The sequence below is a fragment of the Artemia sp. Qi Xiang Cuo genome, chromosome 2 (assembly GCF_049724085.1).
Source record: "Artemia sp. Qi Xiang Cuo chromosome 2, ASM4972408v1, whole genome shotgun sequence".
Taxonomy (NCBI): domain Eukaryota; kingdom Metazoa; phylum Arthropoda; class Branchiopoda; order Anostraca; family Artemiidae; genus Artemia; species Artemia sp. Qi Xiang Cuo.
The window spans coordinates 1,107,972-1,180,060 of record NC_142795.1 but is presented as its reverse complement, the minus strand read 5'-3'; the positions used below and the strand labels follow the sequence as shown (position 1 = coordinate 1,180,060).

Genomic DNA, 72,089 nt, shown 5'->3' with positions numbered 1-72,089 from the left:
AACACGTATTTTGGCAGAAACTTTCTCAAAATGCCTTTGAAACCAACTTGAGACTTCGAAACCTATTTTTAATTCCTAAAAACATCTAATAATAGCATTACACTACTAACTACCGATTTTCATGTATGTTTTGTAATAAATTAATTTAAAATTACTTTCTTCAAAATTAGTGTTCCAACGTTGAAGCCAAGTTTCGCGTCCAAGAGAAATCTGACTTGTCTACCCGTGAAGAGATCTGATGCCGCTTATGTTTCTACGTTCTCTGGAGCACTCGCATCCCGGTCCAGGTTTTTATAATGGGTGAGATAGGGAATGATCACACTTGATAATTATATAAACTGTGATGCAAATATATAGCCCAAACTATACAAGTCCAATTCATTCGAAGTCCAATGCATTGTATCATCCGTCACTTGTTTTTGTAGATATGAAACCGGTTTTCTGAGATGTAACCTAAGCGTACTTTTCAGATGAAGAGCTTGAGTGGGGTGGCTATAAGACATAAGTACCAAGGTGCATTTTGATATTGAATCTTGGCTAAATTTATATACAAGAACATAACCAGGGGGCTTATTCGCCCCCTCTCGCCCAAAGAAAAATCAAATCTACCGAAATTTCTGGGCACTTTTTATTCGAATTATCAGTTACAAAATGTTTGCTTTTTATGGCCCGCCTCTCCTGGGTGCGTGCCTGGCTCTATCCCTCGGAATTTGACAAAACTGAATAAAACCATCTCAGAAAACGTTTGGTCTATAACTTTTCTTTTTATTGTATTAAGTTTATTATCTGTTGATGCAGCTAGCCCTTTACAGTTTTGTTTTATTCATTACAACAATACTATTGTAAGAACGGTGTCTATGATCATTACCTTAACCATAAAGAGGGGTTTCAAACAAAAGTCTGTAATTAAATGTCTCTAATTCAAGGGGGCATAAAAATCTTCCACCATGCTGCGCCTGTTCATGCCATGCATAGAACACTTCATGGAACGGGTGGCTCACTTTCAACATACGTGGTGCACCCCAACCAGTACACACCATTATTTTTAATAGAAAACCCCCTCGCTCGGATTTTTGAGTGCGAAATAATTATTATTATTGTATCTTTTTGGTCTCAGAAATGTGCTAAGGGTCAGGGCCGTATCCAGGATTTTTGTTCAAGGGGGAGGGGGTGTTACAAAAAAAATTAAAAACTCATCAAAAATTTGTTTATGTGCATTTTTGTGACGTTTTTGTGAGTCAAAGAAAAAATTCAGTTGGGGAGGAGGGTTCAAACCACCTAACCCTCCCCCCGTATACCACCTTATTAAGGGTTAGGTGTGCACTGTATGAAATGCAAATCAAAGACACCACTTCGTAAAAACTGGGCTAGAGGGTAGACATATGTAGTTATTAAATTAAAAAAAAAGAAAGTTTTTTTTAACTGAAAAGAAGGAGCGACATTAAAACTTAAAACGAACAGAAATTATTTCGTATATGAAAGGGCTGTCCCCTCCTCAATACCTTGCTCTTTATGCTAAAGTTTTTTATTGTTTTAAAAAATAAAGTTGTGTGACAGATTCAAACTTTAGCGTAAAGAGCGAGGTATTGAGGAGGGGAAAGCCCCTTTCATATGCGGAATAATTTCTATTCATTTTAAGTTTGAAAGTTGCTCCTTACTTACAGTTGAAAAAACTTGTTTTTTTTGTTGTTTTTTTTTATTTAATTTCTGAACGTTTTTGAATTAATGCAGCTTTGATTTTGGCCCACCGTACATGAATAATTAAAACGAAATTTGCATATTAATTTTACTTTTTTGGCTAAATGGCTTTCTCGAAATTACGAATTAACTTACGTAACGAACTTCTATATTCATGTTTTTTATTACGTATATTAGGGAGTTTGCCCCCTAGTCAATTCCTCGCTCTTTACGCTAAAGCTTGAATTTTGTTCGAATCACAAATCCCTGAATCACAAACGCCGGTTAATTAGAATGGATAGCTCTTATGAAAGCACTAAAAAACACTTTAGCAAAAAGAGCGAGGTATTGACTAGGGGCGAGCCCCCTCATATACGTAATAATTTCTGTTTGTTTTAAGTTTTAATATTGTTCCTCACGTTCAGTTGAAAAAACTAGTTTTTTTAAATTTATTTCTGATCGTTTTTTAAATAATGCCGGAAAATCCGGCGCCCTCTTCATAGAAATGTCCATTCCCCCATGGAAAAATCCTCCATTGAATGAGCCTCCCCCGTCACCCCCTCCTCCGACACCCCCCATCAGGCAAACTTCCTTTTGGCACGTCCTTATCCTTCCCCTCAATCAGAACAATGTATTAACAATGAGCACAGCTCATAAACTCTTACACATCCCTCGGGAATTCTGGGGGATTAAGTCACCCTCAAAGGATTTATTAGATTTTTGACTATGCTGAACAAAATCATTATCTCAAAATTCGGGAAAAAATAAGCGTGGGAGGGGGCCAAGTTGCCCTCCAATTTTTTTGGTCACTTAAAAAGGGCTTTAGAACTTTTAATGTTTATTCAAATGAGCCATCTTACGATATTCTAGGACTAATTGATCAATATAATCACCCCTGGGAAAAAAAAAAAAACAAACAAAGAAAAAAACAAATAAACACGCATCCGTGATCTTTCTTCTGCCAAAAAATACAAAATTCCACATTTTTGCAGATAGGAGCTTGAAACTTCCGCAGTAGGGTTTTCTGATATGCTGAATCCGATGGTGTGATTTTCATTAAAGTTCTATGACTTTTTGGGGGTGTTTCCTCCTTTTTTGGAAAGTAAGGCAAAGTTTCTCAGGCGCGTAACTTTTGATGGGTAAAACTAAACTTAATGAAACTTATATGTTTGAAATTAGCATAAAATTTTTATTCTATTGATGTATCTATTAGTACCAACATTCCATTTTTTAGAGTTTCGGTTACTATTGAGCCGGGTCTCTCCTTACTTACAGTTCGTTACCACGAACTGTTTGATCATGGTCCACTTAATTTTGTTCATTGAGATGTTTAGTTTTACAGGTACTATTTTGTCTTTTTCTCACAAATATTGGTTGAAATAAGATAGTGCGTAATATCTTTTTACTTTTCAATAGTGATTCATTTGTTGAGATCAAGGAGTCTACAAGATATATAAATAAAGTTATAAAAATATCCTACGCATCAAATAAAGCAACGATTTACGGAAGAAAGAAACACGAAAAAAATACAATAGGTCGATTATCTTTCCTATTAATTTAACTCAAAGGTTTTCTAAATGGCTTTGAAAGCGGACGAAAACAAAATTGAATGAAACAAAGACTAAAGTTACATTTTGGGCTGTCAAGATTGACAATCCGTGTAATCTAGAAATCTTATTTCAATCAGGCTAACAGTGGCGACAATTCATAAAAATGTTGGGGGTGGGCCAAATCTATTAGAAATCTAAGGGCGGTGGCAATTTTTTCCATTGTATGGATAATTTCCTTTGAAAAGGGTATTTTTTCAAAGGAAATACCAAAAAAATGTATTTTTTTCTAAATCTAGAGGGAGGCTAAAAAACAGGTGGGGTAAGAAAGTTGGGGCAAAAGCTCCTTTCCGTCAAATTGTTGCAACGGCAGGACAGGACCCTGCAGTATGCTAAATTTTTCCTTGCATAATTTTCTACAATTTACAATTTGCATTTCATTATTTTGCCAGAGTTTCAATTTCCATTTTGTCGGTCTAAAAACTTATATTCTAGTAGCTATGGGTAAGTGTTTAAAATAAATTATTTAGATTTCAGATGCAAGATAAAATACAATAGAATTCTTTCTACTAAGTAACTAATTTGTTTTAGAGAAACTCTTTAAGACAAGAAAATTGGGTTTTTTATATGGGTGTTCCTCCCGATCCCATAAAAGCTTCTAATAGATTATTTCTAAGCCAAAAAAGTGTCGTGACAGCAGCAATTTCCTTTTTTTGCAAAAGCTTGTATGATCCCACGGTGCAGCACTTTATCTTTACAAAGTAATGGAACATAAGGGGATAAGTTGCCCATACACAAATGTTGGTAGGAGATAAGGTTTAACAAGTTTCAATGGGGGGGGAGGTAAATTGTAAAGCTTAAAGAAAGGATTATAGGCAAGAAATGTGTTATATCTTTGCTGATACTTCAAAATAGCACCCTTTGCATAGCCTATTGTTGGTCTTGTATAGGTGAGGAGGAGGATGGTCATCTCAAAAACTTGAGATGGTACATTTGTGGTCAGAAATTAAAGTACTTTAAAAAACTCAACCTAAGTTAGACAGGAAGGTTGGATTTTTCTATCTTTGATCTGTAAGAAGCACTATTGTACGTTGGAATTCAATAACCAAGATAGTGTGCAAACCTTTAGTTTGTGGATCAACCCCCGACGGAGCATGTGTTTTTACCGATTGGCCAACCATATGGAGAAGCAAGAAATAAAGAAATTTCCGCAGTATTGGTTGAATTCTAGAAGAAAGCTGCTGTAGATTTCAGGTGTTTTATCGACAAAATACCGTTCAAAATCTTAAACTAAAAGTAGTATTTTATAAAGCAAATGCAAATAAATAGACCTTTCGTTCTCTAGTTATTCTAAAAAAAAAAAAAAAAATTAACAAATTGCTCTTCTATTAGAGAATTACTTCTTGAAGCATTTACGGAAATAAGTTTGACTTTAAACATAAAGAGTGAGAAGTTGGGGGAGAGGGGGATTTTAATGTTGCTCTTTACTCTCATTAAAAAAAAAACTTTTTAATTTCTGTTCGTTTCTCATAGACTATTCGGTATTAGAAAGATACATGGCGAGCTCCTACCCAAACTACCTTTCACCTATATGCTAAAGATTAATATTGAATAACATTGCTTCGAAAACCATAATGACCTCTGAATAGATGACCCGTTACGAATTTTTTAAGATGCACTTGAATAGCCAAAATATTCTTTTTAAGATGATTAGGTTTGCATTTTGGATGGGAAGATTTCTTGGGAAAACGTTGCTCCTTGGGAATGCCCCTCCCCTTGTTCCTTCTTTGTGCAGGCGAGCATAAAAATGTTATTTATCAGAGGCAACGCTACAGGGTTGCCTATAGTAAAGACCATACGACTTCAATGTTTTACAATTTTTTTCCCGGATGCACTTAACATGGAAGGTGTGGTCGTAAATCCTTCGAAGGGGGCTCATTCAATTTAAAATTGGCCCTTTTTAAAAATTCTAGTGCTCTTTTTAAGAGTCAAAAGTAATCGGAGGGCAACTAGCTTCCCTCTCCCTCTCCCTTTTTCACATATTACATCCAATAAAAATTTCGAGATACTCATTTTGTTAAAAATAGTTTGAAGATCGGATAACAAAAACTCTACGGCCGAAGCCATTACAGAGCCTGGGGGCCAGTGTTGTAAGTTATGCCCTTGGGTATGCAAAATTTTCATGGAAGGGATAGTTGTATAAACTTTAGAGGGACTCATTTCATTGGAAATTAAAAATTACAGTTCTCTTTTAAAGAGTCAAAAGTGATTGAAAGGCATCTAAACCCCCCTCCTACACCCTCTTGTCCCAAAATGCATCTGATCAAAATTTTGAAACGACAATATTGCTCAAAATAGCCCAAATATATGATAAGAAAAACTTAAGGGTCAGCACAACCCCCCAGAGCACGGGTGGAAGGGTTGTAATTGATGCCCTGGCAGTATAAAGGTTCTTAGGGAAGAGGTGGTCGTATAAACTTCAGAGGGGACTCAAACGATTAGAAATTGAAAGTTTCATTACCCTTTTTAAGAGTCAATGTGATCAGAGAGCAAATAGTCCCCTCCCCCCTTTTCCCCAAATACATTTGATCGACTTTGTAGATAGTCATTTTCTTCAAATTAGGCCAAAAATCACATAATAAAAACTCCGGGGTTGACAAAGCCCCCAGAGCCCGAGACAAGTGTTGTAAGTTGTGCCAGAGGGAGTATGAGGTTTTAATGGAAGGGTGGTCGTATAAGCTTGTGAGGGGGCTCATTTCATTGGAAATTGAAATTTCTAGTTCCATTTTAAGAGACAAAGGTAATTGGAGGGCAACTAGCGCCCCCCCCCCACGCCCGTTTTCCCTAAGTGAATTTGATTGAAATTTTGCACAGCCATTTTATTCAAAATTGTCCATGTATCGAATAAAAATGGCCCTGGAGTTGACACAGCCTCACAAATCCCTGGTTCAAGGGCTGTAAGTTGTTCCCCAGGGGCATATGGAAAGATGGCACAAAGCTTTGGAGGAGGCTAATTTGATTCGAAATTGAAAGTTCTATTTCCCTTTTAAAGAGTCAAAGTTATGGGAGGGTAGATATTACCCCCACGCCCCCTGTCCCCCAAATGAATCCGATCTAACTTCTGAAACAGCTATTTTGTTCAAAATAGTCCAAAGTTCATATAACAATGCCTTCGGAGTTGACACAATCCCTAGAGCTCAGGACAAGAGTCGTAAGTTCATATACCCCAGAGGCATATCAGATATTACGGAAGCAGATATTTACGGTTTTCTTATCCAAAAAAGTGATTTTTCTTGTTGCTCAAGATGGGTGACTTTAAGTGTTCCACGTGGGGTTTTGGGCTGTGAAGATTACAATGGAATTAAAATTCTGATCCAACGCCATTTTTGTGTTGCTTCAGGCTATTTTTCGCATTTTTCCATAAATTAATTTTCGTGATAATGTTAATCAAAATAATAGTTACCATTCCTGGATCAACTTCAGACGGTGATTCATCTTCCCTTGACGGTTTTTTTTTTAATGTGTTTTTACATTTTCGGTTACTATGGGCTAGAGTTCGTTTTTTACTGGGTTTCAAGGGGTTCTACGATTATGATAAGGGAGGATATTTAAAATATTTACACGCTTTTGCCAACGCAAAATTTTTGAAGACGCAAAACTTCAGCTAGGGGGGGGTGGCACTGCCCAAAAAACTCCAGTTCCCCTCCCCCCCCATTTTGAGTTTTACGTCTTCAAAAATTTTTTCCGAACTAAAATAGGCCTACAAAATTCAAGCATCCACAGAAACAGATCAGTTTTCCGATACCCTCTAACCAAAGGCATCTAGAGTGGGGACAGGTGATTGCTAGTTCCGGTACCCTCTAAAAACGAATCTGAAAGATAGATGACAGGACAGCATCTCCCTGTACAAATGGTAGAGCAGCCATGAAAATTTTCCGGCAAAAATAAATGCCCAATTCTTATGTCTTTATATTTTTGGTTCTTAGTCCAGGAATGGGGGAGGTGGAAAGAATACATCGATGGAGATTTATACCCCTATGTCTTCCATGCACAAAATTGGTTATATTGGTTTTAGAAAGTAAAGACCCAACCAGTACTTTATGCACACGGAGGCACCATGACATCTACATTACTGCATTGACCTAACCTGAGCATCAAAATTGGCGATCAGATTCCCCGGTTATAGATATTTTAAAATTTCTTCAGTGCTGAAATAAACAAGCTTCTGGCCCTGCATGCGATCAAAAGTAGCCTGACAGGTACTAGATTTACCGCTCAGTACGCACCCCATGGCCGAGAATACCTCCCTTTATTGCAAAAAAAGCTGTCATGCCTATTTTCTCTAGTTTTGCTGCCTTGGTTGTTTTTCTGGTACTTTAAAATTTTCTTCGAGAATTTTTATTTTCATACAACATGTTGCTTTTTTTTTGTTTGCGCGCAAACGGCAAAAGAAAACACGAATGTTACCAGCTACTACGACTGGAGGATTACTGAATTAGGAATTTTCCAAGAGTAACAAGGTGTGATTAGCCCCACAAGCCTTCCGCCAAAACAGAGTAGCTGAAGTACCAAAGACCCAATAGGGTGGTATTAAACTAGTGTATTCCTGAGACAAATGCGCGACAATTTGAACAGTGTCAATGTTGAATTGCAAGTTATAGGTGTACTCCTGAAATGTATATTACAAAAAAAATTCCTTGGCTTCATCGTTTCTTTAAGCCCAAAGCGTAAGTTACTTTTTACAAGCACTCGTAATAGCACTCCGTCATAGCTCTCATATATTAAAACAGAGGTATTATTCCCAAAATTTGCCTGAAAACCACTGCAACTTTGCCTTTCGAAAACCCAAAGTACCCTTACATCTACAACTAACGTTGAAATTCTACTTTTTAAAATTATTTGGGAAAAGGTAAAAAGAAGACGCATTGGCCGTTCAAAGGCAAATCAAATTATTTGTTTTTTGGTTTTGAGTTAAGTGTGCTATATTACTATCAGCCTATATAAATCAGTCTTCAGTAAGTACGAGATGCCTTTATTCGCACTTCTGAACTGTATCTTTCTTCTCTGGAACGGTTAAGGTTTAAAAATTGCCGTACACTGGTTCAACCCTTGAAACGATACGAAAAAAAATATCATAAGTAGAGGAGGTTTAATACCGCAAAAAGTACTTTCCGGGCAGTGAATTCTTAAAATATTTCTGAGGGAAGGGCCATTTGAACTGGTCTTATTTTGGATTTCTCCATATTTCGCTCCCAGACCTACCTAAATATGCGAACAATAGCATGTGGATCTGAGTCAGAGCTTTCCGTCATCGACTAGTCTATCGTTTTCCAAAGATATGAAAGGGGGTTCATATTTATTTCACAACAACACAGGATCTAGGTATTGCCCCGACTAGTGGTGTTTTTTATTTTTGTTTTTTATTGTTGTTTTTTGTACTTGCGCATATACATTTTGCAATACAGCATCACCTTGATTATAGTGCGTGAGTTAACTGTAGTGAACTAAAACTGCGATTTTGACACATCTTATTGAGTTGGGATTTACGCACACGTAGTGAGTGGCATAGCTCTGGGGTTAAGTCCCCTCCATTCACTTCGTTTCCATCGCTTTTTTATCACTATTGTGCTCAACTTCTCGTGATAAAAAAAGAAAAAGGAAAAAACTACATGCTGAAAATTCAGACTTTAAAATAAAGAAAATTCATGGTGAGAAGCTTATACAGATCCATCAGGGAAAGGTATACAAATATGGCCGATTTCACGACAGATTGTCTCAGAGATTCTTTGAAAAAAAAAAACTATATTTTGGCATTTCACAGCAAGTCTTTTCTTGGACTCAATGCCTAGAGAATTTGTTTAAGAAAAAAAAATCAAGAGCAACATTGAGAGGAGAATGAAGAGGGAATGCTAGTTGCAACAAGACACGGGCAAGGACAACCATATTTGCATATAAACTACTGTTAAATGAAAAAAAAACACAATTTCCTTTCAATAAACTAACACTACGTATCTTAACAAATCTTACCCTCTGACTTTTGGCCACATTGGCCTTATCATCAATGATTAAGCTGGGCTCATAGTCACTGAGGCAATCCTTAGGTCTTGATTCTCGGATCTTAAGCATTCCAATAAGCTCCAACAACAGTTCTGCATTAACAAAACTTAAAAGAAATTATCCCGACACTGTCAATGTTACTCTCTCGGCGAGTTCCATTTATTTCTATTTAAAGACGGATAATGACTGATCTCGTAGAGTGACTGGAGATCTTTTTTTCAAGAGAGCGCAGGAGAACTAAGGAGCTCAGGTGGTTCCTCCATTTCGCAGAAAATAGAGAGACTTTTCCTTATTAGTAGTATCCCCAAGTCATACTTTATATTGGTGAGTACCATCTTGAAGATTAGATCATATTATTTGGAAAGCAGGGAGCAAGATAGTTTTTACTGTCACAACATATATACCAAGAGCAGCTCCTGTCAAAGACGATCTAACAGTGTATCCGAATTTCAGAAGATCCCAAACGCAATCACTCATGCAAAAGAATAAGAAAACACACAAACTTGAGATTAACATACGGGACATTTGAAGACCTTGTCCTCACATGACCACAGACCTTTTCTTGTGAAGACCTATAGCTGGACTCTTCCCAAACAAATTTTCTCCCCAAAAACGTTTTTTCTCTCTCATTTCATTACACAAAAATTATCTGATATATTTCAATTTTTTTAACTAGTTCAATCACTAGATTGAATGAACTGTTTAACATCGGCCCAATAGGGCCTAGATGGCTGTGACGGTATATCACCCTGATAGGGAGGCTGCCTATCATATCCAATCTTAGGCAAGAGTACGCACAGCAATTAGCTGCGGTGAACCTGCAAAATTCATCCAGGGGAGGACCTGAGGTTTAAAAACAGAAATGTTGCTTCTTTCCTAGAAAAGATGCCATAGTTTTTTCAAAATAACACAGGATTTTTCCTTTTTTTATTTTTTAACCCTCTAGGGGAGGGGGTTAGCCCCTCCAGCTTCTCTGTAGGTAACCTTGATGTTATATACTCTCAGATTTTCAAAGATAATGGCAAATTCCCACAAAAAAGGGAGTTAGAGAAACTTCGATGGTATACAATATTTTGCGCTTAGGACCCGTTCTTTAAGCGATGGAGGAGATTTTGTGAGATAATAGTTAAAAAATTGCCTCTATTACATGCCATTTTTCAACCTCTCAAAAAGAAGCTATTTGAATTCTTTGGTGTCCCAGAAAAAGGAAGATAAACCTACTGAATCATTCGAGTTTAACAAAAATGAACAACCATAAATAGAGCTGCTGTGAATTGGATTTTGATACATGATATCTCTGATTTTAAAAAATAGAATCAATCTGGTAGAGACAAAGGGTGATACAAAGATATATGTAATGCTGTGATGTATAGATAAAAAAAAAAGTTTTTCCTACTAAAAGTAAGGAGCAAATTTAAAACTCAAAAGGAACAAGAGTCGTTCTTAAGAAATTAAGACAAACAGTCAAACTTTAGCTTAAGGAGCAAGGTATTGAGAAGGGGGACAAGCCTTTCATATACGGAACAATTTCTGTTCCTTTTGAATTTTAATGTTGCTCCTTAATTTCAGTTGAAAAAAAACTTATGTTTTCTTATTATTAGTTTCTGGTCGTTTTTCAGATAATACCAGTAAATCTGGCTCACCCTCAACGAAAATTGTTCTCCCTTCACGGGAAACTCCTCTGTAGAAAGTTTCTCTTAAATAAAATACATCCCTCCTGTAAAATTCCTTCCGGGCAATTTCATCCGCGCTGTAAATCCCCCCCCTCCGTAAAATTTATTGTAGAAGATTCAATCTGAAAAATTCTCCTTAATATACTTCATTCAATATAAGAGCATAAGAGGTAAGTTTTTACACCCCCCTGGACAATAATGAATGCTAAAACGAATTTTGTGCTGTCCATTGACGCAATTTTTTTTATCTTATGATCAAATAAACTGTGTGAAGACTTTAAAACCAGGAATTTCAGATTCCTTGTAAAATATGGAAATAATCTACTATTATGATAGTCTTTTTGAAATAACAAGTACGTAATTTGAAAAGGTTTTTCATATATTGATGAGAGAGTCGTTTGAGCTTCATTGACTCCCTCTCCATCAAGGTACACTACTGTATGAAAATAAGTTTCAAAATATTTTGTTTTTATTTTGTATTTCATGTTCATTTGCTTCGTTTTTCAGGAAGTTATCGCACTCAAGCAACAGCTTATTCCAGAAAATGCAATCCAGTAAAACATGAAAGTCATACCAAATTGGTGCATTTTAGTACAGCAAACTTCTCTAAGAGCCAAACTTTTTACACGAGATAGGAGTTTAACTTTCTCCAACTATATCATACCGATGACAAAAAGTTTACTGAGCCAGCGTGCGAAGAGAGGGATAAAAGGGACACTTTTTAGAATAAAGATTTTGTTTAAAATGTCATTGCGTGAGAGAACTCAAATATTGGTTCTTAAAAATATATTTGTTCAACTGCTAAGTGGTACTAACCGAGTGGTTAGTGCTCTGAACTTGCAATGCTGACTCCTGTGTCCGTAAGGGCAGGAGAAAGATTTGTACTGCCGCTGATAATTTGGTTTGGAAAGGAGGGTGAGCAGTGTGACTCTGTAATCTCTGCCAAAGTCGACCCAGATCCAAATGAGTACCAGAGAAATCTGGGGGAAAATCATGGGAGGCATAGGATGAACCACGCATTGCACTCCTGGCCGAACGTGGTGAATTATAAGAACGATAGCTGCTCTACTTGGACCATTGGTCAACGTGAGAACTTGTTTTTTTTCTGTTTAAGCCTTCAGATACATATCTACTGAGTCCTTATGTCCTGGGCTCGTTGCGTCTATACTAGTGGGGCTGCTATGACTATCTAGTCAGGGGTGGTCATAGGCAAGGACAGACAATGTAGCCACCCAGAGTTTTAAGCTCCAGCGGAGCTGGCACTTTGTTTTACAGCCTCTATTAAATTACAATTTCATTACAAACAAACAGACACAGCAAATCGCTGCTCCTCACAGTTTATAGAATTATCCAGTAAGTTTATCGCAGATCATTTCTGGTCTTCATTCTCGGTACGAACAAAAAGCTCCTCCCACTTCTTTCTGCATCGGCGGGTTAGTCTGTTTCCGTCAATCAATGAGAAATGGTTACAAAGTGCATTATTCGTAATAGCGGGTTTCCACTTGTTTCGTGTCCAAGAGAAATCTGACTTGTCTACCCGTGAAAAGATCTAATGCCGCTTATGTTTCTATCTACAAAAACGTTTTCTGGAGCACTCGCACCTTGGTCCGGGTTTTTATAATGGGTGAGATAGGGTATGATCATACTGCTAATTCTATAAACTGTGCTACTCCTATAGAAAAAAATCAAAATAAGTTAGGATTACAGCTATGAAAAACCCGAATGAAAAAAAAACACACTTTTTCATAGTGTAAATAAATTTGTTGCTGATGACAAACTGATAATTATTTACCCAGCTGCGTAAAATGGCACATGGTGGAATAAAGGAATTGAAAGCAGACATGCTTAGAATCATTTTCCCTTTCATTATTAAATCTAGAGGGTAAAAATCAGGAATTTGTTTAAAGGGCAAATAATTACTGCGATTGTTTAAGAACTTTTAAGCATGGCCTCTCCTTTCAATATATTTGCTTAGGATTTTCAATCATGAACTTTAGTTGAAACCTAGATTAAGAGGGTGACCCTAGAAACCCTAATGACAGTAAATTAAAAGAAAACAAAACGTATTTGGTTAAAATAAGCGAACAGTACGAGATCTGGGCATAATTTTCATTGCTTGTGAAAAAAAATACTACGACTATTTCTACTAGTAACAACTCGCACCACTAGCACTACTAGCACCAAGGCACCCGGGACCAATACAGTTGTTCCCTCTCCTCTTCCATCCCAATTTATTCAAGACTTCCCCTTTTATTACCTCCCTAATTTCTAAATTCGTTTAAATTCTTTCTGTTACCCAACATCATCTCTTTATTCCTAGTATAAGCGACGTACTTCCCTTAACGTTAATTTTCAAACGTATTCTTGCACCCTGAACCCTCAAAATTTTCAACAAATCATTAATTTTTTTAAAATATTTATCTAGGACCCACAAATCATCAGCGTAATCTAAGTCTAGGAGAGTTTCACCATACCACTTTATTCCCTGCTCTCCCATAGCCTTTGCCCTGTTCTTTAGGACAAATATTCATTTAAATGAGGATAGAACACAACCCTACTTACCTCCTGATTCAATACAAAACCAGCTACTAACCTCCAACCAAAATCGCACATTCACATCCTTTTTCAAAGATCATATTTATAATCTTCACTAATTTACCTCTAACTTTATAATCACCATATTCTAGCAACTCATTTCCCACACTATCAGCACCTGAGGTCGCATCATTTTTTAATCCTTTTAGTGCTGTCTCTGACTCTACTTTGTAAAATAAATCTCCCTCCGCTTCCAAATTGTCACAAGCTTTCTCCTTTTTTTTCTATAACGTTCCCTGTGACTTTATTACTATTTAACACATTCTCAAAATGTTTTGCCCATTTCTTATAACACTTTTTTTTTATCACAAACTGAGGTCCTGTTCCTATCTTTAACTGGAACAAGTCCAAATTGACTACTCCCTCTCAATATTTAACATACCAATACAATATCTTACCATTATGGCGTTTGGCTGCATCGTAAAGATCTTCGGTAGTTTTATCCCAGGCCTACATTTCACACCTCCTTAATTCATATCTCCTTTCTCTACGTTCTTTATATTTCTCCTAGTCTTGTACGATATGTCACTTAAATACTTCTTGAATAGACTCCTCTTTCTTTTCCTCTTTTCCACTAAGCTAAAAGCATTTTCAGTAATATTCCTAGCTCTATTTCAGTCTTTCCTACCTAAGCCGCCATCTGCTACTTTACGAACTATTTTCCCAAAGTTATTCCATCCATCCTCTGCAAGACCAAATTTTAGACTCACCAATTTCCTATTGAACTGTTCCTAGAAGTATTTCTCAACATTTGAACTTGGAATCTACCAACGTCACAACGTCCCGGAAGGTAGTTAACCCTCAAGCACTCTCAAGCATATTACATCCGACTCATTATACATGCATGCCGAAAAATAACATACTATAAAGGGGAAGCAGTCCAAAGGAGATAACTTAACTAAGAAGAGATTTTTCAACCCCAAAAAAGCTCGTCAAAACAAACAAAACCCAAAAGAAGCATGCGTTAATCATAGCCCACAGCTGTACTGTGTCGTTTACTGGGCTATAATTTCCTCGAGGGGCATCAATCTTCAAAGTAACCCTGCAGCGCCGTTTGTAGTCACAATTAATCAATAAACGTTTACTGTAAGACAAACAAAGCGAAATTCAAATGAAATTTCCTGAAGCACATAAAAATTTTGCATCGTTGCTCAATTTCAAGGTATTTACTTGTATTAGAATTACCTATTGCAGTAAATTACCCATTTCCAATAGATTTTGTTACTATCAGTAGATAATTATATTGGTGAGCAACAATTCTGATTTGAAAATAACTTTATATCTTCAAACCAGTTGAGAAATTGCGCGGCACAATTGCGCGGAAAATTAATTAATTGTAACCCCGTGTCTTGCTAGTTTTTTTTCTACAATTTTAGTAATGGAATGATTCGTGAAACTTTAATGGTGGTTGTCCTGGTTCCAACACAGAAGAACCTTATCCGTGATTCTGATTGTTTGGATTATTTCTGACCGACAGTATTAGCGGCAAAACATTAAACAGCTTAAACATCTGCTACTTCTTCAGCTAAAATCTTTTGTACGAACAAGTAGCAATCGCCAATAAGGAACATATTTCAACAGAGATTGCCACTTTCATTTTGCTTAAATACTACTGGTTACTTTGTTCGTTTTTTACGCTTGTTTTGTATATGTTTTCAGGGGCACATTTAGTTGTTGGCATATCACTGTAACAGGTAAAAATTGCCGTAAGAAAAGCCTTAACAATGCACCTTAAAAGCTTACCTGAGTGTTTCTATTCCCATCTTCAGCTTCTTCTCCAGACGTGCAATTCCGGGGGCATGTTGCCCAACAGTTTCCGAGAAGGGATCAGAACATCTATTGAAAAGAAAGGGAAAGACCTAGATAATTGTAAATCCTACAGACCTTTCGGTGCATCCTGCATCCCTAGCAAAGTATTTGAATATGCTATTTTTCCAGAGCTAGATACTGGACTTTTTTTCTCTTTTTTTTCTTTTTTTTACTGGACTTTTTGGAGATAGCCAGCTTGGATTCCGAAAAGATGTTAGTTGCCCAGATACTCATAGACTTCTGGCAACTGTGCAAACAGACTTGGAAAGAAACAAGTCACCTCTTAATATCTGCACCGCAGACAAATTAAAAGCGTTTGATAGCGTCAATCCCATGCTAGTTATGGACTTTCTATAGCACAGTTGTGTAAGTGCGAGTATTGTGAAAACTGTAAGATTTTGGTACGAATATTTGACGGTGTCTGCCAAATGGAGAGGCATAGTTTCAGAACCAATTAAAGAAAAAAGAGGCAAGGCAGTGTTCTTAGTCCTGTCATTTTCAAACATGCAATCTCCAAAAATCTGAACCGCATCTCATCATTTCTTCTACTTCACGGAACCGACGTTTCTTACATAGCCTAGCTGACGACGCTCTTATTCTCATCGGATCGAAAGCAGAATTACAAGATAAACTGAACCGACCGGAAAGTGATTTTTGATCTATAAGACTTTCCGTTAAAATCCATCAGTACAAGTTTCTAAAATTTGACACTGCAAGAAGTGACGGTTGAAGATCATGGAGTTCCTGCAGTGTCAGCCTTGAAATATCCTGGCATAAAATTATGCAGAAATAACCTGCCACTTCAGAAGAAGTTTCGTTATCTAGGGTCCCTCTTTAACGATTATTTTAATTTACAAGGCTTATATTCGCTCTACTCTGAGGCCAGTGTACCTCAGAAAAAAAACGAACGGTTCTATCATTTTCATAATTGCTCAACTAAGGTCAAGAACTTTCTTTCGTGCTGACTCCACAAATACTTTCGGGTTGTTTCTGGTTTGTTGTGACACTATTTATAGTTTAAGTGAACATAAAGTAGCGCACAATGATACTCCATTGTCTTCAACATAAACTGCCTCGTTATATTAGTGCGACAGAGCTATGTATTGATATTCCTTTGCCAACACTTAACTAGCTATCCGTATCCACGGGCTTTCCATTGCGTGAGCGTCTATTGGTATCAGATGATGAGCTTGTTAAGGCATTATGTGCCCCTTTTTTATGGTTTTCATCGCCATTATAGCAGAAGCTCGGCAAGTCTCACGATTCCGGCTAGTCTAGTTTTTGCAATCCTAGTTATTTGTCTTTGTTTGTTGTTCTCTTCTTTTTTTGGTTTTGGGGTTATTTTTTTGGTCGGCTGGAACAAAGTTACTGAACTAAATTGAATTGAAATTTCTTTTTTTCGTAATTAGTGGTTTGCTGCAAATTACTAGATGGGAGGAGATGGATAATTTTTATGAATATTAAAAAAAAAATCACAAAATTTCCGTAATGAGTATCGTGAACGAAGAAGAAAAGTTTCCCTGATAATTACAAAATTCTCAGAAGAGAATTACAAATTTAAGTTTTTTTAGCCATTTAAATAAGATATAGACAAACAGCAAGACAAACAGTCTTAAATCCAAAACTTCCTAATGATCATTTGGCATTGGACTCGTGTAGAGCATAACAATATTTTTTCGAAATTATAAATACACAATTCTACATCTTTTCCAGATTTCTAGGAGATAATTCTGGAAAAGTTAACATTGAAATACCAAATTAAATCTTTTATTTATTTTTGTTTGATAATGATCAGTCTTTCTGGAATTTCATGTCCAAATATGTCTTATTCCCAGAAAAACTGAGAAAACTCTAACTGTCATTCGATTCATAGATGGGAGAAAGGGGGAAAGAAACAAGTCTTGAAATTTGCAGATCTACCGCAAAAGGTTGTTTTATCCTACCAAACTTGATAGAAAGAAAAATCATGTGTCCAAGTTGACCTTTAGGCTGTCCGGATACAGTTTGACCTCCACTGGGATGTGAGCAGCTCCTACAATCTGGTCGTCAGAACATAATGTCAAAGGGGATGGTTGGATCCTGACAAAAATTGGTGCGAAGTAAGAGCTAGTGCCCCAGTTATGTTTTTTTTTCTGTTCAGAAGCAGACTTGCTTTTTATGAAAGATAAAGAGATGGGAGAGTGGTAGGTTTTTCTATCACGGAAGCTAGCATAAAAGAATGTCGAATTTCAGGTAAATTTAGCGAAAAATAAGAGTAAATGTCCTAAATATACTTTTAAGAGGTCCATATTTTATCTGACTTCACAGGAGGGTCCCTAAATTCTTGTCATGAGAGTCTCAAGAAAAAATCAGTTATCAGTGTCCTAGTATGTTTCCTAGTCTTTTGGATGTCCTTAACAGTTGTCATTTCTGTTGGGAAACATGGGTTCCTAAATTCGTGACTTCGCAAGATCTAATAGATGACACATTGATCATATTCAGCAGATGTTGGTGGAAAGTAAAAATAAGGACTCTAGCTGGATAACTTTTTGTTTACCCAACCTGACCCAAGTCAGGGGAAAGGAAAACCACTAAATTCTTACAATTAGAACTCCTCCCATATTAACAAAGCTTTACAGGAAACAAAAGCTAATTTATTATTTATGCGTTTTGGGGATCCAGACAGGGTTGCCCCCCTTAGTGATTTATCACTGTTTCTAGTGATTTTTAATATTGCCTAAAGTGATTTTTTATAAATTAGCATATAAATCACTAGATTATTGAAAAAAATAACAAAATTAACCACAAAAACACTAAAGTCTAGTTGGTTTTTTTTTTATCATCGGGTGGCAGCCCTGGATCCAGATCCTTCCCAACCTTTCTAGGGAAGGGAGGAAATGAAGTCTCTTAATTGGGACGCGTAGAAAAACAGGATTTAAGATCTCAACTGGACTTAGTCGAAAACAAGCTTAAGTGTCCTAATTGTGGTTTTTGAACGTTGGTACTTATTCGACTTTTGTAGAGGAAGTGTCTACAGATTTGTGTGGTCAAGGTATTTACCAAATTGGGCAATCAAATTTGGTGAGAATTAAGAAGGATAATGCTAGTTCTGCCTTTCGAGAATTTGTACCAAAAACAACTTAGGTTGGGGGCTGGGGGATGGGTCCCTAAATGTATGTAGTAAGAGCAAAACCAGAAGTATCTGTTGGATTTTAACATAATAAAATGATCAGAAATAGCAATTGGTATGCGAAAATGAAGTGATGGGCAGAAGAGGGAGATGGGCAGAACATTTTGAAAACGTGTTAAACCGAGATAGAGTTGCAGGAAAAAATATCGAGGAAAACGGAAAAGTTTGTGATAGCTTCGATGTGAAGGAAGATTTGTTTTGAAAGGAAGAAATAGCGATAGTACTAAAAGGATTAAAAAATAATAAGGGTCCAGGTGCTGATAGTGTGCTAAACGAGTTTCTTAAATATGATGGCTCTGAGGTTAAAGATAAGTTACTGAAGATTATGAATATGATTTTTGAAAAAGGGGGAGTACCTAAAGATTTTAGGAAAACCTTAATTAAACCACTTTATAAGAAAGGTGATAAGAATGAGTCTGGTAATTATCGTGGCATTAGTCTGGTCTCAGTAGGTAGCAAATTACTTAGTAATATGATACTTTTTAGCTGAGAGATGCCGTACACAAAGTTTTAAGAGAAGAACAGTGCGGTTTTAGAAAAGGTGGAGGATGTGTCGACCAAATTTTCACTCTTAGGTAATTGAGAACTGCCTGAGTTGTCAAACACCTTTGGTCCTCAGTTTTATAGATTATGAGCAAGCAATCGATTCTGTTCATAGAAGAGCTTTTCGCAAAGGTCTTATCCTTGTATGGCATTAAATAAAAAAAAACAAGTTTTTTCAAATGAAAGTAATGAGCAACATGAAAATTTAAACCGAAAAGAAGCTATTCCGGATAGGCCTTGTGTTTCCCACTCTTCAACATCTTCGCTCTTTACGCTTAAGTTTGAATTTTGTTCCAATTCTTTAAGAATAACTGCTGAAACACAAGGGCCGTTAAATTAGAATAAAAAGCTTTTTTAAAAGTAATAAAAATACTTTTGCGTAAAGAGCAAGGTATTGAGGAGGGGGCAACCCCCTTCATATACATAATAATTTCTGCTCGTTTGAAGTTTTAATTTTGCTCTTTACTTTCAGCTGAAAAAACTTGTTTTTTTTATTTAATTTCTGATCGTTTTTTAAATAATGCCAGGATATCTGGCCCCACCTCCACGGAGAAACCCCCTCCCCACTAAAATATCCCCTAGACAATTAAATCACGTTGAACACTTACCCCGGACAATTACTCTTAACCACTACGCGCGTAAAATTGAGACGGGAAAGAGAAAGCAAGACACAGAAAGAATTTGTTATAAGAATTCTGGCAAATTCCCCTAGTGTATAATTTCCCCTGACAAGTTCGCACCCTGGAAACTTCCCTCCCCATGGAAAATTTCCCCGTGGAAAAACCGCCAGTAAAAATTTTTAGGAAATGAGGTTAGCAGCTGGTTTTGCATTAAATCACGAGTTAAGGGGGTTGTGTTCTATCCTCCTTTATATGAATCATTTGATGGAGTTTGTCTTAAGGAGCACAGGAAAGGCAATGGGAGACCATGGAATCAAATGGGGAGGAAAAACTCTTCTGGACTTAGATTATGCTGATGATTTAATCATCCTAGATGAAAGTGTGAGCAAAATGAATGAACTTTTAGAGATTTTGCGAGTTCAGGGTGCTAGAATAGGTTTGAAAATTAATGTTAAGATGACTAAGTCACTAAGGCTAGGAATAAGTGAAGATGAAAAGGTGACGTTGGATAACGAAAAGATTGATCAGGTGGGCAGCTTCACTTACTTTGGTAGTATCAAACAGTTCGTGGTAACGAATCAAAAGTTACAAGCCTGAGAAAATTTGCCTTATTTCCGAAAAAAGGTGAAGCACCCCCTAACAGTCATAGAATCTTAATGAACATGACATCACCAGATCCAGCGTATCGGAGAACCCTACTCTAGAGGTTTCAAACTCATATCTATCTGCAAAATGTGGAATTTTGTATTTTTTGCCATAAGAAAGATCACGGAAGCGTGTTTATTTCTTTTTCTTTTTTTTGTTTGCGTGAATCTTTTTTGTTTTCCCCGGGGGTGATCGTATCAACCCAGTTGTCCTAGAAAATTGTGAGAGGACTTATTCAAACGAAAATTGAAATTTATGCCCTTTTTAATTGACCAAAAAAATTGGAGTGCAAGTTAGGACCCCTCCCCTGCTCATTTTTCCCAAAGTGAGCCAATCAAAATTTTGAGATAGCCATTTTTGTTCAGCATAGTCGAAAAATCTAATAACTATTTCTTTGAGGATGACTTAATCCCCCAAAGTCCCCGCGGGAAGGGCTGCAAGTTGTGAATTTTTCTCATTGCTTACATATAGTATTGGTAATTGCAAAGTATACAGACATTTTCAAGGGAAATTTCTTCTGGTGGGGGGTGGGGGGGTCGGAGGGAGCATTATTTAAAAAAGATCAGAAATTCAATAAAAAGAAATCAATCAAGTTTTTCAAAACTTGATAAAAAGAAATCAAGTTTTTCAACTGAAAGTCAGGAGCAACATTAAAACTTAAAACGAACAGAAATTATTTCGTATATGAGGGGGTTCGCCTCCTCGTCAATACCTCGCATTTTACGCTAAAGTTTGTTTTAGTACTTCTATGAGAGCTATTTGCTCTAATTAAATGGCTATTGTGATTCAGGGGTCATTCTTAAAGAATTAGAACAAAACTCGAACTTTAGCGTACAGATCGAGGTATTGACGAGGGGACGAACCCTATATACGTAAGAATTTCTGTTCGTTTTAAGTTTTAATGTTGCTCCTTAATTTCAGTTGAAAAAACTTTTGTATTATTTTATTATTAGGAAAGACGGGGGAGCAGTGAAGATGTTAAAAGTAGAATAGCCAAGCTCAGGGTTTTTTTTTCACAGTTAAAGAAGTTTTGAAAAATAGGAAGACAAGTCTGCAAACCAAGATTAGAATATTGAAAGCTAGAGGGATGACAGTGGTCAGATATGGCTGTGAAGCATGGGCGCTCCGAAAAGCGGATGAAGATTTGCTAGATGCTTTCCAGAGAAATCACCTACAGATTGTTCTAGGTACCCGGCTGACTGATCGTATTTCAAACAGTAGGCTGTACGGAAAATGTGGTTCAAACCCGCTTTCTAGGGCTATAATGAAAGAAAGATTGCCCTTTTCGGCCAACCGTTTAGGGCTAAACGGAAAGCAGGTCGTCCTCGTCTGGGGTGGGAGGATGTCATAAAGAAAGATTTAAAGTAAGTGGGAATTTCTTAGGAGGGTGTAAAGAGGGAGGCTTTGAATGGATTGGGATGGAGGAAAAGCGTGCGTAGCTGTGTTGGCCTCAGGCGGCTTGGTGCTGCGGTGAGTTGTTAGTAGTAGTAGTATTAATTGATATGCCTTTTCTGCCGTTTCAAAGACAGGGATCTATTCATTCTCAGTTGGGAGGAAGATGCGAGATTTTAATATTCTGTCATTAGGACTTTTTTCAGATGGTGGCGCAAGATATCACCCAACAACAGCGGCGAGTAAGGGCAAGTGTCATAACTATACTTTTTGGGGCTCCTTGCTCATTCTGGCATCTTTGGGGGAGAGGCAGGTGCATTCAAACATCAAAATCTTGTCATCAGCACGTCTGCCAGAAAGTGACGAAGAATGCCAACCAAACTTGGTGGGAAGTAACACTTAGGATCGTACTTCTGCTTTTAGTGATTGGACACAATCTGACCTCGGAAAAAAGGAGAGGGTACCTAAATCTTTCATCAGAACATTTACCCTAAAGGGCTGTGAGATCCCAAACGCGGTAAAAAGTAAGATCAGACTCATTGCCCTAGTGTCGCATTTCTGGGGTTTGTACCTGACCTTACCCGTTATGGCAGGAGTGGTTCCCTCTTCCTAGTCATTATCACTTCATCGGAGTGGTTTGCAAGATAAAAAAAATTTTAAGGTAAAGAAGATCTAATGTCATTCTTGTGCTTCCTGAGGAGTCAGAATTTAGTGTACATCTCTGGGTAATAGGCGAGAGAAGGTGGGGACGGACACATAACAGATCCGGTTGTCGGATTTCAAAAAATTATGAAAGAGCTGGAGATGCTATCCATAATGTAGCTTTTTAGAGTTCAAGTGCAATCCTACTTCTGTAGGTGGAGATAGTACCTAAAATTGGGTCAAATCAACAGCCGGAAGAGGTTGTTCAGTCTCAGCTAAACTTGTGGAGAGGTAACAGCTAATGCGCTGCTTTATTTTCTTTTGAAGGGGAAAGGGTCCAGATTAATCTAACCTCTATAGGACAATTAGGTCTGATAAAAGATATTTCAATTATAGTCATTAGAGTATCTACCAAAAGATGCTGTGGTATATCAGCAAAAGATAGAAGAAACGGTGAATGTCCTAATTACTGAATCTTTAAATTACTATTACTGTAAAGGCTATTGAGATTCATTCACAAAAGCTGGTCAACAGCTACGATTACGGCATCGGTTAACCACACCGATTCCGAACTGTGGGACAGACTTTGTCTAAAATTAATTTGACGTCTCCGCAATGCAGCAGGTAGCTGAAGCATAAAGGCAAGCATATTCTCAGAAGATCTTCTACATTTTACAAGGTCAGTGTTTCTAATAATGAGAGGGAGCATTTTTTTTTTTTTTTTTTTTTTTTTTTTTTTTTTTTTTTTTTTTTTAACACTAAAAGCAGAGCGTACAGTTTAAAAAGACTGAAATAGTAAGTGGAATTTTTTGGTAGTTTCATACACACTGTTTTGTCTCACGGCATGAGATCTTTTTTTTTCTTTAGGGGGGACTTAAACGGGGCACAATCCCTTTTCCCTGATCCAGTCCAACAGGCTCTTTGCTTAGTTGTAGGCTATAGCCTATAATAACCGTGTGACAACTGAGCAACAAAGTTTAGACCACAAGAAAAACTATTAAAAAATATTTATTCAATAGCACATTAAGACAAAACCAACCTCGTAAACCTTAATTTACAACTCAGGTACAGAACCAAGATTAGCCGGCTTAATCGTAAATTATACAAAGATTATCTTACTTAATCGTGGGTTATACCAAGATCACCTTCTAAGCTTTTCACTTTTTCCGCTACATTGGCATAAAACTTCAATTTCCCAACTGCTTGACGTGCTCCTGCATAATCTTTTCTGTCGAAAGCATCGTTAATCTCCCTGATAAAAATAAATGTCAGGTTTAAAATCAAAATCCTGTTAGTCTGCTAAAATAGACATAAGACGCAGGGAAACGAGCGCTGTTTGGCTGCGTAGGGTGTGTTTATAAATATATATATATATACTATATATATATATATATATATATATATATATATATATATATATATATATATATATATATATATATATATATATATATATATATATATATATATATATATATATATATATATATATATATATATATATTTCCCAAAAGATGATAACAGTTTCTTTCTTAAATACTTTATCATTAATAAAGTTGCTGAATTAGCACTTTAATATGTAACTTTAAAACTACTTGTTCCTTCATTAAGAATCTGCCTTTGTACAGGGAATAATTTTGTTCCATTTACATTAGTAGAGAATTCTATTGCAAAACCACAGTATAGGATTATATAGGATTGTCAAAATAGGATTTCACAATCGAATATAAATATAAATTAAAAGTAAAGCTAACCAATTAGGGCTAAGAGCTATCATATTTACTTTATTCAATACAGGAGAAAGCCATAGGCTTGTCGCAATAGATATTAAACAGAATGTTTTATTTTGAATTGTCCGTTGCCATAAAGAATTTGTGAACAATAGTGGAAGAAACATGGACAACAAATTATTTGCTTTCTACAGGATTCTGGCCAGGTTAAAACAAAAGCAGAGGCTAGCATCTTATAATACTTATGCACCCATTTTCGAGAAATGAACACAGGTTAGGGCCTCTCAATAGTTAAATAAATTAATGACTAAATATACCAATAAACCTGAGATCATCATGACTCCAAAACATGCAGTGTTATATGTCACCATAAGCCAAGAGCGGTCATTCCTAGGGCACCAAAGGCTCTTGGGGCATAGGGGCAACGTGGAATTGCTTTGGGGCATAGGGGCAACGTGGAATTTCAAACAAGAGATCGTGATTCTAGAAATTTTTAATATATAAAAGAACAAAATGGGCTGAGCGTAGAGGGACCCAAGAGACGCCGATAGGCACACTTGGAGTCTTCGGGCTGCAACGACGCATTTGGCTACGTAGGCCAAGGTTTTCAATCCCAAAATAACCATACTCCCTAAATCACAATATATTTTAATATAAACTAAACATGGATTATTTAAGTATTGCGCCGTATGGCAATGGAAGAAGGAAAACAAGTCAACAGCAATCCTGGGACTATCTTGACTCCAAAATAATTATTTTAGAAAAAATTGAGCTTTAGTTAGCGGAGTGCAAAACACGTAAGCAGACACAAACATTGCTTCTCTTTTGCACATAGAAGAAACATAGCATGCAATGCAACAGAAAAATCTGTCATACTTCTACTTTAACTATCGTTCACTATGGCCGTTATCCTGTTTTCTCACTTAAAGGTCACTTTTTGCATTTTCGCACTCGTACTTCGAACCGATTCTGAGTCTGTTTATTGTCAGTTGGTCTCTCATTATTCAGACTATTCGTCCGGTTTTGCAATCCTGGTCTTTCGTGCGAACTCACAACAATAAATTAGAATCTATTCATGAGATTCAACGACACGTTATAATACTCTTTTAGAACCCTTTTTAAAGAGAACATAAAATACCGTACTTCCTCCTACCGAAAAAAGGCATCTTTCTAATGTAAGCGACAGAGAAAATGCCAAATCAGCAACAATAAATGGCCAGGCAAAACAAATTTCCTCCGCTTACTGCACTCGCAGTCCAAGCTAGGCCTCGCATTTATTCCCTGGTTCATTTATCAATGCAAAATTAACGATTATCACAGAGCTTCATCCTGCGTTTGCTCGACACATGGAACACACCCCCAGCAGAATTAACGACCAGAATATTATCTTTACACTCCTGTAAGAAACTAATTTCTAAGACAATAGTGTTATACCAGCGTTATGCAGGGCCGTCACGTATGGGGGTGGAGGGGGGACGCCCTCCTCCCAATGTTTTTGGTTACTCGGTAAAAAAAAGGAAGTCGGTAAAAAAAAAATTCGGTTCAATAAAAAACAAAAAAATACTGACATGTCATCTACAGACATCTCGAACTTGGTCGGTAAACGCATTAGTTTTACCGACTCCTGCCGTGATTTTACTGATGGTGCCATAATTTTCCATTTGGTTAAATCAACAGCATTAAAATAGTGACATGATACGTACCAAAATCTGAATCTCGGTTGGTAAATGCAGCACATTTACCGGCTCGTGCAGTGATTTTGCATATTGTATTCGAAACGGACATTATGCTAATTTTTTACAAAAATAGTCGGTAAAAATAACCAGCCAGTCGGTAAAATCTCTTGCTCCCCCTGCCCCCAACGTTTTGGCTAGTAACAACCCTGGCGTCATATGCAGTATCATTGCACATCAGCATTGGGCTGGCACCACGGATCTTTCATCAGGTAATAAGTCTTTTATTCTGTTTGCAACCAATTTTGATTTACGGGTAATCCCCATTCTTTAAATTTTCCTGTCTTTTGTTTCATAAGTTTGGTACCATGGTACTATTGTTTTATATTTTATTTGTTCTTATATTTTACTATTTATCACGGCAAACAAAACTTCGGCTGATTTTTTTAAATGTGCGATGGGCACATTTCAATAACGCGAGGCATTTCCAAAAATTTAAGCTTACAATATGTGAGACAGCTGCTGGAAATCAGCGCTGAAACGTCACGAAACATGCCAGATTTGTAATATAAATTTCAGTAAAACGACTATAACTTAGTAGTCCCAACAACCAAAAATATTCACGAATCAACAAAACACTCGGATATCCCCTAGAATCACGAAATCCAGTAACAAATAACAGCGCTGGGCAACTTAATGATGACTTAGGATGAATAAATTAAAATAGAGATTCATTTCTCTCGTCGCTAAACATTACATACAAGCTTTCAAATCAAAGGTTTTCTCTATCTTAAATATAATATTTATAAATCATGAACATATATTTTGAGAGCTTGGAGAGGGCTTCAAAATCTTGCGAGAAAAATACAAAAACGACAGAAAAATATATTTGGACAATTTAATTAACGACATAATTTAGATTTAAGAAAATGTGTATAAATATCTCAATGGTAGATTTAGAGGATAAGTGTTCCTTAGAAGGCTTAGGGGAGGGTGGGGGAGGTTAATTGTAAACATTTTTTTATAGTTAATTGCTAGATGGTTATGAGCATAAAGTCAGAAAAAAAATCGTATATACAGACATATTCACTAACTTTTTGTTCCCTGTTTTTATTTATCATTGCAAATGATACTGCATTTTAGCTTTTATGCATTCGCACGACGCAAATTTTGTTTTACATTTCATTTGGAATTAAAATGGAAAATTACTTTAACAAAAGACAGTGCATTTGAGGACAGGCTTCCCATCTCTTTCCATTCTGCTGTGTTTTCTTGGGGCTTAGAAAGGCAAGCACGTGCGCAGAATTTTTTTGTCGATGGGAGGAGCCAATGATAAAAAACAAATCTTATTATTTGAATAAGAAACGCCCAGAAATTCCGGAAAATTTAGGATTTCAATGGAGTCCAGGCCCCAAGGCTCCCACCTCCTGCGCATGTCCCTATAGACTGCGGTTATCAAATCATGAGCTGTGGTACAAATACAGCTGATGCAGGTTTCCTATCAGATGCTGGTCAATGGTGTCACTGGTGAGGATAGCCCACCCCTACTCTTCCAGTAAAACACCAGCATTCACATTCGAACCTCATCAATGTTGCAATTTTACGTAATTGGCCCTATTGCGCAAGAAAAACAGAGAAATCACACAGCAACTATTATATTTTACATTTCAGGTAATGCAATACAGATTGATCGCAGAAGTTGGAAATCTTTCCTTAGAGGCTGAGACCCAATCCTTTGTCTCAAAACAAGATCTTTTTCCTTTGAAGTTGAGTAAGGAAGCATTCTCTAATCCAGTAAATGCATTAAAAAAGTCATGGCTTTATATGATGTGTAGCCTATGCTTCTTGGGATGATAGGGAGGCTAGACTAAATTCTCTGTTTTCCCTACTTTAAATAAAGCCACTATAGCTGTCAAGGGTTTTGCTTCCAGTGTATGGTGCAAATTATCAAAAGCATTACAATAAAATATTTCATAAAATATTTAATATTTCATATAAAATATTTCAGCAAAAAACTTCAGTATTTACCGATGCAAGCGGATCGTCGTCAAGGGGGTGAAAAAGGGGAACGAAGACATGCGTATCTGCCACTGATTGCATTGTTCCATCGGAGGATCTTGTGAGGAGATAGCACCTGATTCCTAGATAAGATCAATACCAGCTAATGTCTGAAGGTTTATTTCCGCAGATAGAACACGGGTTTTCTAGGAACAGGACCTCTTATCTCTCCTGTAAGTCAATTAATTGATGTTTCACAATACTCCTTCCAAAACAGCCACCTCTTCTGCTCGTCCTCATTAACTCAGTAGGCCTATTCTTGCGAAGGAAACCTCGCTGAAGTACTTATAACCACCATACCTTTAAGTTTAGTCTAAGAATAGAATATACGAAAACACCAAAAACAATGACAAGACGTGTGTCAGGTACTACAATGCCTTCACTGACAGTATGAGCAATGGTAATCCACAATACACGACAACTCGTATCATCTGTAATAATAATTAACAGATCTATTAGATGAAAAAGCAGGGGGAAACCCCATTGATTCTTGCAGAAAAAAAATCTTCTGTTTTCCACGACTATCAAGACATATAACTACTTGCCTGTACAATTCAGGATGTTCCTTAAAGCGGTGAATTTTAATTATCAGAAGTGTTCATTTGAAAAAACTTTGGAAGAACAGGAAGGATAACTTTGCGAACCAAGATTAGAATATTGGTTCTCTACAGTGATGAAAGTGGTTATATATGGATCTGAAGCATGAGTGCTCTGAAAAACGGAGGAAGATTTGCTAAATGTTTTCCAGAGAAATTGCCAACGAATTGTTTTGGGTACCCGACTGACTGCCCGTATTTCAAATAGTAGGCTGTACGAAAAGTGTAGTTCAATTCCACTTTCTAGGGCTATAATGAGAGAAAGCTCGAGGTGGCTAGGGCACATTCTGCGTATGAAGGATGAAAGATCAACAAATATTGCCCTTTTCGGCCAACCGTCTAAAGCTAAACGGAAAGCAGGTCATCCTCGGTTGGAGTAGGAGGAAGTTGTAAGAAAAGATTTGAGGAAAATGAGACCTTCCTTGGATGGTGTAAACAGGGAGGATTTGAATAGATTGGGATTGGAAAAGAAGCGTGCGTAGCTGTGTCGACAGCTACGTAACAGGGAGAATTTGAATATATTGGGGATGGAGGAGAAGCGTGTGTAGCAAGTCGCTCAGGCAACTTGGTGCTGCGGCGAGATGTCATCGGTAGCATAGTAGTTTTGGTTTTAGTCTTTTCCGCATTAGAAATCACCTAGTTATTTTTCCTTGTCGGTGTTGTCACTAGTATTTCACTTGAGCAGAGGACATATTTTTGAAAGCTCTATTGCTGCATATGTCTCGTAAGTTTCTAAATGCGAACAGAAGTCATTGCAGACAAGTTGATACAAACTCTATTGACCAAAGTTATCAGATGTGTACTCTTGTCTTTCAATTGATCCCCCCTCTGTTTATCAGCGCATCTGACCGGTCTGCCACATGCCTCTTAAAGTAAATTTGAGATTCAGATCCTTCCTAGTCCTAACAGGTCATGCAGAGATGACAGAGCAGCCAAATTAAACAGCAAAAAAGAAAACTGGCCTCCAAACTATCAGAACTTTTACCAATCACCTTTAGCACTGAATTACATTCTAATTTATCAAAAGACAAATAGTCCTGACAACATTATACATCAATTTCATTAACAATTATTTGATACCAACCATGTTGGCATTTGGAACCGACCAACTTTATAAAATTAGAGGGGGAGGGGGTCTGTTTGACTTAATATTTTATGGGACGCATGTCACGTTGGTCACATATACACCCTGTCTCAATGATGACTAAATTTAGCTGAAGACTTTCACATGTGCAGTTTTTTAGGGAAAGCCACACATTCCAAGTTGAAGAACCACCCGGAGCTTCCAGAAAGCCATCTCTAAATGCAGGCACGTGCACATTGTGGGGACCTTGTCACCCCCTCCCTCCCCAACCCCCCAAAAAAACTCCAAGACCTTCTCGATCTCCTGCGCGATCCTTGTTCAAGGTATTAATAAAAATTATGTTTGTCATTATTATACCCCCCCCCCCCCAGATAATTCTTGCGCACATACCAGACCAAAAGCGAATTCTTGTTTCTTTAAATCCTATAAACATTTAAACATATGGAGTAACGTTCTTTAAAAGATTTCTTGTTCTTTGATTCAAGGTTCTATCAATACATTAACAGATATCTGCTCCGATTATTTATTTTAAAGCTTATTTACCTAATTTAAGGCTATTTATTTAAGGCATTATTTATATAAGGTTAATTTATGAAAACACTAAAATATGTTGTTCGCTTTCCTAATCCTTCAATTATCAAATTTTCTAACGCATAGAAGGTGTTACACGTCGAAAACACGTTATGCACATTTTCAGACGAAAACTTATCGAAATAGCGTATCCCCTGAAAAACATGAACGAAATGTTTGAGACTACATGGTTGAGAATATAAGATGAACACAGGGGACCTCTTCTGGTATTTTTACCGTCACAAACATACTTTCTTGCCCTTTTTCATGACTCCATTTCATTGTTTATCCACTTAATGCACTCGACTTTTGAGTGCACTCGACTAGGTATTTAGGCATTATCATAGATGACGCTTAGTTTTTCAGACCATATAATTGTATAGCATCTAAAATTGCCCGTAATGTTAGAATTATTAGAAAATATTATTAGGGCCTTATGTATTATTCACTTGTCCATTGTTACCTTTTATATTGTTGTTCGGTAAGGTCTTCAACTTTTCAATCCCATTTGAAAAGCCTTAGAGCTTTGCAGAATTCTGCCACTAGGATTTTTGCAAACTATTGACCGAGAGATTCAGTGAAAAATGTCTATTTAAAACTGAATATTCTTCCTCTAGCAGGTATATTCCTTTTTTATCGATCTATGCTAATGTTTGATATTATTAATAACCTCACCTCACAGTGTTTTAATGGCATGTTTATAACTGGTGTGGATCTTTACAATTATAATATAAGAAATGCAAATGCATTTCGGCAGCTGCAGTGTGAAACAACCCGGTCACAGCTCTCTGCTCGGCGTGTTTTGCCGAGCTCCTGTAGTCATTTACCAATTGGGGTTGTGCGTGATCATGATCGAAGTAGTTTTCGGGGAAAATTAACGGATTTTTGTAATAATATTTATCAACTTGTTTGATTTTTTTTTTCTTTTTTTAGTAGTGCCACAATGAATTTTTTAGTTGTGTTGTTTTTTTAGCCCGTCAGCGGGGGATATTGTTTTGTTTTTGTCTATTTATATTGAAATATGTGTTGGAAGTTGGAGTTGGCCTAACGAACCGAAAGGTTCCTTGGCGTTTGGTTTTTGTAAATAATGTGTAAATAAAATTTATGCTCCTGGAAAAAAAATGCAACTGATATATTAAAAAAAAAAAAATGCAAAAAAAAAAAAAAAAAATTATACTAATTAATTTTTAATAGATTGCTCTAGCTTCTCTTATAACCATTGGAGTAACTCTAAGGAGCTTTAAATTAGAAGAAATTGTGACGTCGAGTAATTTAAACACGGAAATTTCGGAAGGGATAGGATTAAGAAAATTGATTTAAGGAAATAAATTGGTATTATCAGGGATTTAGAAGGGTTTATTCTTACGTCCAAGTTCGAAGCATCTTGTGCAACGTCATTGAGAATTCTTATAGGGTTGCTCATTAAATTTATATATAAAGTTTCAACGACCGTAAGGTCATCTACTATTTTCCACTTGTCAATGAAATTCCTTGGTCAGGTTGTTAATCACGACCGAGAAAAGGGGAGAACATAGAAGAGTATCTTGGGGTAATACAATAAAATTGTTTCAAACAGACACGGAGATGCAGAATTATAAAGCCAGTTAGATCCACGCAATTTTCAAAACTTTTAGAAAAAGCTGTAGCTAGTCACAGATAAGAAAGATGATGAGCAAAACCCATCAGAAAAAAGGACATGGGAATGAACTTAGTCTTCGATAATAAGTGTGAAGTTTTCAATGTTTTGGAAAAAAAGAATTCATAAAAGCAAAGCATTCTGGCCCCAATTTTTAGAAGCCTCTACTAAGCTCCAAAGCTTTTTGAGTGGAACTATTGCCTTAATACATTGTGTCAAACTGAGAGGTTCGCAATACTTTTCGGGTAATAGTCTCACTATAAAAGCTTTTTGACGTGGCAGATTATTCGATATTCTACAAGTAATTGCTTTACGCTCCTGAAAAATTCCCGATACGATTTCAACCAAGGTTGGCACAATGAAGGTAACGCGTCATATTATCTCCACCAGAGAGCTTACAGCTGTAGACAAAAAGATAGAAATTTTCAAAAGAAGAAGGTTTGGCCCTTAAATTAGGGTTTAATAAGGATTAAAACAACCAGCGCCACTAATAATGCAGCATCACCCAGTCGAACTAGACAGTTTATTTAGGTTCAACCTGAAATTGTTTGAAATTATGTATATTCTTTCGTTTGTTATGATCATAATGTAGTTCAGGTTAGTGAGGAGAGCATAGGCTAGTTTAAAAAAAAAATATACATAAACGTATTCACTGTTTTTTTTGTTTTTTTTTTAATCCCCCTGAGCCCAATCAAAGGTTAAAGTAAAACCCAAGGATATTAAAAGTAAATTTAAATAGTATTTCTATTAGCGTCGTGGTTAATTAATTGCGTAATTTTTGTGGGCAACGCATGATAGCTGGAATTATTTTTTTAGTTTTTTTAAGGACAAACTTGATTTTCCTCTCTTAAGGGGTTCTTATACTTTTAGGGTAAGGACATAAAACATTTATCAAAACACTTAATCCAAGGATTAGCTGCGACAAGGAGCTCTCTTCTTGCAGAAGGAATCCCTAAATGGCTACCTTAGTAGCATATGTTCCAGCCATTCTAAGATAGTTGCAAAGGTATCGATACCAAAGACATTTACCAAGACACGCGACATATTATTATTATTACTGTTGCCCCGAATCACCCTATAAGAAACTTAATAATAATGATAATATTTCTTACTCTAAAAGACCATTCATAATTCTTCGATTTTGATCTCCAATTCGAAGAAGTGACTCCTGGTCTGAAGCATCCGCTAGTTCTTCATTAATTTCCATTATTTTCATTAAAAAATCTTGTTCTATATGAATCTCCTCTTCTGTAAACGGATAACCCGCTAATTCTAGAAGATAAATCCCTCGATCAAGGGGAGAATTAAGTGTTTTGAAGGCCTGATTCACTAAAGACGAATATTCTGCAGAGATTTCTTGTAAAGTCTGAAAAAGAGGCGGAGAAGGACAATAAGAAACGATAAACATTTATAATTATTAGAAGAAGAGAGATCAAAAGAAAATTGCAAATAAAATAATACTTAAAACTCTTGATTCTATTAATAATATCAGTAGTAATAATTATTTATTCATTGCCAACATCAAAAGGTGAAGTGGATAGCAAAACAAAATTAAATGTAAAAACAATATTTGAATAAGCACTTTCGACATAAAGATGGACAAGACAGTGATGACAGCCTTAAAGGAGCAGATAGGCCAGCATCTGCAGAAAGATATATGGCAATAATCAAGCATCTCTGCAAATATGGACGAACTGACAAATAAAACAATACATAGAGTAATAAGCTTAGAGTAATAAGTTGAAATTTTCAGGGTGAGTTGAGAGGGATGTTAAACTAACCAAAAGGCACTAGTGCATACTGCTGCTACTTTAACTGCTACTGCTACTACGACTACTATTACTGAGGCTAAGGGTAAGAAGATGAAACTTTCAAAAAATCTTTAGAGGGATGTTGAACTAAGTCAATAAACACTCTGTTCATGAAGGTTGTCAAAAGAGCGTGTCAGTAATGTCCCAGGAATGATCTAGGGTATTAAGGTTAAACTTTCAGGGCATGTTACGGGGGACGATGAATATACCAAAAGGCATGTGCACACTACTACTGCTACTACAACTGGTACTACTATTACTACTACTAAAATTACTACCACAACTGCTGATAATACTACAGAGACTACTGCTACTGCTAATACTATCATCACTACTAATAGTACTACTAAAGCCAAGGGTCTTACGGTAAAACCTTCAGGGAATGTTGAGGAGGATGTTAAACTAAATCGAAACATACAATGTCGATTAAGGATATTAAAAGGGAACAGCTTAGAGCATTAATTTTAAAATTTTAGTGCATATTGAGGGGGATATCAAAACAACCAAAAGGTACTATATGCATGCTACTACTGCTGCTTCTACTGCTACTCTTAATACCCCTACTAAGGCTAGGGGTATTATGGAAAAGGTTTCAGGAAATACTGAGGTGGATACTGAATTAAATTGCAACACACTATGTGCATGAACGCTGTCAACAGGGCATGTGAGCAGCATCTCAAGAACAGCTTAGACTATTATGGGATATTGAGGTGTATGTTTAACTAATAAAAATGCACTATGTACATACTACTACTACAAGAAGTAGTAGTAGTACTACTACTGCTATTAATATCACTATTATTACGGCGAATGGTATTAGTTTCGAACTTCTGGGGACTGTTGACGGGGACGTTGGGCTAAATCAAACCACACTATGTAAATAGAAGTTATCAAAAGGGCGTATCAGCAATATCTCAGAAACGGCTAAAAAATTAAGTTGAAACTATCAGGTCATGAGGAAGGGAAGCTGACCTAAACCAAATAGGCACAATGCGAATACTATTACCGATACTCAGTACTATTTCTGCTTACTACTAATACTACTACTGATATTACTAATACTACTCCCAATACTCCTACTGTTACTTCTGCTACTTTGACTACTACTATTGCTAATGCCAGGGGTATTAGAACAAATTTCAGGGAATGGCAATTGTGTTGTTGAACTGAATCGAAACATACCATGTACATGTGGATTATCAATGTGTGGATTATCAATCTTAGTTTAAATGTGGATTATCAGGAGTATTAGCAATATCCCAACAACGCCTTAAAGTTTTATGCTGAAACAATCAGGGCGACAAATATCACCACCACTTTCACTGCTAGTTCTACTACTACTTCTGCTACTATTGAACTAAATCAAAATAGTTTAAGTGCATTCAGCCTGTCAAAACAGACCAGGTTGTCAAGATATCCAGGCGGGATATCTTAGGACTAAGATAGGGTATAACGTAGAAAATATCGGGGAAGACGTATTTACTGTAAAAATAAATCAAATGGCACTATGTTAATGCTGGTTGTCAATAAGACGTAACAGCAATATCTCAAGAATGTCTGAGGGTATCAAGTTGAAACTTTCAGGGCTGCTACTACTACGAATTCTGCTTTTAGTATAGATCTAAATAAAAAGGGTGTAAGCACATTCAGGCTGTAAAAATAGCAAAGGTACAATGTGTTAGGGACAGAAAAGAGTATTAAATTTTATTTTTTGGGGAAAGTTGAGGTGTGAAGCTAAATCAAAATATACTATATTTATCCAGATTTTTCAAAAGGGTGCATATTATTAAGATCGTTAAAAAAAAATTCCAAGGTATAAGCAGTAAGCTAAAATCTGAATTTTTATAGAGAAAAACCAAACAGATTTTCTTGACCAATGAAAAAGACTATATCAATTACAAATAAACAGAAATTAATTTTAGGAAACTATTTTCCACAAAAGAAGTTTTCAAAGAAAAGAAAGAGCTACCACCAGAGGGGTATTCTGATGGATTCCAAGCTCTTCCCCAAATCTAGAAGCACGCATCCAAAAATTACCTATCCATCATGAAACTGGTTTATAAGGAACTGTTCTTAGACAGACACCATCAGCTAAAATGAGCCGGACCCTTTCAAAATGGATTTCAGGCTATTCCAAAGGTCAGCCAAAGGTCAGTCGGTGCACTGGATTTAGGATTCTTTGTCCGAGAGGGCGAGGGTTCGAATCCTAGTGTACCCAATTATTTGATTTGGGACGAGGGTCCTTAGTGCAACTCTGTAAGCTCAGCCAGAGTCGACCCAGCTCCAAATGGGTATCAGGAGAAATCAGGGGAAGGTAAACAGGAAGGGTGTGCGAAAGCACAGGATGGTTGGCCCCCAACACCCCATTGCACTTCCTGACTGAAGGGCCAAGAAACGGAGATCAGCATCGCCGGTAGGGACTGTAAAGTCCGATTCCGTATTCTTTACCTTTTACCAAAGGTCAGCAAAAAAGTAATTAAAATAGAACAAAGATACAGCTATTAGGTTTTCAAAAAGATTATTATCCCTTCAACATGATCAATCTTTTTCTCCTTTTCACAATTAATCCAAATAAGAAGACTTATTCTTTGGCTTCAAAAACTAAACTATTTGACCAGCGGGATATGTGTTGTTGAGGAAGATTCGAATATTGACTAATAATAATTACTAATGTCACTCGGGCAGACCAAAATATTCAGGCAAAGTTCTGAAAATAATCAGAAACTTGTTCTGCTTTCATTCAAATATTCCTCTGTGATTTCAGTGTTTCTCCAGCGAGAGAGCATAATGTCGATTTCACATCTACTCAGTACAAATTTTATTCCGGCTTTGTGAAGATGGCCTTTATATCTAACATTTTTTGTCTTTTTGTAAAACCGGTTGTTTTGTCAAGAGATGATATTGAATTAAATTTATGATTTCAACAAAATGAATATTACAAATTTATTGAATTAAATTTATGATTTCAACAAAATGAATATTACAAATTTCAACGAATCAGAGGCGTTGGCTATAGTAAAGGCCATACGGCTCCAATGTTTTATTATTATTATTTTTTTTTTCAAGAGGCACTTCATATGGAAGGGGTCGTCGTAGAAACTTCAAAGCGGGTTCATTCGATTGGCAATCGAGAGTTCTAGTGCCCTTTTTAATAGTCGAAATAGATTGGAGGGCAACTAGCCCCCCCCCCATCCCACCCACGCCCATCATTCCCCCAAACACATCCAATCAAAATTTTGAGATAGCCATTATTTCAGCGTAGTTGATTTCCAGAGAGAAAATATGTTTTTGAGGAGGACACTCCCCCACAACCCATCAGGGCAAGGGTTTTAAGATATGGCCTGGGGGCATATAAAGTTTTTATAGAAGGCGTTGTCGTAGAAACTTCAAAAAAGGCTCATTCGATTGGAAATTCAAAGGGCTAGTGTCCTTTTTAATAGTCAAAAGTGATTTGAGGGCAACTAGCCCCCTCCCCCCCCCCCAAGCCAATCATTCCCCCATACACATCCAATCAAGACTTTGAGATAGCCATATTGCTCAGCGTAGTTGATTTCCAGATAGAAAATATGTTTTTGAGGAGGACACTCCCCCAAAACCCTATGGGCAGGGGTTTTAAGTTATGCCCTGGGGGCATACAAGATCTTTATAGAAGGCGTTGCCGTAGAAACTGCAAAAAGGCTCATTCGATTGGAAATTCAAAGGGCTAGTGCCCTTTTTAATAGTCAAAAGTGATTGGAGGGCAACTAGCCCCCCCCCCCACGCCCACCATTCCTCAAAACACATCCTATCAAATTTTGAGATATCCATTTAATTCGACATAGTTTCGAGGTCTGTACATTAGGTCTTCGAGGTTTACAACTCACCTGCAGACCTCAGGGTCAGTCTTGTAAGTTAAGCCTTAGAAGCATATTAGGTTATGTATAGACAACGTTGTCGTAGAAACTTCAGAAAGGGCTCATTCGATTGGAAATTTAAATGGTTAGTTCCCTTTTTGATAGTCGAAAGTCATTGTAGGGCAACTGACACCCCTTCCACGCCCACCATTTCCCCAAACACATCCAATCAAAATTTTGATATAGCCATTTTGTTCAACGTAGTTGAAAGTTATGGAAATTATATATTTAAGCAGGACACTCTCCCCAAAATCTGCAGGGGCAAGGGTTATAAGTTATGCCCTGGGGGCATATATGGTTCTTATGGAAGGAATGCTCATATAAACTTCAGAGAGGGCTCATTTGATTGGAGATTGAAAGTTATAGATAAACTTTTTAAGCGTCAAAAGATATTGGAGGGTAACCAGCTTCTCCCCCCAAACCCTTTTTTCCCAAATGAATCCAATAAAAATTTTAAGATAGCTATTTTGTTAAAAATAGTTCAAAGATCATATAACAAAATTCCGGTGTCGACACAACCGCCCAGGGCCCGGGGGCAGTCGTTCTACGTTATGTCCTGGGGGCACATATGGGTCTTATGGAAAGTATGCTCATATTAACTTCAAAGAGGGATCATCTGATTGGAAATGGAAAGTTCTAGTTCACTTTTTAAGAGTCAAAAGAGATTGGAGGGCACCTAGCCCCCCCTCCATGCCCTTTTTTCCTCAAACCCATCCGATAAGAACTTTGAGATAGCCATTTTTTTTAAATAGTTCCAAGACCATATAACGAAAACTCAGGGGTCTACACAGCGCCCCAGGGCCCGAGGGCAGGTGTTGTAAATTATTTCCTGGGGGAGTATATGGTTCTTATTGAAGGGATGCTCGTAAAAAATTCAGAGATGGCTCATTTGATTAGAAATTGAAAGTTCTAGTTCAGTTTTTTAGAGTCAAAAGAGATTGGAGGGCAACTAGCCCACCCACCCCCACGCCCCATTTTCCCCAAATGCATCCAATAAAAATTTTGAGATTTAAATTAAAAATTGCTCAAAAGTCAGATAACAAAAACTCAGGTGTCGTCAAAACCCCCCAGGGCCTGGGGGTAGGCGTTGTAAGTTATGCCCTGAGGCATATATTGTTCGTATGAAAGGGATACTCGTATAAACTTCAGAGAGGGCTCATTTGATTGGATATTGAAAGTTCGAGATCACTTTTTAATAGTCAAAAGAGATCCGAGGGCAGCTAGCCCCCTCCCCACGCCTTCTTTTCAAAACCCATCTGATGAAAATTTTGAGATAGACATTTTGTTAAAAATAGTTCAAAGGTCGGATAAGAAAAAATCCAGTGTCAATAGAAACCCCCAGGGCACAGGGGAAGGCGTTCTAAGTTATGCCCTAAGGCCATGTATGGTTCTTATGAAAGGGATGCTCATATACACTTCATAGAGGGCTCATTTGATTGGAAATTGAAAGTTCTAGTTCACTTTTTAAGAGTCAAGAGAGTTGAGCTAGCCTCTCCCCCCTCCACGCTCTTTTTTCCCCAAACCCGTCCGCTACATATTTTGAGATAGCAAGTGTTTTGGAAATTGTTCAAAAATTAGATAACAAAAACTCCCCCCAGAGCCCGGGGGATAGGCGTTGTAAGTGTTGTCCTGGGGGCGTATATGGTTCTTATGAAAGGGATGCTCGTATAAACTTCAGAGGGGGCTCATTTGATTGGAAATTGAAAGTTCTAGGTCAATTTTTAAGAGTCAAAAGATATCCGAGGGCAAATAGCCCCCTCCCCCACACACCCTTTTCTCCCAAAGCCCATCCGATAAAATTTTTATGATAGCCATTTAATTAAAAATAGTCCAAAGGTCAGATAAGAAAAATTTCTGTGTCGACAGAACCCGCCAGGGCCCAGAGGCCCGTATAAACTTCAGAGGGGACTCATTTGATTGGAAATTGAAAGTTCTAGGTCAATTTTTAAGAGTCAAAAGATATCCTAGGGCAAATAGCCCCCTCCCCACACACACGCTTTTTTCCCCAAGCCCATCCGATAAAATTTTTATGATAGCCATTTAATTAAAAATAGTCCAAAGGTCAGATAAGAAAAATTTCTGTGTCGACAGAACCCACCAGGGCCCGGAGCCAGGCGTTATGAGTAATGCTCTAGGGGCATATATAGTTTTTATGCATGGGATGCCCGCATAAGCTTCGGAAAAGGTTCTTTTTATCTGAAACTGGAAGTTCTTGTTCGATTCTTAACATTAAGGAGATATCGGGGAACAACTCGCCCCCACCCCTCCTCCACACTCGCCAAGCATTAGTTAAAAATCTGGAAGTAGCAATTGTACTAAAAATAGTTCTAAGTTCATATAACAAAAAACTCCGGTGTCGACACAGCCCCCCAGAGCCCGGGGGTAGGCGTTGTAAGTTATGCCCTGGGGGCATATATGATGGTCATGGAAGGGATGCTCATATAAACTTCCCAGAGAGCTCATTTGATTGGAAATTGAAAGTTGTAATTCACTTTTTAAGAGTCAAAGGTGACTGGAGGGCAGCTAGCCTCCCCCCACACTCCATTTATTTTTTTCCCAGAGGCACTTCATATAACCACTCCCACCCTCCACGCCTTTGGGTTTATCGGATGGAAAAACCCATCCGATAAAAATTTCAGCTGACCAATTTGTTAAAAATAGTTCAACCATTAGATATTAAAACTCCAGGGTCGGCACAACCTCCCAGGGCCCAGGAATAGGCGTTGTAAGTTATACCTCTGGGGATATATATGGTTCTTATAGAAGGGATACTCGTATAAACTTCAGAGAGGGCTCATTTGATTGAAAATAGAAAGTTCTAGTTCACTTTTAAAGAGTCAAAAGAGATCGAAGCTTAATCTAGTCCCCCCACACCCTTTTTCCCCCAACCCATCCGATAAAAATTTTGGAATAGCAATTGTGTTAAAAATACTTCAGACAATGACATCAACATCAGATAATGAAAACATCAGATAATGAAAAAATATAATAAAAAAAAACATCAGATAATGAAAACTCCAAGGTTGACACAAACCCATTTTTTCACTTTGATATTGTTACTTTGATATCAGTTTTGATACTTTGTTGAATATTTGATTTTTTTTTTTTTTTTTTAAGTTTGATTTTGAAATAAGGAATTTTTAAATACTTTAAATTTATTAAAACCAAAAAAGAACAAAATTAATTAAAAAACATTTCCGAAAAATAAGTTTTTCAAAAAAAAGTAAATACCATTTTAAACTTAAGCTCAGCAGATACAAATGCCTTTTAAAATTCAAACTTAAAACGACCAGAAATTAAATAAACAATCAATGCAAACAAACATACAATAGATATTAATGCAAATTAATAAATAAATCTTAAAACGAGTGAAAATTAAATTGAATATTCAAATCAAGCTTGAAACGAACAAAAATCACCACAAACAAGAGTTTGGGTATGACCTCCTTCTCTCACTGTAAAAGTCTAAAACTTACTGCGTCATTGGCGCTTTGCTGAAAACTATATGCGTCTTGAACAGTCTTGGAAAGTATAAACAAAATCAAATTGAATATTTGATGTATAGTTATATTAATTGTTTAAAGATCCATCAGTTCAAAAAATTATTTTACTGTAATTCTATTTTTATTTTCAATGCTGTAAGAACTGGAAAAAAAAAATATTTGTAATATAATTCGTTTTCAGTGAAGCGCCAATGACGCAGTAGGCTTTTGGTTTTTATTTACAGTTAGGAAAGGAGGAAGTATCCAAACACTTGTTTGTAGTGAAACTATATTCATCTTTAACAACTTTAAAAAGAGCTAATAAGTTAAACTGAATATTTGATGTCTAATGATATTAATTGCTGAAAGCTCATCAGTTCAAAATGTTACTTTAATTTTAATGTTTATTTTCAATATTAACTAAAAAAGAAAATATTTGTCATGAAATTGGTTTTCAGTAAAGCGCCAATGACGCAGTAGGCAAACATTTTGCGAAAATCAGAAGTTGCAACAAACTTGCAAGTTTGTAGACTTACGAAAGTTGCAGGTCTACTAACTGCATACTAACTTCATCTACTAACTTCAGCGTTGGCTAATTTTTCAATGCAGCGATACCGCCTTTCAGAAAAAATTGCAAACAGATATAATAGTCTCATGAACAGTGAAAACTTAGTTTAAATGTCCCCCCCCCTTCCCAGTCTCCCATAATTTATTTTTACCAGATGTAAAACAAAAGATCAGAGAATTCTGAAAAAGGTTTCTATTGTTTCAAAGGTTTTCTTAATAATTATTATGAAGAAAAGAGATCAAAAGAAATTACAAAAATCATCTGTGTATTTGTGGCATTGATTTCCCCTCCTTCCCCAGTGGCACAAAATTTTATTAAATCAAAATTTCTATGCAAGGGGTCCAAGGCACAAAAGCATCAAATTATAAATAGACCGGACCAATTATAGTGGATATATTTTAATACACAAATGGACATATTATGCCTAGTGCGTCCTGTGGTTGCGCAGCAGGTTTGATCTCAGCTTGGTAACACAGGATCCAGGTAACACGGGATCCACACTGTAGGGCTGGCAAAAGGACCTTAGCAGTCAAAAAGTGTCGTCAATCCAATGCAATATGATATTATGCCTAGTTGGAATGTGCAATTACTGACAATTTACATAAAAGTTGAAAAGCTGAATATGGGTCCCAAGTTCCCTTTGCTAAACATCTTGTATATATAAATAGACATCTTACACCACTTTTGACTGCCGATATATCATGAATCGTTTAAGAATAACGAATATCAATCTTTTATTATTTAACCAAAGACAATTGTTAAAAATTAAATCATGACGAAGATGAAGTAAATCAAACAGTTCGTGGTAACGAACTGTAAGTAAGGAGCGACCCGGCTCAATGGTAACCGAAACTCTAGAAAACGGTATTTTGATACAAATAGATACATCAAAAGAATTAGATTTTAATACTGATTTCAAATATATAAGTTTCATCAAGTTTAGTCCTGCCCATCAAAAGTTACGCGCCTGAGAATATTTGGCTTATTTTTGAAAAGAGGGGGAAAGACCCCCTAAAAGTTATAGAACCTTAATGAAAATAACACCATCTTATTCAGCGTATCAGAGAACCCTACTTCAGAGGTTTGAAGCTCCTATCTGCAAAAATGTGGAATTTTCTTTTTTTTGCCAGAAGAAAGATCACGGATGCGTGTTTTTTTGTTTTTTTTTTTTTTTTTTTTTTTTTTTTTTAACCAGGGGTGATCGTATCGACCCAGTGGTCCTAGAATATCGTGGGAGGGCTCATTGGAACGGAAATTAAAAGTTCTAGTGCCCTTTTTAAGTGACCAAAAAAAATGGAGGGTAACTAGGCCCTCCTTCAGCATGGTCGAAAATATTATAACTATGTCTTTTAGGATGACTTAATCCCTCGAAGCCCCCAGGGGGAGGGCTGAAAGTTATGAACTTTACCGAATGTTAACATATAATTTTGGTTATTGGGAAGTATACAGACGTTTTCAGGGGGATTTTTTTCTGGTTGTGGGGGGTGGGGTGGGTCAGGGGTTATATGGGAGGATCTTTTCATGGGGGAAGGGACATTGCTATGAAGGGGGCGCCGGATTTCCCATCATTATTTAAAAAAAATCAGAAATTAAATATAAAAAAACAAGTTTTTCAACTGAAAGTACGGAGCAACATCAAATCTTAAAACGAACAAAAAATATTAGCTATATGATTGGGCTCACCTTCTAGTCAATACCTCGCTCTTGAAGCCAAAGATTTTTTAGTACTTTCATAAGAGCTAATTATTCTAATTAATGGTCTTTCTGATTAAGGGTCATTTTTAAAGAATTGGAACAAAATTCGAAATTTAGCTTAAAGAGCAAGGTATTGACTAGGGAGCGAACCCCCTAATATACGTATTAAAAATCTATGAATATAGAAGTTCGTTATGTAAGTTAATTCGTAAGATACGTATATTTATCAAACAGTTCGTGGTAACGAACTGTAAGTAAGGAGCGACCCGGCTCAATGGTAACTGAAACTGTAGAAAACGGAATTTTGATACCAATAGATACATCAAAAGAATCAGATTTTAATGCTGATTTCAAATATATAAGTTTCATCAAGTTCAGTACTAACCATCAAAAGTTACGGGCCTGAGAAAACTTGGCTGATTTTTGAAAAAAGGGGAAAAGACCCCCTAAAAGTTATAGAACCCAAATGAAAATCACACCATCATATTCAGTGTATCAGAGAGGTTTCAAGCTCTTATTTACAAAAATGTGGAATTTTGCATTTTTGCCAGAAGAAATATCACGGATGCGTATTTATTTGTTTGTTATTATTATTTTTTTTTCTCCAAGGGGTGATTGTATCAAACCAGTGGTACTATAATGTCGTAGGATAGGCATCGTTCCAACGTAAATTAAATCTTCTAGTTCCCTTTTTAAGTTACCAAAAATTGGAGGGCAACTAGGCCCCCTCCCATGCTCATTTTTTTCCCAAGGTCATCCAATCAAAATTTTGAGATTTTGTTCAGCTTGGTCGAAAATATGATAACTATGTCTTTTAAGATGACTAAATTCCCCGACGTTCCCAGAGGGTGTGATAACATTTATGAACTTTACTCACTGTTTACATATAGTTTTGGCATTTGGGATGTATACAAACTTATTCTGAGTAGATTTTTTCTGGGAGGGGGGGAGACGGGGGCGGAGTCAGTGTGGAAGGATCTTTCCACTAAGGAAGTTTTAATGGGGGAAGGGAAATTCCTATGCACGGGGCGCCGGATTCCCAAGCATTATTTAAAAAAAGATCCGAAATTATATATAAAAAAAAACAAGTTTTTTAACTGAAAGTAAGAAGCAACATCAAAACTTAAAACGACAGAAAACATTACGTATATGATTGAGTTCATCCCCTAGTCAATACCTCGCTCTTTAAGCCAAAGATTATTTAGTACTTTCATAAGAGCTATTTATTCTCATTAACGACATTTGTGATTAAGGGGTCACTTTTAAAGAATTGGATCAAAATTCAAACTTTAGATTAAAGAGCAAGGAATTGACTAGGGGGCGAACCCTCTAAAATACGGATTAAAAATATAAGAATATAGAGGTTCGTTACATAAGTTAATTCGTAAGTTACGTATATTTATTACTAATAAAAACGTTCGTAAATAAAATTAAACAGGTTTCGAGAAAGCCATTTAACCAAATAAAAGTAAAATTAATATTCAATTTTTTTCTAATTATTCACGTACGGTGAGCCAAAATCAAAACCTGCATTAATTCAAAAACGTTCAAAAATTAAATTTAAAAAAACAAGATTTTTCAACTGAAAGTAAGGAACGACGTTAAAACTTAAAACGAGCAGAAATTATTCCCTTTATGAAGGGGGCTGTCCCCTCGTCAGCGCCTCGCTCTTTATGCTAAAGTTTAACTTTCTCACAACTCTATTTTTTTAAACAATGAAAAACTTTAGCGTAAAGAGCGAGGCGTTGAGGAGGGGACAGCCTCTTTCATATACGGAATAATTTCTGTTCGTTTTAAGTTTTAACGTCGTTCCTTACTTTCAGTTAAAAAAACTTGTTTTTTTTTTATTTAATACAAACAAGAGAGAGAGTGTTCCCTATGACAAAGAAGTAGTTGATTCTACAGTAACAGGGGTATGATATAGAAGTTTATGGCAACATAGAAAGAAGTTATAGAGAGGTTAGGTAAAAGTGGTGCATGGAAAGATGGGGAAGGCCGTATTCATATTGGTAAGGCTGAGAGGGATGATGCTTAATATGGCGATTGTGTTTGCGCTATAATCAATACTTCTACTTCAAATACCATTACAAACACAAAAATAAACTTAAAATAAAAAGAAATTACAATAAAAAATTAACTCAAATTGAAAACAAGCAAAAATTGTCACAAATTTGAGTTAGTTCTCCCTCCTCAATAGCTCTTAAACCTTGAAAATTACAAAAAAAAGAAGAAGTTTTTCTGCTAAAAGTGAGGAACAACATTGAAACTTAAAATGAACAGAAATTATTCCGTGCATGAAGGGGTTGCCCCCTCCCAAACACCTCACTCTTCACGCTAAAGTTTTTAGTACTTTTAAATAGCTTCTGATTCTAATTAAACGGCTCTTGCGTTTCAGGAATCGTTATTATTGAATTGGGGCAAAAAGTCAAACTTTAGCGTACATAGAGGGTATTGAGGAGGGGTGACCCCCATCATATACAGAATAATTTCTGTTCGTTTGAATTTTTAATGTTGCTCTTACTTTCATTAAAAATTAAAAAAAAAATTATTTATTTTCTGATCGTTTTTTTTTTAGTAATGGCGGGGAACCCACCTCCCTTTCCATGGAAAATTGCCTCGACAAAAAAGTTCTTCCCGCATAAAATCCTCCTCTCCTTCGATAATTTTCCACGAAAAATTCCAACCTCGCTGAAAATTCCCCAAGAAAACTTTCTTGCGGACGATTCCACCTGAAAAATTATGCTTAGCATACGTTCATTTGAAGAAAAAGACTTGTTATTTATTTAATTTCTGATCTTATTCAAATCATGCAGGAAATTCCCCCTCCGTGGAAAATCTGCTCCCACCAATGGAAAGCTTCTCCTGCGGAAGATTCCGTCATGAGGAATTTCTCCCGCTAAGAATCTCCCAGCACGGAAAAAATCCCCCAGACAATTCCTACCTCGCTGAAAGTTTCCCCTGCACAATTCCATCGGAACACCTTCACAATTAAAATTGAGTTACTAAAGATAAAGTAAGACAAAGAAAAAAAGATTTAGCCTTGGAATTATGGAAACCCCCTGCAGACCCCCCTCCCCCAACGCAAGACGTCTGCATACTGCCCAGTAACAATTACTACACGTGGAGAATGGGCTAATTTCATAAATTACAGCCCTTTCTTCGGGGACTGTGGGGGGTGATGAGATCCCCAAAGGCAAAGTTATTAGACCTTTCAAATATGCTAAAAAAAAGTCTATCCCAAAATTTGAATGGGACTTCTTTTGGAAAAACACAGGGCGTAGGAGGCGGGCTAGTTGCCCTCCAATCTTTTCGGTTGCTTAAGAAGGGCAATAGAACTAGTAATTTTCGTCTGAATGGGCCCTTTCCAGATCTTCTAGGACCATTGGTTTGGTATGATCACACTTGGGGAAAACAACAAACAAATAAACACGCATCGGTGATCATTTTCCTGGAAAAAAGCATCCACATTTTTGCAGATGTGAGCTTGAAGCCTTTGATCCGCTGAATCTGATGGTGCAATTTTCATTAAGATCCCGTGACTTTTGGGGGTGTTTCCTCCCTTTTTTAGGAAGAAAATCAGACAAATTTTCTCAGGCTCGTATCTTTTGATGGGTGACATTAAACTTAATGAGTCTTGTATATTTGGAATCGAACAGTTCGTGGTAACGAACTGTAAGTAAGGAGCGACCCGGCTTAATGGTAACCGAAACTCTAGTTAACGGGATTTTGATACCAATAGATGGATCAAAAGTATCAGATTTTAATGCTGATTTCAAATATATAAGTTTCATCAAGTTTAGTCCTACCCATCAAAAGTTACCCTAAGAAAATTTTGCTGATTTTCGAAAAAAGGGGGAAAGACCCCCTAAAAGTTATAGAACCTTAATGAAAATTACACCATCATATTCAGTGTATCAGAGAACCCTACTGTAGAGGTTTCAAACTCCTATCTACAAAAATGTGGAATTTTGCCTTTTTTGGCAGAAGAAAGATCACGGATGCGTGTTTATTTGTTGTTTTTTTTCCCAGGGGTAATCGTATCGACCCAGTGGTCCTAAAATATCGTGGGAGGGCTCATTTTTATGTGGGAGGATCGTTCCATGAAGGAAGTTTTCGTTGGGGAAAGGACATTACTATGAAGGGGGCGCCGGATTTTCCAGCATTATTTAAAAAAAGATCAGAAATTAAATAAAAAAAAACAAGTTTTTCAGCTGAAAGTAAGGAGCAACATCAAAACTTAAAACGAACAGAAAGTATTATGTATATGATTGGGTTCACCCCCTAGTCAATACCTCGCTCTTTAAGCCAAATATTTTTTAGTACTTTCATAAGAACTATTTATTCTAGTTAAAGGCCTTTGTGATTAAGAGGTCATTTCTAAAGAATAGGAACAAAATTCGAACTTTAGCTTAATGAGCAAGGTATTGACTAGGGGTCGAACCCCCTAATATACGTATTAAAAATATATGAATATAGAAGTTCGTTACGTAAGTTAATTCGTAAGTTACGTATATTTATTACTAATAAAAACGTTCGTAAATAAAATTAAACAAGTTTCAAGAAAGCCATTTAACCAAATCAAAGTAAAATTAATATGAAAATTTTGTTGTAATTATTGATGTGTGGTGAGCCAAAATCAAAACCTGCATTAATTCAAAAACGTTCAAAAATTAAATATAAAAAAAAAACAAGTTTTTTTAACTGAAAGTAGGAACGACGTCAAAACTTAACGAACAAAAATTATTCCGTATATGAAAGGGGCTGTCCCCTCCTCAGCGCCTCGCTCTTTACGCTAAAGTTTGACTTTCTCACAACTCTATTTTTTTCTAAACAATAAAAAACTTTAGCGTAAAGAGCGAGGCGTTGAGGAGGGGACAGCCCCTTTCATACACGGAATAATTTTGTTCGTTTTAAGTTTTAACGTCGTTCCTTACTTTCAGTAAAAAAAAACTAGTTGTTTTAATTTAATATCAAGATAAAGTTAATTGTTTTAACGTATCTATTGTTATAAAAATTCCATTTTTTAGAGTTTTGGTTACTATTGGGTCGAGTTTTGGTTACAATTTGCTCTTTACTTGCAGTTCGTTTCTACGAACTGTTTGACTAAATAGATTGCTTCAGACAAACCAATTGTGGCTTTGGTGATTTTTTACCGTCAATTCAATAAATTGTAATGAAATTAATTACAAAGGAAAAGATCTCCCCGCAATGATATTAAGGATTCTGTTAAAATACTAAAACCGAGTTATTTGTTAAAATTATCTATTACGAGAAAGCATTTTTTCTTTGGAAACTTCAATTTTACTTTGATCTTTTTTTATGTCATAATGAAAAAAATATGAAGAAAATACGAATTGTCTTCATTTAATTGTATATGTCACCCTAGCCATCAGGTGGTATGAGGGGAGAAACAGCCTAACTCAAATTACTGGTCCTATTGAATTGGATTTTGTATTTCTTGTGATTTCTGTTCACTTCATGCTCATCCTCTTCATTTCTTTTCATCTAAGTTTAATATCTTTATGTCAATACATTTCTGTTCATTTTAATTTCAATATTTGCACGTTAATTTTTGTTGGAAATTTTTCTGTGGCCTTATTTCACACAAAGGCCATGAAATGCAGCATGCCAAGGGCTTTTTGGAAAAATCCCTTAATATCTGAAACATGCCTGAAACTAGCACTTGAAACAAACAGTAAAATAGTCATTATTTTTTTGGTATCAGGAGTAATTGCATGTCCAATTGCGTAATTCCATATAATAAAATGATACTGAATAATAAAACACTGACTTATCTAATGGTCGTAAGTAAGCATTGGAAAGAAAATTGAGTGGTTACAAATCTCAAAAAGTAAGCATTATGGTGTCTTCTGACTTCCCATTTCACAAACGTCAGACTTTTTATTGTTTGAAAAAACAAGACTTCAAAATTCCTAAGTATGACTGTTTCTGTTACTTTATGATTGTTTGATACTATGAATAGTATCAAAACCAGTAATAAAATATCAAAACCAGTATCAAACATAGCATCAAAACCAGTAATTCCAAAGTATGACTGTTTCTGTTACTTTATGATTTTTCGATACTATGCTTACAAAACCAGTAATAAAACAGCTGAATTTTCTTTGTAGTGGATTAAAGCAAACTTCTTTTTGAATTATAAGATGTATAGGTACGAGCTACTTCGTTTTTATTATAGCGACGTTTTTATAACGGGCTCTTTTGTTTTTCGTTTGTTTTTGTGTTTTGTCTCGTTTTTGTGGTTTCTCCTTACTTTGCTACATTTTTTTTTTGTTCGAATATTTATTTTTGGACAACTTAACAACAATTAAACCACTTTAGCCGATTGTACGTTGTTTTCAATGCACACACAGCATACATTACACACTGCCATGAAATTCCAGCAGTAAAAGCTGCCTGAGGTCCAAATATAACCTAACCTTCTCACTTCTTGCATGTTTATCTGGGTGGAGCTGCTTTTGGAGCTCTTTGAAGTTCTTCTGTAATTCTTTAATATCAATGCCGAACATCTTCTGTATATTTAAAATCTGAAAGTAATCTCTACCATCCTTTGGGTGCTGCACTACTTTACACGAATTGCAGAAAACAGGATTTCGTGCTTGCAATGGTCTACCACAACTCCAACAATTAATATGTGTGCAGTATGAGTGCTCAAATCTCTTCAAAAACTGAAGGCCAAACCTTCCTAAAAAGAAAGTTTACTGGAGTTCAAAATAAACGAAAAGGTTCTGATATAATAGATTAAGAACTAGATAAAATCATGGTTGCAGCCTTCACTCTAACCTAGTAAAAAACAAAATTCAGCCCATAGTAACCGAAAACTCGCTTTTAGAAGAAAAAACTATTAAGTGAGAAAAAATTGTCATTTGAACCTGATTCAGGAATGGTAACAATGATTCTGATCAATCTTAATGGTATTACATTGAAACCCACGAGATCCCAAAACAAAATTTATCAGAATGTTGGAAAGAAAAACCAGTCAGCTAGGGCAGAACTGAAGTGGATACAGTAAGGGTAATTAAGATACTCCATCCGTTCTATGAGCCACTTGAAGGCAATTGAAGACCAAATAATTATTCAAAATTTATGACCAATCATCTTCACAGGACATGGTCACTCAAATGGCATTCGGAAAAATATTGAATTGAACTCTCCATGAGACGGACCTCCATAGGCAGGCTATCAATAGACCTAAGATGGGTGCAGGGAGTAAACAAAGTTTTATTATGATGTCCCTGGTACTTGAGGATTGAAGTTTTGCATGAAGTTTTGAAGTTTAGCCTAAAGATTGAAGTTTAGCAGCTCCTTCTTACATCCCCTTTCTTTAATTTATGTCAGCAATCCTGCACCGACGGTAGAAAATAAGGAAAGTAACAGATAAAGTGACTAAATGACTAAAGATTCAAATCTATTGAAAAAAAAAATCCCTCAAGACCCATGAAAGATCAAAAAAATAATGGTATGTAGATTGATATTGAGCAATCGTCAGTCAGAAGGAATTACACTATGATACATGCAACCTCTCAGCTGTTATAAATCGTTAACAGTGTGTCATATACAGTCAATATTACAGGTTACAACTAGATTTACGCTCTTTTTAAAGTGAATACAGAACCAGAAGTTGTTGAGATAAAAATTTTGTATATAGAAGATTAATCGAGTTTCCAAGTGTTGGCAGCTAAGTCTGTTGATTGCTAGTTCTTTTCACAAATTGTTTTTTTTTCAGATTATAGTGAGGGGTTTCTCCTAGATGGCGATAAAACCAAAAATCTACGCTTTTATGGCATTGTTTTTCAAATTTTTATGGAGGTTATTCTCTTCTCCTTAAAAACAAGTTTGGGTATCTAGCTCCAGGAGAACAAGGATTCTGTAATTCGTTCCGAGTGCATAATAGTGTAGCTACAGTTGGCCCTAAGGATGTCCAAGATTTCTACAATCAATAACATGATGCCAGAGAAAGCTAGAAAATAAAAACTATATTGGCATGTAGTTTCAGGAAGATCTATAAAAATCGCAAAACATCTTATCGAAAATCAAACAGTTCGTGGTAACGAACTGTAAGTAAGGAGCGAGCCGGCTCAAAAGTAACCAAAATTCTAAAAACGTTTTTGATACCAATATAGATTATGAGCAAGCGTTCGATTCTGTTGATAGAAGAGCTTTAGTAAAGGTTTTATCCTTGTATGGTATACCAGACAAATACATTAAAATGATTAGTACTGTGTACGAGAATAACACTGCTGCGGTTAAAGTAGGAAATGAGGTTAGCAGCTGGTTTTGTATTAAATCAGGAGTTAAGCCGGGTTGTGTTCTATCCCCCTTTATATGGATCATTTTGATGGACTTTGTTTTAAGGAGCACAGGAAAGGCAATGGGAGACCACGGAATCAAATGGGGAGGAAAAAGTCTCCTGGACTTGGATTATGCTGATGATTTAAGCATCCTAGATGAAAGTGTGAGCAAAATGAATGAAGTTTTAGATGTTTTGCGAGTTCAGGGTGCTAGAACTTGTTTTAAAATTAATGTTAAGAAGACTAAGTCACTAAGGCTAGGAATAATTGAAGATGAATAGGTGACGTTTGTTAATGAAAAGATTGATCAGGTGGTCAGCTTCACTTACCTTGGTAGTATTATTAGTAAAGATGGTGGGAGCAGTGAATTTGTTAAATATAGAATAGCCAAGGCTCAGGGTGTTTTTTCACAGTTAAAAAAAGTCTGGAAGAATAGAAAGATAAGTCTGCAAACCAAGATTAGAATATTAGAAGCTACAGTGATGACAGTGGTCAATGGACGCTCCGAGAAGCGGATGAAGACTTGCTAGATGTTTTCCAGAGAAATTGCTTAAGGATTGTTCTGGGTACCCGGCTGACTGACCGTATTTCAAACAATAGGCTATACGAAAAATGTAGTTCAATACCGCTCTCAATGGCTATAATGGAGGAAAGTTTGAGGTGGCTAAGGCACGTTGTGTAGATGAAAGACGAAATATTGCCGAAGAGTGTTCTTTTTGCCCAACCATCTAGGGCTAAACAGCAAACAAGTCTTCATCGTCTGGGGTGGGAGGAAGTCATAAGGAAAGGTTTAAAAGAAATGGGAACTTCGTGGGAGGGCGTAAAAAGGGAGGCTTTGAATAGATTGGGGTGGAGGAGGAGCGTGCGTAGCTGTGTTGGCCTCAGGTGACTTGGTGCTGCGGTGAGTTGTTAGTAGCAGTAGTAGTAGTAGATACATCAGAAGAATCAGATTTTTATGCTGATTTCAAATATATACCCTACTCAGATTAATTTCTGCTCGTTTTGAGTTTGACTTATTTTAATTTCTGTTTGTTTTGGGTTTCATTTATTTATTGATACTGACTTGTGGTAGTTGTATGCTTGGTAGATTATATGATTCTATTTTTGTTCATTTTTGGCTTAATGGAGTTCTTTACTTTCTTTGAAAAACTTATTTTGTGAAAACGGTCCCAAGTCCGTAAAATGAGGAGGATTGGGCGATAGGCTTGCTACCTATCCCCGTAAAATTCCAAATTGCAAAAGAAACATCGATGATAGCCTCGGATACCCCACTAAACCATTTGACGACAACCTCAGCACGCCAACGGACACGATTTATGACAGCAAAAACTAATACGAAATTTGGATTTTGGAATGTAAGGACACTAACCCAGATGACAAAACCTGAACAAGTACTCAGAGAGATGAAGAAGTATAAGCTAGATCTCCTTGCTCTAAGCGAAGTCAGGTGGATTGGATCTAGACATGAACAATTAGGAGAGGGTTACTCACTAATTTACAGCGGAAATTAATCCCGGCACCAGGCTGGAGTTGGGATAATGTTGTCTAACCAGGCCGGTAAAGCACTAGTTGAATGGAAGCCAGTCAGTGACAGATGCTTACTTGCAAGATTTGTAACCAAGCATCTGAAAATTTCAATCATTGCATGTTATGCTCCTACAAATTATGCAGACGATACTGATAAGGAGTCATTCTATCAAGCTCTTCAGTCATTGACATCAGAAGTCCCATCACATGACCTTCTTTGTGTAGTTGGGGACTTCAATGCAAAGGTAGGAGCAGAAAGAGACTACTGTCCGCAAGTCCTAGGGAGACATGGTCTGGGTGAAATGAACGAAAACGGAGCCCTCCTGGTAGATTATGCTCTGAGTATTGATCTTATGGTCAGCACAACTCAGTTTGAACATAAAACCATCCACAAACAGTCATGGATATAGCCAGACGGCAGGACAAAGAACCAAATAGATCATTTCCTAATCTCAAGGAGATGGCAGACAAGTCTTCTGGACGTACGGGGCTTCAGAGGGGCAGATGCCCAGTCTGACCACATCCTGATGGTAGCAAAATTGAAAGTCAAGCTGAAAGTGCCCAAAAACGCAGAGTCGAATTCTACGAAGCTTTATGATGTGGACAAGTTACATGTCCGAGAAACCCGAAGAAAATTTTGTATGGAGTTGAAGAACTCATTCGCTCCACTTGAAATAGAAAACGGCACAGACAGTCCGGAAACAGCGTGGCAAAAAATGAAGACAACTTACAATCAAATTGCTAGGGATGTGCTCGGGTATAAGAATGCACCGAAAGAAAGACGGATATCACAGGAAATTTGGAATCTAATCGACGAGCGTAATGACTTGAGACAGCAAATTTTCTCTGCTGGCGGCGACAGAACTTCGGTCTTCGCAAAAGTCCTATATAGAATGAAGGACAAAGAAATGAAGAAGTCGGCAAAAGCTGACAAGCGGAGGTGTGTAGAAGAGAAGGATACACTAACAGAGGAAGCAGCTAGAAAAGGAATATTCAATGCAGTTTACATGCTCGCAAATGAAATGCTAGGAAAGCTTCCCAGCAGATCCAGCCAAGTCAAAGATGAGAGCGGAAATGGTCTCACCGAAACTGAGAAAATTGACTAGAGGTGGGTATCCCACTTCGAAAAGGTTTTAAATAGACCAAGACCAACTGACCGAGAAAGAATCCCTTCGACGCCATTTCTTAGCCTGAAGATTGAGGAAAATCCCCCCACACCTGTGGAAATACTTGTTGAAGTGAAGAAACTCAAGAATGGAAGATCACCTGGTGAAGACTGCATAACTTCGGAAATGATCAAGGCATCAGTGAGAACATGTCTCTCAGTGTGAATAACACTGATTGCAACAGTCTGGCAGTTTGAAATGGTCCCTGGCGACTGGAACATAGGGATAATTGTTTAAGATATTTAAGAAAGGTGATGCTCTTAACTGCGATAACTGGCGAGGTATAAATCCAATATCAGTACCAAGTAAGGTTGTAGCGCTTGTAATACTCGAACGACTGAAAAAAGCACTTGATCCGTATCTGATTGAAGAGCAACATGACTTTCGGATAGGTAGATCTTGTTCTGGTCTCATATTCACGCTCAGGATTCTGATGCAAGAAGTACATGCCCGGTCCAACATAATATGCAGTCTCTTCTTCGATTTTGAAAAATGCTTTAATTCCGTTAACTCTGGCATGTTCTGTGAGATTTTACAGTGTCATGGTGTTACCAAGATAATAACAAACTTAGTCATATTCTTTTATGAAAATATGGAATATTGTGTAGAGCCAGAGAACGGAACAACTAGGTACTTCAAAATTATGTCAGGAGTGCGACAGGGATGCGTTTTATCACGCTTTTTATTTGTAATTTTAATTGATTATGTTTTGAGAGAAGCGGCTGGCTTCGCAATAACTGTCGGAAATAAAATCCTCTCGAACCTTGACTTTGCGGATGATGTGGAATTTCTGGAAATGAAAAAGCAGCGACTCCAGGAGCTCCTTAATAAAGTGAGCGTTAAAGCGGAGAATGGGACATAACTTGCAGACCTATCAACTACGTTGAGCAAAATGGTCATATCAAAACATTGATCGGAAACATTTGGGGAAATGATGGGCGTTGGGGGGGGGGGGGGAATTCTCCCACTAATTACTTTCGGATATTAAAAAGGGCAACAGCTCTCTCAATTTCCAATCGAAAGAGCCCTTTTTGAAGCTTTTACGACAACACTTTCTATATCACATTATATACCCCAAGGGCGCAATTTACAAACTTAGCCCTGAGGGCTGTTGGGGGTTGTCATACTCAAAAAAATTATTTCCGAACCCTTCAACTACTTTCAACAAAATTGCTATATCAAAATATTGATTGGAAGCGTTTGGGGAAATGATATGCATGGAGGTGGGGCATTCGCCCTCTGATCGCTTTGACTAATAATAAGAGCTCTAGCCCTCTCAATTCCCAATTGAATGAGTCCTTTTTGAAGATTCTACGAAAACGCTGGCAGAGACCTACTTTCCAGAACTTTCAACTACGTTGAATAAAATGTCTATCTTAAGATTTTGATTGGATGTGTTTCGTGTAATCGTAGGCTTGAGAGTGGTTTTAGTTGCCCTCCAATCAATTTCGAGTATTGAATAGGGCATTAGCACATTCAATTTCCAATCGAATTAGCCCTTTTTGAAGTTTCTACGACAACGCTTTCTATAAAATCTTATATGCCCCTAGGGCATAACTTACAACCCTTGCGCTGAGGGCTGTGGGGGGAGTGTCATCCTCAAAGATATATTTTCGGGACATTTCAACTACGTTGAACAAAATGGCGTTAGTTTTAGTTTTTAGTTTAGTTTTAGAGGGGTGTTAGTTTTCCTACAATCACTTTTGACTAATAAAAAGGGCACTAGCCCTTCGAAGTTTTCTAAGTTTCTATTACAACGCTCTATAAAAACCTTATATGCCTCCAGGCTTAAAACCCTTCCCCTAAGGGGTGTGGGGGGTTTGTCATCCTCAAAGACATATTATCCAAAACTTTCAACTAAGTTGAAAAAAATGGCTATCTCAAAATTTTGATTGGATGTGTTTGGGGAAATGGTGGGCGTGAGAAGGGGGTTAGTTGCCCTCCATTAAGTTTCAACTAGCCTATTAAAAAGGGCGCTAGCCCTTTCAATTTTGAGGGCTCTGGGGGGGGGGAATGTCATCCTGAAAGACCTAATTTCCAGGATATCCAACTACGTTGAACAAAATGGCTATCTAAAAATTTTGATTGGATGTGTTTGGGGAAATGATGGGCGTGAGAAGGAGGGGAGGGGGGGGCTAGTTTCCCTCCAATCACTTTTGCCTATTAAAAAGGGTACTAGCCCTTTCAAATTCCAATCGGATGAGCCCTTTCTGAAGTCTCTACTAAATCACTTTCTGTAAAAACCTTATATGCCCCCCAGGGCATAACTTACAACTCTTGCCCTGAGGGGTTTTGGGGGTTTTTCATCCTCAAAATCATAATTTCCAGAACTTCCAACTACGTTGAACAAAATGGCTATCTCAAAATTTTAATTGAATGTGTTTGGGGAAATGGTGGGCGTGAGAGGGGGGTTAGTGGCTCTCTATTCACTTTCGGCTATAAAAAAGGGCACTAGCCCTTCAATTTCCAATCATATGGGCCCTTTTTGAAGTTTCTATGACAACGCTTTCTACAAAAACCTTATATGCCCCCAGGATAAAACTTATAACCCTTGCCCTGCGGGCTCTGAGGGGGTTGTGATCCTAAAAACCTACTTTCCAGAACTTTTAACTACGTTGAACAAAATGAATATCTCAAAATTTTGATTGGATGTGTTAGGGGAAATGGTGGGCGTGAGAGGGGGGTTAGTTGCCCTCCATTTCAACTATTAAAAAGGGCACTAGCCCTTTCAATTTTTGATCGAATGAGCCCTTCTTGAAGTTTTACGACAACGCTTTCTATAAAAACCTCATATTCCCCCAGGGCATAATTTACAACCCTTACCCTGAGGGCTGTTTGGGGTTGTCATCCTCAAAGACATAATTTTCAGAACTTTCAACAACGTTGAAAAAATGGCTATCTCAAAATATTGATTGTATGTGTTTGGGAAAATGGTGGGCGTGAGAGGGGGGTTAGTTGCCCTCCAATTACTTTCGACTATTAAAAAGGCCACTAGTCATTTCAATTTCGAATGGAATGAGCCCTTTTTGAAGTTTCTACGACAACGCTTTGTATAAAAACCTTATATGCCTCAGGGTATAACTTACAACCCTTGCCCCGAGGGCTGTTGGGGAGGGGGGTTGTCATCCTTAAAGACCTAATTTCCAGGACTTTCAACTACGTTGAACAAAATGGCTATCGAAAAATGTTTTTTGTATGTGTTTGGGGAAAAGGTGGGTGTGAGAGGGGGTTAAGTTGCCCTCCAAACACTTTTACCTACTCAGAAGGACTCCAGACCTTTGAATTTCCAATCGAATGTGCTCCGATTCAAATTTCTACAATGCAAATTTAAATAAAAACCTTATAAGTTCTCCGCATATTGCTAATAAGCTGCGCCCTGAGGGCTCTGTGAGGGCTACTCCCATCGAGGGCTAAGTTGATGGAACTTTCAACTATGCTTTACAACACAATGGTCTCCCAGTTTTGATCGCATGCGCTTGGATAAATAGTTAGCATGGAAGGGGTTTAAGGTCCCTTCCAATCACTTTCGACAATTAAAAAGGGCACTAGCCATTTCAATTTCCAATCAAATGAGCCCCTTTTGAAGTTTCTACGACAACGCTTTCTATGAAAACCTTATATGCCCCCAGGGTATAACTTATAACCATTGCCCTGAGGGCTGTGGGAGGGTGTCTCCCTCAAGGACCTAATTTTCAGGACTTTTGTTCAACTATGTTGAACAAAATGGCTATCTCAAAATTTCGATTGGATGTGTTTGGGGAAAATGTGGGCGTGAGAGGGGGTTAGTTGCCCTCCAATCACTTTCGACTATTAAAAAGGGCACTAGCCCTATGAATTTCCAATCGAATAAACCATTTTTGAAGTTTCTATGACAAAGCTTTCTATAAAAACCTTATATGCCCCCAGGGCATAATTTAAAACCATTGTCCTGTGGGCTGTGGGGGGAGTGTCCTCCTCAAGAACATACCTGCTATTTGGAAATCCACTACGTTGAACAAAATGGTTATCTCAAAATTTTGACTGGACGTGTTTGGGGAAATGGTGGGCGTGGAAGGGGTGTTAGTTGCCTTCCAATCACTTTCGAACATTAAAAAGGGCACTAGCCATTCCAATGTCCAATCGAATGAGCCCTTTTCAGAGTTTCGATACCAAGTGCACTGGTCTAGAAAGAAAAATACAAAAAACAAAACATTGTGCCAACATCGCTTTTTACTTAAGCAGTGCTATTGCGCTGCCTATGATATCTTTTTTTTTGCTATGGATAAAAATATAAGACCCCAAACAACTCCCTTTAGCTACATAACTACTTTTTGAATGCAGTACTTTTTTTTTTTTAACTCAAGTAGCCATAAAAAATAACTAGAAAATGATTCATCATAACTATTGGCTGTTATGTTATGCCCTGGGGGCATATAAAATTTTCATAGAAAGCGTTGTCATAGAAACTTCAAAAAGGGCTTATTCAATTGGAAATAGAAATGGCTAATGCCCTTTTTAATAATCAAAAGTAATTGGAGGGCAACTAGCCCCCAATCATGCCCAACATTTAACCAACACATCCAATCAAAATTTTGATGTAGCCATTTTGTTCAACACAGTTGAAAGTTCTGGAAAATAGGTCTTTGAGGATGATAACCCCCTCAGAACCCTCAAGGCAAGGGTTATAAGTTATGCCCTTGGGGAATATAAGGTTTTTGTTGAAAGCTTTGTTGTAGAAACTTGAAAAAGGGCTCATTCGATTGGAAATTCAAAGAACTAGTGCCCTTTTTAATAGTCAAAAGTGATTGGGAGGCAACAAGCCCCCCCTCTCAGATCCACCTTTTCCCCCAACACATCCAATCCAAATTTTTAGATAGTCATTTTTTCAACATAGTTGAAAGCATTGGAAATTAGGTCTTTGAGGATGACAACCCCCCCCCCCACAGCCCTCAGGGCAAGGGTTTTACATTATGCCCTGGGGACATTTAAGGTCTTTATAGATTGCGTTGTTGAACAAACTTCAAAAAAGGGCTCACTCGATTGGAAATTGAAATGGCTAGTGCTCTTTTTGATAGTCGGAAGTAATTGGAGGGCAAATAATCCCCCTCTCACGCCCACCATTTAACCAACACATCCAATCAAAATTTTGAGATAGCCATTTTTTTCAACGTAGTTGAAAGTTCTGAAAATTATGTCTTTGAGAATAACAACCCCCCCCTCCCCCACAGCCCTCAGGGCAAGGGTTCTAAGGTTTGCCCTGGAGGCATATAAGGTTTTAATAGAAAGAGTTTTCTCAGAAACTTAAAAAAGCGCCCATTTGCTTTGAAATTGACAGGGCTAATGCCCTTTTGAGTAGTCGAAAGTGATTTGAGGGCAACTGATCACTCTCTCAAGCCCACTATTTCCCCAAACACATTCAATCAAAATTTGAGATATTCATTTTGTTCAACGTAATTTAAAGTTCTGGACATCAGATCTTTGACAATGAAAACCCTCCCTCCCACCCACAACCCTCAGGGCAAGGGTTGTAAGTTATGCCCTGGGGGCGTATAAGGTTTTTATAGAAAGTTTTGTCATAGAAACTTCAAAAAGGGTACATTGGATTGGAAATTGAGAGGGCTAGTACCCTTTTTAATAGTCGAAAAAGATTGGAGGGCAACTAACTCGACTCCCATGCCCGCCTTTTCCCCAAACATATACAATCAAAATTTTGAGATAGCCATTTTATTCAACGTAGTTGAAAGTTCTGGAAATTAGGTCTTGGAGGATGACAACCCCCCCCCCACCCCAACAGCCCTCAGGGCAAGGATTGTAAGTTATGCCCTGGGTGCGTTGCATATAAGGTTTTCATAGAAAGCGTTGTTGTAGAAACTTCAAAAAGGGCTTATTCAAATGGAAACTGAAATGGCTAGTGCCATTTTTAATAGTTGAAAGTAATTGGTGGGCAACTAACCCCCCTCTCACGCCCTCGATATATCCAAACACATCCAATCAAGTTTTGAGATAGCCACTTTGTTCAGCGTAGTTGATTTCCAGATAGAAAATATGTTTTTGAGAAGGACACTCCCCCACAACCCTCAGGGCAAGGGTTGTAAAAAGTTCTGGAAATTGGGTCTTTGAGGATGATAACCCCCTCAGAGCCCTCAGGGCAAGGGTTATAAGTTATGCGCTGGGGCATATAAGGTTTTCATTGAAAGATTTGTCGTAGAAACTTGAAAAAGGGCTCACTCGATTGGAAATTCAAAGGGCTAGTGCCCATTTTAATAGTCAAAAGTGATTGGGGGGCAACTAACCCCCCTCTCACGCCCACCTTTTCCCCAAACACGCCAAATCAAAATTTTTAGATAGTAATTTTGTTCAACGTAAAAAGCTTTGGAAATTATGTCTTTAAGGATGATAGCCCCCCCCTACAGCCCTGAGGGCAAGGGTTGTAAGTTATGCCCTGGGGGGCATACAAGGTTTTTATTAAAAGCGTTGTCTAAGAAACTTCAAAAGGGCTCATTTGATTGGAAATTGAAAGGGCTAGAGCCTTTTTTAATTATTTGAAAGGGATTGGAGGGCAACTAACCCCCCTCTCACGCCCATCATTTCCCCAAACACATACAATCAAAATTTTGAGATGGCCATTTTTTCAACGTAGTCGTAGTTGAAATGGCTAGTGCTCTTTTTAAGGGTCGAAAGTAATTGGAGGGCAACTAAGCCCCCTTTCACGCCCACAATTTTCTCAAACATATCCAATCAAAATTATTAGATAGCAATTTTTTCAACGAAGTTGAAATTTCTGAAAATTATGTCTTTGAGGATGACAATCCCCCCCATTGCCCTCAGGGCAAGGGCTTTAAGTTATGCCCTGGGGTATATAAGGTTTTTATGAAAGAGTTGGCATAGAAATTTCAAAAAGGGCTCATTCGATTGGAAATTGAAAGGGCTAGTGCCCTTTCTACTAGTCCAAAGTGATTGAAGGGTAACTAACCCCCCTCTCACGCTCACCATTTCCCCAAACATATCCAATCAAAATTTTGAGATATTCATTTTGTTCAATGTAGTTGAAAGTTTTGGAAATTAGGTCTTTGAGGATGAAAACCCTCCCCCCCCCCACAACCCACAGGGCAAGGGTTGTAAGTTATGTCCTGGGCCACATAAGGTTTTTATAGAAAGTTTTGTCATAGAAACTTCAAAAAGGGCTCATTTGATAGGAAATTGAAAGGGCTCATTTGATAGGAAATTGAAAGGGCTAGTGCTCTTTTAAATAGTCAAAACTAAATGGAGAGCAACTAACCCCCTTCTCATGCCCACCCTTTCCCCAAACACATTTAATTAAAGTTTTGAGATAGCCATTTTGTTCAGGGAAGTTGAAAGTTCTGGAAATTATGTATTTGAGGGTGACAAACCCCCCAGAGCCCCCAGGGCAAAGGTTGTAAGTTCTGCCCTGGGGGCATATAAGGTTTTAAAAGATAGCATTGTTGTAGAAACTTCAAAAGAGGCTCATTCAATTAAAAATTGAAAGTGCTAGTTCCCTTTTTAATAGTCAAAAGCGATGGGAGGGTAACTAACCCCACTCTTACGCCCACCATTTCCTCAAACACATCAAATCAAAATTTTGAGATAGCCATTCTGTTCAATGTAATTGAAAGTTCTGGAAATTAGGTCTTTGAGGATGACACTCCCCCAAGAGCCCTCATGGCTAAGGTTGCAGTTTATGCCCTGTGGACATGTAAGATTTTTATTGAAATCTTGGTCATAGAAACTTGAAAAAGGGCTCATTTGATTGGAAATTCAAAGGGCCAAGGCTCTTTTTAATAGTCGAAAGGGATTGGAGGGCAACTAACTCTCACAGCTATTTTGGGCATGTTTAGTTTTTAATATAATTTAAATAAAACATGTCACAGTCAGCATAACTAAAATAATTATTCCAGTGTTCAAACCTTTTTAATAGTCAAAAGTGATTGGAAGGCAACTAGCGTCCCTCTCACGCCCACCATTTCCCCAAACAAATCCAATCAAAATTTTGATATAGACATTTTGTTCAACACACCATAGTTGAAAGTTCTGGAAATTAGGTCTTTGCAAGCGTAGTCATAGAAACTTCAAAAAGGACTCATTTAATTGTGAATTGAGAGAGCTACTGCCCAAATTAATAGTCAGAAGTGATTGGAGGGCAAATGCCCCCCATGCCCACCATTTCCCCAAACACTTCCAATGAACATTTTGATATAGCTATTTTCTTGAACTGGTTGAAGGGTCCGGAAATTATATTTTTGAGTATGACAAACCCCTCACAGCCCTCAGAGCTAGGGTTGTAAGTTATTCCCTGGGGGCATATAATGTTATTATAGAAATTGTTGTCATAAAAACTTCAAAAAGGGCTCTTTCGATTGAAAATTGAGAGGGTTAATGCCCTTTTTAATAGTCGAAAGTAATTGGAGAGAGAATCGCCTCCCCCTGATGCCCATCATTTCCCCAAACACTTCCAGTCAATATTATGATATGGCTATTTTGTTCAACATTTGTTGAAAGGTCTGGAATTTATGTCTTTGAGGATGGCAACCCTGTCCCCATAGCCCTCAGGAAAAGGATCGTAAGTTATGCCCGTGGGGCATATAAGGTTTTTATAGAAAGTTTTATCGTAGCTGTTTCATAAAGGGCTCATTCGATTGAAAATTGAGAGACTAGTGCCTTTTTCATTAGTCGAAAGTGATCAGAGGTAAATTTTGATATAGTCATTTTGTTCAGCCGATTTGAAAGGTCTGGAAATTATGTTTTTGAGGATAACAAATCCTCCCAGCCCCCTAAGGGCAAGGATTGTAAGTTTTGCCCTGGGGACGTATAGGGTTTGTATAGAAAGTGTAGTCATATAAACTTCTGAGGGGGCTCATGGGATTGGTAATCAGACGCTCTAGTGTGCTTTTTAAGACTCAAAGTGATCATCTGTGCTGTCATTATTACTTTACTAGGTATTTCTGCATGACCATTGCTTTTGAGAAGAAACCACTAGAATAACAAGATTGGTATCACTGAATTCCCCCTTAAACACTCTCCAAATATTATGGTCACTACAGTGACAGTTGCATCCTAGTCCCCCCTAATGAGGCTAGATATAGCCTTAAATAATATATTTATCCATTATTTATCATTACTGCAAGAACCATTTTCACTTCCGAAAATGAGCATTTCATTCTGTCAAAGCCTTGTCATCAAAGCCAGAATATAATTTGTACTTTACTGAAAAAAATTCTTTTAAATGTTTTCACTTTTATGACTTTAAGAAATAAAAAACTAATTAAGATTTTAAGGAATAAATATCAGCAAATGTATATTAAACTGGCAATACTCATTTTTTCCAGTAAATTCATTTGAATTTTTTTCAGTAAAGTACAGATTATATTCTGACTTTTAGACAGCATAGGGTTTAGAACCCTACTCCGATTAATTTCTGCTCATTTTAAGTTTGACTTATTTTAATTTCTGTTTGTTTTGGGTTTCATTTATTTATTGATACTGATTTGTGGTAGTTGTGTGCTTGGTAGATGGTTTGATTCTATTTTTGTTCATTTTTGGTTTAATGGTGTTCTTTACTTTTTCTTTGAAAAAAATTATTTTGTGCAAAGTTTTTTTGTAATGTTCCTGTAATGGCAAGAAACCAGATTTTAAATATTTATGGCGCCTGACCCATACCGAGTTGAAGACCACACAAACCCAAACTCTTACTGTTACTGGAAAAACTTGATATTTGTAGTTCCAATATTTTTGTGAATAAAATCAGTATATAACAAAAACTGTTTTCATAAATTTTTGTTCTATTACAAAATATGTTGATAATGATTAGTGTAGGATACAAAACTTAAAATTTATTTATTATTGATTGATTCATATAAAAAACTGAAACTCTTCATATTTTAGAGCTGCTTGGCACAGTTTTTGGCATAGGTCATATATAAGCTATTTACTACCAAAGTCTTTGATAGTTTTTTGTTTTTTTTTACTTCTTTTTGGCTGTACACAGGATTTATATTCCCGTTTTATAACATAATCTACTTAATATAAGGAAGTAAAACAGCCTATGACTGGCTAGCTTAAAAATAATTAGTCTATCAGAATCAACTTATTCTTATGGACCATTGTGTTAGACCTACTTAGCCAATGTGAAACTACTGTTATACCCAAGTCTTCATCTTCAAAATAAATATATATTTCTGATAAATATAAAAAAAAATGTTATTGATAAACATTTCATTTTAGAAGAGAGCTAATCAAGCCCTGTTTTTGAAGTCAAAATATTTGTTTCAGGTGCCAGTAGATGGAAGATTTGAACAATTGCATTTAAACAAATTTTCTTTGACATATTTAAGTAAGTTGTAGAGCCAGGCAAATAAAACCTTCTGAAATCAGCTCAAACATAAATACCTCAAAATATTGGAAAGTTTTATACAAGTTTGAATAATTTCTTTATTTTTGTCTAGAAAGCACTTTGCCTCTAGAGTAATTTTTACCTTACATTAAGGCTAACCTAAATTAATGCCTAAAATATTTTTCCATACCCCCCCCCCCCTTCTCCCTAAATTACTTTGAATCTTTTCAAAAGGAAGCTCTGGCTACATTAATGCCAAAATAGGGTCAATAATAATAGCCTATATTCTGTATCCTACCCAGCAACTAGCCTAGAAGTGTTGTTATTTTGCAAAAATTGTAAATGCATTCAAGGAAAACAGACAATAAGAAAAAGGAGGAATTCAGTGGTACCAATCTTCTGTTATTCTAGTGGTTCCTTCTCAAAAGCAATGGTCATGCAGCAATACCTAGTAAAGTAAGTATGGCAGCACTAGACCCTTAAGGTCCAAACCAGCAGTGCTGATCTCTGTTTTGTGGCCCTTCAGCCAGGAAGTGCAATAGGGGGTTGGGGGCCAGCCATCCTGTGCTCTCGCACACCCTTCCTGCTTACCTTCCCCAGATTTCTCCAGGTACCCATTTAGAGCAAAGTCAACTCTGACTGAGCTTACAGATTCACATCACTAACCCTCATCCCAAACCAAATAATTGGCCATGCCAGGGATCAAACCCATGCCCATTGAACAAAGAATTCTAAACCCAGTGGATGTCCACTTAGTCAGGATGGCTTAACCGAGGCCCAGTCATTACCTAATGACAATTTTAATCAAAGGTTCCTTTTCTAAGCTAATTATAATACACAATACAGTTTTTCCTAGATCTACACCAAAGAAACTCTATTTGGAAAAAATCTAGATGAGAGAACTTTTGCTGTCTTGGAAAGTGGTAGATTTAGGCTAATATAACTGTATACAGGGACAGATACGGGGAGCAATGGACAGATATAGGGAGCAGCCTGCCTTGAGCACTGGTTTGTATTGGGTGCTCACATGTGAGGCACTTTTGTATCTCATCAAATAAAATTTTAACCCTAGTTTTGCAGTTCCAGAATGCAACAACGCTTAGGAGTAGAGAGTAGGCATGGCTTCATTGAGGGAGTAACAAAAATAAGAGAGGGATGACAGGGGAAAGGTCAAATCACTTAGAAACCTCCATAGGTAACCTTACTTGAAAGAAACAGTTTTTTTGCATTTGTTTCAGGTTATTAGTGAAAATGATTTAGGTTTAATAGAAAGGTGGAGGGATTGTTAGTACAAGAATTATTTGAGGGATTTATAGTTTTATTTGGGTGAAGAGGGATTTATTTTCTTTTAAAAATAAGAGGGATTTAAAAAAAAAGTGGTGAAAGCATTACAATATGACATAAGGAGGTGTGAAGCAGAGGTCATGGATAAAATCACCAAAGATCTGAAAGATCTAGCCTAATGGAATAATAGTAAAATGTTGTACTGGCATGTTAATAAATTGAGAAGAAATTGTCAATCTGGACTTGTTCCAGATAAGATTAGAATAAGGTATAACTCCTATCTTATTGTAATTAGTGATAATGAAAGAGTTAAAGAAATGTGTACAGACATTTTGAGAATGAGCTAAACTGTAATTGAATTATAGAAAAAGATATATAAAAGAATGAAATAGTTTGTGGAGTTTTTCCAAAATTGCCAGGTACTTTGCCTTTTCCAAAAATATTATTCATAATCTTTTGTAACTTATCACACACTTCAGTAACCTTGAGAATTAGCAAAACTATAATAGAGTTACAGAAAAAGATATATGAAGAATGAAAAAGCTTATGACACCTTGGATGTAAAGGAAGATTTATTTTGTTAGGAAACATTAGTGACAGTAGTCAAAGGATTAAAAAATAATACAACCCTAGATTCTGGTAGATTGGTGAGTTATTTTTTTAAAATATGGTAAGTTACTGAAGCTTGTGATTAATTATACAAGATTATGAATATTATTTTTGGAAAAGGCAAAGTATCTGGCAATTTTGGGAAAATTCCAATTAAACCCCTCTACAACAAAGGTGATAAAAGTGAGTGTGGTAATTATAAAGGCATTGGCTTGGTTTCTGTAGGAAGCAAATTACTTGGTAAATTTTTTTGCAGTTCATATTATTGACTTAAAAATAAAGTATATAGTAAAAATACCACTCAATGCCTTTTTTATGCTCTTTCCAAATATAATAATCATTTTTGTTGGAAATGAATTTTACCTCCACTCCTATATATACCAATTCACCATGTCAACAAGAATAGGGGGAATTGAAGAATAGGGGGGAGGGGGGTAAAGTTTAAGCTTACCTCTCATTTCCATCAGAAATAAACTTTACCCAATCCCCCTAATGTGCAAATATATACCCTGAATTGGTATAAATAATTTCTGAGACCACACTGGCTAATCATGATAAGACAAAACAATAGTAAAAAAAGAGAAAAACAAGGATAATACAAGCCAGTGAAAAATATGGACTAAAATGCAAATATTTTGGTCAAGACCTCCGCTTGACCGTCCGAAGTTCAAGATAATAGCATTAAAATTACTAATAAAAATCCAAGGATACTATAAAAAAAATTTCAAACCTTAAAACAAAGCACAACTAAAATTTGAAGACCCTCTCCATGTAACGGTGAAAGGGTAAAGTGTAACATTACATAGAGAGGGTCTTCAAATTTTATTTGTGCTTTGTTTTAAAATATTTGCATTTTAGTCCATATTTTTCACTGGCTTGAATAATCCTTGTTTTTTCTCTTTTTTTACTATTGTTTTGTTTTATCTGAATTGGTATATATAGGGGTGGGGGTAAAATTCATTTCTGACAAAAATGATTATTATATTTGGAAAGAGCATAAAAAAAGGCATCAAGTGGTATGTTTACTTTATTTGTAAGTCAATAATTTGAACTGCAAAAAATTTACCAATTACTTAGCATGACAATACTGTTTAGACTTACAGATGCTGTAGCCAGGGTTGCCAACTGGACATATTTTATGTCCAAAGGACATATTTCTATGTGCCTGGACATAATGACATAATAGGGCAAAAAATGGACACATTTTAGACATTTGGGATATAAAGTGTACACGTTTTCCAAATTTATGACGTCAAACAAATTACTTTCATAAAAAAAATGTCACTCATTACCAAATGAGTGCTGAGACTTGTATTTACTTATTTTTAAGCTCTATATTTATTTTCTGGGGTTGCTTACTCTTCCCCGAAGCAAACGTTCTGAAAATACCTTCAAATTCTTTCCGCTAGAAACGGTGTTATTAGCCCTGATTTTTACTCGCCACGGTGAAGATAAAGGACAAGCTGTCGCCTTTTTCATATAAACTTACTTCCGGCTTCCAAACGTCACACAAAAACCTCAATGAAAAGTTAATAAAATGAAACCTTTCCATTGTTGATGGTCTGAAATCAAAACAAAAGCCAAGTTGTCAAACACCCGGGGTAAATTCCTTCAGTTTGAAAATTTTCATCATGGGAAAGGAGCTTAGAGAAATTTAAGTAAGTAAAAATTTAATATTAGATGATATAGCTAGGTGATCAGGTAAATTTTTCGCAAATCATATTATTGACTTACGAATAAAATAAACATACCACTCAATGCTTTTTTTATGCTCTTTCCAAATATAATAATCATTTTGTCGGAAATGAATTTTACCCCCACCCCTATATATACAAATTCAGGGTATATATTTGCATATTAGAGGGGTGAGGGTAAAGCTTAAACTTACCTCCCATTTGCATCATAAATAAAATTTACCAAACCCCCCCCCCCACCCCTAATGTGCAAATATATACCCTGAATTGGTATATATAGGGATGGAGTTAAAATTCATATCCAACAAAATGATTATTCTATTTGGAAAGAGCATAAAAATAGGCATCAAGTGGCATGTTTACTTTATTCGTATGTCAATAATATGAACTGCGAAAATATATATATATATATATATATATATATATATATATATATATATATATATATATATTTGAGGAGGGGACAGCCCTTTTCATATACAGAATAATTTCTGTTTGTTTTTAGTTTTAATATCGCTTCTTACTTTCACTTAAAAAAAAAACTTTTTTTTTTATTTAATTTCTGAACATTTTTGAGTTAATGCAGCTTTGATGTTGGCTCACCGTATATGAATAATTATACCAAAATTTGCATATTAAATTTACTTTTTTTGGCTAAATGGCTTTTGTGTACTTTTGATCTGACGCAACTTACGAATTAACTTACGTAGCCCTTAGTTAATACCTCGCTCTTTACGCCAAAGTTCAAATTTTCTTTCTGTTTTCTAAGAATGGCCCCTTAATCATAAATGCCATTAATTATAATAAATAGCTCTGATGAAACTAAAAAAAAATATTTAGCGCAAAGAGCAAGGTAATGACTAGGGGCCGAACCCACTCATGTACGTATTAATTTCTGTTTGTATTAAGTTTTGGTGTTGCTCCTTACTTTCAGTTGAAAAAATTGTTTTTTTATTTTATTTCTTATTTTTTTTTAAATAATGCTGGGAAATCCTGTGCCCCCTTCATAGCAATGACCCTTCCTCCATGGAAAGATCCTCCCACGTAAAACCTGACCCCCCCCCCGACTACCAGAAAACATTTGCCCTGAAAACTTCTGTATACCTCCCAATAACCAATATTATATGTAAATATTGGACATAGTTCATAACTTGCAGACCATCCCCCGGAGACTGTGGGGGTCATCCTCAAAGACATAGTTATTGTATTTTTCGAAACATGCTGAATAAAATGGCTATCTAAAAATTATGATTCGGTGACTTTGGGAAAAAAAAGAGCGGGAAGGGGGCTTAGTTGCCCTCCATTCCTTTTGGTCACTGGAAAAGCGCATTAGAACTTTTAATTTCTGTTCTGAATAATCAAATTCATCAGTTTTTTGGTCGACCCAAAAAAAATGTATGGGTGCCAAGAGTATAGAAAAATACACTGATCTGTATGATTTTATTATCACGGTATTTGGCCTGCCACACTCTTCAGCAGTTGCTGAAAGACAGTTTTCGCTACTTGGTAACATCAAAACGAAAATACGGACTTGACTTCTAATGCAAACGACTAGTTGTTTAATGCATGTCAAACAACTAATTTGGCATTCTGGAACGTTACTGGAATCCTGGATTATACATTTTGAAATGCCCAAGAAATACTCCGATTGGCAAATAGCTATCAAAGGAAGAAATAAGGGTGACTCTCATGCTGAACATAATTTTCAAGATGAATTCTTGCTAGAAGACTAATCTTAAGCTCCCACAAATTATTTTTAGTGTTTACTTGTTTTTATGAGTTTTGTGCTTGTATTAAATGTTTTTTTTTGTTTTCAATATATTTGATGTTGACTGGCTGCTTTGAAAGATGTTTCCAACGAGTCTTTTGGTCAATATCCCAATTGATAATAAAAATAACCTCTAGGTTCTGAGATTTCAAGATGGACATATTTTGGACATATTTAAGAGGAAACAAGGACATATTTTGGCTAAAAATGACATAATTTTGGATAGTCAAGGGACATATTTATGGACCAAAAAGTTGGCAACCCTGGCTGTAGCTGTAGATAAAGTTTTAAGACCAGAACAGTGTGGTTTCAGGAAGGGAAGAAGATGGGTTGACCAATTTTTCACTGTTACATTAATAATTGAGAAGTACCTGAGTCATCAAACCCTTTTAGACCTCAAATTCTTTTACCAAAGTTACCCAAAAAACTGAGGCAGCATTAAGAAAACGCAAAAAAAGTTTACCATATCTAACTGTAGTCATAATTTTTACTATATCCATAAGAGAAATTGTTAAATAGTCGGCTCAAATAAGAGACACCTATAGAAAAAAGTAAAATAGATGACAATTTTATCAAACTTATAATGGATTTCTTTTCATTAATTTATTTTTGTGTTTAGATTTGAAATTGATTTTATTATATTTGAAGGTTAATATCAAGAGAAATATGATTGTATTAAAAAAAACTAATCATATTCAATGGTATATCAACAAAGAGAGTACGTTATAAAAAAAATAATAATACACCTAGTGTCAAGGCACGGGCGCCCATAGGTTAATTTTTTTTTTTTGGGGGGGGGGGGCTTACCTGGTATAATCTGCAATTCCAATGCTGTATAATCGAAATCTCAAAACAAAAATATTTTATTTTTTAGACCAGGGAATTTCTTACAGAAAGAAATGTCATAGAAACTTTAAAAAGAGCTCATTCGATTGGAAATTGAGAAGGCTAGTGCCCTTTTTAATAGTCAAAAGTGATAGGAGGGCAAACAGCCCCCCCCCACGCCCATCATTTCCCCCAAAACCTCCAATCAAGATTTCGAGATAGCTATTTTGTTTGACGATGTCAAAAAGTCAAGAAATAATGTCTTTGAGGATGAGAACCCCCCACAGTTCTGAGGGCAAGCGTTGTAAGTTATACCTCGAAGGCATATCAAATTTTTATGGAAAGGGTGGTCGTATGAACTTCGGAGGGAGCTCAGACACGTCGCCGGTGCGAGACCGTGCGATCGGCTATAGTTATTCAGAGTCACCAAGAGACGAGCCGAAGCCCGATTGGTCTTGATCTAATATAATCGTCCCGTCCGTGACGTGTGGGCTTTTGTGCATGTATTAGATCTATACTTACAACAGTTATCCAAGTAGGATATAGTACGATCTAAGGAACCATAACTGATTTATTGAGCCATTCGCGGTTTCGCCCATCGAGGGCTTGTACTTAGACATGCATGGCTTAATCTTTGAGACAAGCATATGCTACTGGCAGGATCAACCAGGTAACACATTCACGTTACCATCAGGCACATTAGAAACACAGTGAACCATTGAGATTTCTCTCCAGGAGTACGGCCACCTTGCCATCCTCCTTTCAAGGCCCCTTAATCCCATAGTCAAAGGCTCCAATGGTACCAAAATCATTACTGAATCAAGGATCCAACAATATCCAAGATTTGTCTAGCTCAACAGATGCTTGGATCATAGTGAATCCCCGTAGCTTTAAACCAAATCACTCTGACCCACCTTCATCTTATTGTGTTATTGAAACTATAGCCCATTGGACAGCAGGCCTCTTTCACTCAGCGCTAAGTAAAAAACAAATATATTTCACTAACACGCTCACCCAGAAAGACCGCTGTTAGCATTTGTCTTGTCCAAATCAACGTATAACAATTCACAAAAAATCCTAAAGTACAAACGTCAACCCTCGACCTTTCATTTATTGTGTGTGTGATTCAAGCCACCTTTTGGTGCAACTGACAAAGCCTTGCCGTGACAAAAATTGAGCTAGACATACCAAACAAGCCCAAAAGGGAACGAAGGACACATCGGCTCTCTTTTTTTGGGCTCTCACTCGGCATACTAGCACAGTACACAGTCCTCGCCGTATCAATTCAGTTGCCATCAACTAGGTGCAGATATTCATGTGCCCAGATACTTATTGTCATGAATGGTAATACCGTTGCTCAAGTGATGCTACAATGTCCTATAGCTATACACAACAATAGATTCATTTTGACA

The 72,089-nt window shown here is 36.8% G+C and overlaps 2 protein-coding genes across 5 annotated transcripts in view; both read right to left on the bottom strand.

The window, feature by feature from the left end:
• LOC148954790 (regulator of G protein signaling 7-binding protein-like) overlaps positions 1-9,434 on the bottom strand; it is a 195,870-nt gene extending 186,436 nt beyond the window's left edge. For 3 of the 4 annotated variants that reach the window (XM_089107940.1, XM_089107936.1, XM_089107939.1), the window contains exon 1: positions 9,252-9,434. In XM_089107940.1, coding sequence (XP_088964066.1) covers positions 9,252-9,350 — 99 coding nt within the window. In that variant the 5' untranslated portion in view covers positions 9,351-9,434. The remainder of the gene's footprint in view (positions 1-9,251) is intronic. The other variant, XM_089107941.1, reaches the window with a different exon arrangement.
• A 13,933-nt stretch (positions 9,435-23,367) lies between these two features.
• Positions 23,368-70,362, bottom strand: LOC148954789 (iron-sulfur cluster co-chaperone protein HscB-like). Its single transcript, XM_089107935.1, has 4 exons — positions 70,316-70,362; positions 49,606-49,871; positions 32,829-33,082; positions 23,368-23,621 (listed from the first exon to the last, which is right to left on the bottom strand). Exons 1-4 carry the CDS (start codon positions 70,350-70,352, stop codon positions 23,489-23,491), a joined length of 690 nt encoding a protein of 229 aa, XP_088964061.1. The 5' UTR covers positions 70,353-70,362; the 3' UTR covers positions 23,368-23,488.
• Positions 70,363-72,089: the final 1,727 nt, after the last annotated feature.

Excerpts from the sequence above, each read along its gene's own strand:
- LOC148954789 (XM_089107935.1), bottom strand. The coding sequence starts at position 70,352 with ATGGATATAGTAAAAATTATGACTACAGTTAGATATG. Across the intron at positions 33,083-49,605 it reads AACATGCAAGAAGTGAGAAG|ACTTTACAAGAAATCTCTGC; the intron begins GTTAGGTTATAT and ends CCTCTTTTTCAG. Across the intron at positions 23,622-32,828 it reads ATTATGAATGGTCTTTTAGA|GGAGATTAACGATGCTTTCG; the intron begins GTAAGAAATATT and ends TATTTTTATCAG.